Below are 72,089 nucleotides of genomic sequence, written 5' to 3'. Positions count from 1 at the left end.
CAATGTTGCCACTTGGCTTGATCATAATTTGAAATTTAGCAAGAATTTGCAGGGGTGGTTTTGAGAAAAGTTGTTCACTTTGATGTGGTCTTGGATGAGGTGCAAAGAGTTGGAATTGTTTAGTTTAACAATCTCTTAATACAGAGGCTCAAAGTAGGTGTCATGTTAAAAAGGGCAGATTTGACCATTATCTCATGTGAGCTCAATTTGATTTCAAATTTGATTTGATTTGAGTTTCTGTGATTCAAAAAGTGTTATTAAGTGTTTATTAACATTCTACAAGCAATGGCACAAGTTAAATTGGCCTAGGTCAAGGTTTTGCAAAATGGCCATAAGCACATGTATGTGATGAATTGCATTTTTCTTATTTTCTTTTTCTTTGCTTCACTTAGGCATGGTTTAGTGTTTACTTAGTGTTGGATTGAGTTTGGTAAAGGTTTCAAACCATTTGGGTAAGGTATGAGGGCATAGGTCAAGATTTGTCATTATGGCTATGTGCCATATATGCCTCTCTATATATATTTTTTTCTTTTTGTTTCACATTGGATTTAGTTGGTAAGTAATAGGTTGGGTTTGTTGAGGTTTTTCAACTCATCCAACAAGGTAGAACATGGCCTAGTTCATTATTTGCAATAATAGCCATAGGCTTCCATAGGCCTTTTCTTTTTAATTTACTTTCTTTTTATTTTGTTTTATCTTGGAGGGTAAAAAGAAGGGTGAGGTTTAGGGTTTAGGAACATTTCAAAGTAGTTCCCATAAGCATCCTGGCAATAACACAATCATCAAGCATAAGCACTATGCATAGCACCTTATTCAATAAAAGTTTTTGTTGGTTCTCATTTTTGGAAATAGGGAAATTCATTTTCTCTTTGTTTAAAAATTTGGGATGTTACAAACCCTTCCCCCTTAAACAAATCTCGTCCCGAGGTTTTAAGAAAAGTTAGGTTCCTAAGAGAGATTGGGCAGATGAGTTAACATGAGACATACTTTGCATGGTCTGGGGTGCTTCCTGGGCTTCTGTTGCATTCATGTGGTAGAGACGGCCGTTGCGGTTGTTCGGGTTCCTTCTAGCTGCGAAACGGCGCTGTTGCTGGGCAGGTGCAGCGGTATTGGGCGCAGTCTTGGCTAACCTTTTGGGGCACTCATTGGAGTAGTGTCCCACAATTCCACATTCATAGCAAGTGATGGTGGACTTGTCCTTGGGAGTGACGGGGACAGCGTTGCTTCCAGTCCTTGGGGCAGTATTGGGGTTGTTATTGTAACCATTGGGGTAGTTATTGCCTCCGGGCTTCGGGTGGCTTCCATTCTTGGTGGGGTAGTTTGGGCGGTATGCCTGAGCAGGTGGCTTGTTGTTTCTTGGGGAAAATCCTCCAGTTGAATTGTTGCGGTACTTCTGTGTATGGTGGGGTCCATTCTGGTTCATCATCCTGCGCTTGCAGTTCTCGTTGGCTTGATGCAGTTTTCCTTCCATTTGTATGGCTAAGTCCACAAGTGCTTCCAGGTCAGCGAACGGAATGTTCACTAACACAGTTTGCATCTCGTCATGCAGTCCGTTCAGAAATCTCTCCTTCCTCTTTTCATTGGTGTCGGTCTCATCCGGGGCGTACCTTGACAGAGTAAGAAACCTATCGCGGTATTCCACCACAGACATTCTTCCTTGTTTGAGTTCTCGGAACTCATCTCTCATCTTCTTGATCAGTCCTTGGGGCACATGATACTTGCTGAACTTGAGTTTGAAATCTTCCCAGGTCATCATTTGTCCGGCATTCATTGCGCGGGCACTTGTCCACCAGGCTCTGGCAGGTCCTGACAGGTAGTGGGTGGCGAACAGTACTTTTTCTGCGTCTTCTACTCCCGCAACTTCTAGGTTGTTTTCCATTGTTTGGATCCAGTCATCAGCATCTAGGGGCTCTTCTGTCTTGCTAAACATCGGAGGGTTTGTGTTCTGGAAATTCTTCAGTTTGGATCCAGGGTGATCATTGTTTCCATGGCCTTGATTGTTCTGTGCTATCTGCTGCAGTGCTGCAATATTGGCTTGTCGTTCAGCTCTCTCGGCTTCTCTATCGTCCATCATCATTTGCAACATCTGCATCATTGCGTCTTGGTTGGCGCTGCGGGTTGGTGGGGCCATCTGAACATTGAGGTAGATGATAAGATAAGAGGGAAATTTCTATGGTTTGTTTGGGTTAAGTTTAAAAAAGTTCAAAACTTGAAAACTTGAGTAGTGTTGAGGGGGTAAAAACCAACAACACTTTTTCATTCATACCAAACATCACACATTACAAAGCTAACACACCGTTGGTTTTAAGAACCATTCATCGCTCTACGATACAAGGGGACCGATACAAACTCACACCTACGGAAGTGATCAAGTGAAACTACTACTCATCCGGAATGGTGAGTTCTTCATCTTTATGGGTGGTGTGCTTTGTGACAAGCGCGGGCGTTGTCCAACTCCTTGTGGGTCTTGTGCAGCAGGAAGTCCAGGCATGCAACATAGTAGTTCATCTCCGGGTGCGGTGGTATGGTTATTGGTCTTCCCATGGGGTCATGTCTTGGGTAGTAGAAGAAGCGGGTGTTCTTGATCTTGTTCTCATTTTGTTCACACAGACGGGCAATTGCTTCCTGCATGGCTTTGGCTATTCCATCCTTCCAAGTGTTCCCCGTTACAGAAAACTAGATGATTTCCCATACTGGGGCTCCAAGCTTTCCTCTCAGATCTGCGGTAACTTCCCACCGAGGTGGTTTTCCCGACTGATTATTGAATGGTATTCCGAAGAACTCGGGATACGGGCGTCCTAAATATTCCACTAGTTGCTTTAAATCCTTCTCGAACATTAGGTCTCCTCCATGGCCAAGCTGATAGGACTCATAGTGGTACTCCATCTGTGAGCAATTTGGATGAGTAAGTTAGAGAAGTGATCAAGTGTGCAAAATTTTATGTAGATTTACAAGGAAAAGTAGAGTATGGATTTCTCTTTTTGAAAAGATCTCAAGGATAAGGTGAGAATAAGTTTTCATAAATATTCACTTCATTTGTTTTGAAACTAAGTTTTTCAGACGTCCATTCTAACTAGGGTCTCCTAAGGTCAAACAATGGCTCTGATACCAACTTGTCAACACCCGGATTTTTAAGTCCAGATGCCTATTATGCCATACATCGCAATCCCAGGAAGATTGTTGTTGCGAGACATAACAGTTGATATCATAAGTCATCATTCATTACAAACCATAGTCGTCTTACAAATATAGATCACATGATCCAATATTACACAAATAGTTGATCTAATGATCAACGGACACATTACATAGCGGAAGCGTAGTAGTAGTGGACTATCTAATCCACAGGCCAACGCTTGACGTCAGGAGTGGTCCTAGTTATCATAGACGTCCTGCGGTCCACCATCTTGGTTCTGGTACTCTTCTTCATACACTACAAGAAAAGTTCTGATAGACAACGTCTCAAAATCGTCCGCTAAGGGGTATTTTTCGTCGCCCATGGGCCTAACCCGACGATATGGGTTCTGTTGTGGAAACTGCATCAGGCAAAGTCCAACGACGTTTTTTTCGGTCCGTCGCGCTTGGGCGCCCTTCCGCCACGGAAAATCGGACCGTTGCCCAAGTGTTTCCGGGAGCCCGTTGACTACTGACATCATGCAAACTGACACGTGGCAGACGCCGTTAACTGGCAGTTAACGGCGTTAACCGGCTGAAACCCCGTGGTAGATGGTAGGCCCACACGAGGCCTGCCACGTCTTAAGCGGGCCGGCCCATTAAGTTTGCGGGCCGGGCCAGCTGACTTAGTTTGACCGGTCAACTATATAGCTGGGCTGGTCCATTAGTTACGTGGGCCGGGCCTAACCTCTAAGGTTGACTGGTCAAAACTTTAATGGGCCGGCCCACTAAGCATGTGGGCCGGGCCGAATGCACTCGATTGACCGGTCAACAGGCAAAAGGGCCGGCCCACCAGACATGTGGGACCCACTTTCCTGGTACCGGGCCGGCCCATTTACAAAGTGGGGACCACATTAAAGCAACTGGGCCGGCCCAAGAAGATAGTGGGCCGGCCCAATTAGCATGTGGGTCCCACTTTCCTGCTATCGGGCCGGCCCATTTAGTACGTGGGGTCCACATTAGATCAAATGGGCTGGCCCAACAAGCCAGTGGGCCGGGCCAAAAGCTCCGGTGGGTCCCACTTTCCTGTTAAAGGGCCAGCCCATTTAGTACGTGGGGTCCACCATATAGGAAGTGGGTCGGCCCAACAATATAGTGGGCCGGGCCAAAAACACAGGTGGGTCCCACTTTCCAGTTAAAGGGCTGGCCCATTTAGTATGAGGGGTCCACCATATAGCAAGTGGGCCGGCCCAACAAGATAGTGGGCCGGGCCAAAACACTGGTGGGTCCCACTTTCCTGTTAAAGGGCCGGCCCATTTAGTATGTGGGGTCCACCATATAGCAAGTGGGCCGGCCCAACATGCTAGTGGACCGGGCCAAAACACAGGTGGGTCCCTCTTCCTGTTAAAGGGCCGGCCCATTTAGTATGTGGGGTCCACAATATAGCAAGTGGGCCGGCCCAATTCGCTAGTGGGCCGGGCCAAAACACAGGTGGGTCCCACTTTCTTCTTAAAGGGCCGGCCCATTTTGTATGTGGGGTCCACCACAAAAGCAAGTGGGCCGGCCCAGTAGGTGGTGGGGTCCACCTTAAAGAAAGTGGGCCGGCCCAATAAAAGTGTGGGGTCCACATTAAATCAAGTGGGCTGGCCCAATAAGTAAGTGGGCCAGCCCGTTTAGTTGCTGTTTATATGCCGGCGTAATAGGCGCTTTAGGATTTTGCGGGCCGGCACATATGTGATTTCGCTTAATTGGGCCGTTTAAGGGATGGGAATTCATGATTTAGATACTGAGAATATTTACGCAGCATTGATTTCTGTCGGATAGCCTCACTTACCACAAGCACCAAAGAAAAATGCGCGAAAGAACTATAAAAACTAACTAAATATTACATCAGCTGCAAGGCTTTGAAAAAATATTACAGAACCCAGAGAAATTGAATGGTAATTAAACCTAGCAATACAATGAAGCGATCCGGCAATCTTTTAAGTTGTCCATGCAGCACCTATATATGAAACAAAGACATTACAAGTTAAGACAACAACAATGGAAACGCAAAGACACTGCAATATTGTTTGCCAAAGAATTTGGAACTCATCATTTCGTCGTTATAACAAGATCATTGTAATGCGCACAATAAGCAAACAAAGAGTGCATGCCGCATACCAACAGCCAATATAACAGAGCATGTTAGAATGAAACAATGAGACTTACTACTATCGAGTCCCATGCAAACCAACATGTTCGGGGAGTACAAAATTGGCATGAACAACATAGTAGCAGGCTATAAATTTTGTAACAAGGGTGAGCAAGATGAAGTTATGATGGCTACATCTACAGAGCAGGGAATGTAAACCAAAAATAGAAGTTACGATGGCAAAAGCTAAAGAGGAGGGAATGTGAACCAACATGTGCCAAGTGCAATTACTTCATTTTGGCCGTGAACTAAATAATACTCCTGAACTTATAGTGAAGGGGATGCAAATCAAGATGTTTCGGGATATAAACTTGTAATGAGCAACACATAGAGGATAGTTAATCTGGAGCTTAGGATGGACCAGGATACTGAGAATATAGTGGGATCACTGTGAACTTGTATAAGAGGGAATGCAAACCAATATGTTCAGCTTTCCATATGTGAGCGTCATGCCAAGTCGAGAGAAACAAGTCAATAATGCAGCTTTTGAAGAACAAGATGGCACGCAAAATTATTATCTAGTAGTATGACAAGTATATTTGTACTACGGGCTAGATAGCGAGTGATAGCATGCCAAACTAAGTCCTTACTTTGTTAGCTTACAATGAACTAGATACAAAACAATGGCATCACTGTAGTACGGGGAATGCAAGCCAACATGTTCATGGAGTAAAAAATTGGCACAAACAACATAGTAGCAGGCCATAATTTTTGTAACAACTTGGTGAGCAAGATAAAGTTATGATGGCTAGATCTACAGAGCAGGGGAATGTAAACCAAATATAGAAGTTACGATGCCAAAAGCTATAGAGCAGGGAATGCGAACCAACATGTGCAATTACTTAAAATTGGCCATGAACTAAATAATAGCGAGGATGTTACTATAATACCTATAATTTTTGTAACAACGGCGAGCAAGATAGAAGTTATGATGGCTACATCTACAGAGCAGGGAAAGCAAACCAAAATGTTCAATCGCTTAAAGTTAGCAATGAAGTAGAAAATAGCAACGTGTTACGTTCATAGCTAGGAATGAACAAAAAGAGATTCCGACAAACAAGCATACGAACCCGAACAAGGCGCAAAAACAAGGGACTTACATTAGGAGAAGCACTCTGTGGTAGTCACAGCAGATCTTCCTGGGGTTGATAGATCCGGTGATGAAGTACGCTACATGTGCTACTTGGGGTTGGAGAGACGGCCATTACACTTCATGGTTACTCATCTCATCTGCAAAAAAGTAACGGTGCGTCGTTAGCACAAACAGGTTCCCCCAAGATTAAACAAGAACTTGCAGGCAAGCAATAGAAAAGCGACAGTAGAAGAGTTTAGATCATGCACGGCGCCGGTGAAGCAGATCCGGTTCATGCACAGCGGTGTCGGTGAGCAAGATCCGATGCGGTGGAAGACGGATCCGGCGAAGCGGCTAAGCTGAAGCGACTGCGGTAGACTGCTGGATGAGCATATGGTTTCGAGGTACGGCGGGGATGATCCGGTCCGGTTGATGACGGCGTCGATGAAGCGGCTCCGGCAGGCAGCCGGATGACGAGGATCGCGAGGGCTCGGTTAGGCCAGGGAAGTCCGGTGGGGATGTTCCGGTGCGGTGGTCGTGGAGGTGGGAGAGAGGGACTTGGGAAGTTCCGGTGGGTGGTCTGAGGGAAATGAATTTTTTCTGGGAGGGTTTCTCGGATAGGGAGGTGGTGATCCAAAAAATGACGGGCATACCCCCCACCGCCCCCCCCCCCCCCACCACCAACCGACCTTTCTGTCATCTCCGCAGGGGTAGAATGGGAATTTGGAAGCGTGTCAAATTTTTGTATTTTGTGGGCGGGAAGTTTTGCCGCTATGAGATTTTGAATTTGGCTAAGGTCCAACTATAATGATTAAAAAATGTGAGACCGTACTAGTACCTCTGTTCAAGGCCGAGTGCAAAATCAAATCATCATCACATTAAATACCGGTTACTACCATGATCATCATCTATCTCTGAAATTGGCTCATCCGCTAGATCTTGCAAATTATAGTGATAAAAAATTGTGAGACCGTACTAGTATTTCAGTTCAAGGCCGAGTGCAACATCAAAACATCATCAAGTTGAAAATTTGTTACCCTGATCATGATCTATCTCTGAAATTGGTGCATCCATTGCAAAGTATAATGCTAAAATTTTGAGTGACCGTACTAGTACTTCTGTTCAAGCCCGAGTGCAACATCAAATCATCATCATGTTGAAAATTTGTTACCATGATCATGATCTATGTCTGAATTTGGCGCATCTGCTAAATGTTGCAAAGTATAATGATTAAAAAAATTGTGAGACCGTACTAGTACTTATGTTCAAGGTCGAGTGCAACATCAAATCATCATCACGTTGACGATTTTTTCTGTTACCATGATCATTATCTATCTATAAGAGCATCTCCACCGGCACAAAGATCCTCTATTTGGGGACGCTGCTCCCACACCGGCGGCCCCAAAACGGCAACCCCGATAGATTTTAAAATTTAAATTGATATCTAAAAACCCAAATTCATACGAAATTTATACCAAAGTAGCTCGAATTTAAACATAACTAAAAATAAACTTAATCCTGGTCTACTGGCCGTCGGTAGGGGCGCTCGACGGCCCTACCTCGTCGTTGTTCTTCGCCATTGCCGCCTGCTTCCGTGCCCGCTTCTCCTCCGTTGCTTCGCGCATCTGGCGGTGGAGCATGGCGGCCGGCGTCGCGAGGGCTTGCCGGCGGCGCTGTCCCGCGCTTCCGGCCTTTCCCGAAGCTTCGATCTCGGCGCGCCTCGCCTGGCGGCGCGACGAACGCGTCCTGGTGGCGATGAGCGTTGAGCTCTGCGAGCTTCTGTCGCTCCGCCTCCTTGAGGCGGCGTCCCGCCTCCTCCGTGACCGCTCGCTGGCGCGATATCTCGAGGACGTGCTCGAGGTTCGCGTCGTTGACGAACTCGCGCTCCTCCTCCCTCAACCGCTGGTATCGTTGTGCGTTCAGCGACGCGAGGATCGCCGCCTGCTCCGGGTCGGCGGGGGCCTGCGGCGGCAGCCGGACTGCGCTGACTCCTCGATCCGCCGCCTTTGCTCCTGGTCGGCGGGGGCTGCGGCGGCAGGCCGGACTGCGGCGACTCTCGATCCGTCGCCTCTGCTTCCGCTTCTGCTACGTAGACATCGTGCCAGGACTCGAACCGTGGGTCGTCGTCCTCGTCGGAGCTGTGCTCGTCGTCGGCCTGCAGCTCCGGCTCCGGCTCCGGCTCCGGCTCCGGCTGCGGCTGCCGTGGTGGTGGAGGCAGCGCGCGGCCGTTGAGGCCAAGCATCGAGTAGGTGGTCTTCAGACGGCGCGGCATCTTGATGTGGAGAGTGGAGAATGGAGCGGCGGTGGTGGACGGCGTACGTCCTATATATCTAGCGGTGGCAACTACCCACATTTACGGCGACTGGACGCCGCGTGGCCAGTCGCTGCCTCGGTTTCCACGCGGGAGGCCATTTAAACGCCGACGACCAACCTTCCCGCGTCGTGGCCAGTCGATGCGAACCGTCGCGTCCTCTCACTGACAAGGCGCCTCCACCGTCGTTCCGCGAGGCACCCGGAGCGCCTGATTCGCGCCCCTGGCGAAGGGGCCCCGGCTCGGGGATGCCGGCGATTCTACTCGGCTCCACAAATAGCCGGCGCCGTTTGGAGCGCACCGGTGCGAGCCCTAAAACGACGCCGGGCCCCAAATCGCTATGGGTGCTCTGAATTTGGGGCGACCGCTAAATCTTGCATAGTATAATGATAAAAAATTGTGAGACCATACTAGTAGTTCTGTTTAAGGCCGAGTGCAAGATAAAATAATCATTACTTTGAAAATTTGTTACAATGATTGCAAACTATAGCAATAACAGGAAAAAAATGCTCAAGGATTACAATAACAGCAAAAATTCTCAAATACAACAAGTCGAAATAACTCAAATGATACAAGCCATACAAATGGCGTCATCGGCAAAACTGCATTTCTGTTAGGTAGAATTCATCGGAGTGCAAGTAACAGCTGGCTTTCCATTAGATCTGCAGAGTAGATTATTAAGGATCTGCTCAATCCAAGCTTGCCTATTTTTCAATTCATGTATCTCATTGACTGTTATGATGATATTTGAATCTCTTTCATCTCTTTGCTGCTGAATTATATCAATTGATTCGTGTGCAAAGGCAGCGATTGTATGCGCTGGAATGGCTGGGACAGTAGCTATCATCTGACAATCAGATGAATTGGCATTGTCACGGCTGTGCTGTGGAAAGACCTGGACACTTGATGTACATGCCCTGCCATCTGCCTTCCTTGCTCTATTCAGGGGCTGAAAACAAGACAGTGCAAGTTCTGAGAACCATACAATTTGAGAAAACAACCATATTATTAGTTGTCACAGATTTTTGCAAAGCATCAAAACAGATGGCAGATTTTCACAAAGCACAAGGCATAATATAACAAAGCAAGCTATCAACCCCAATGCAACAGGCAGAGCAACCGGATGGCAAATATGAACAAAATAAATCAAGTAACTAGACAGTCTGCCTAATAAAATAAGCCAGACGCATAACAGCTGTCTATTAAAATTGACACTTGGAAGGGGTGCTTGAGATCCCTTAAGTTCCACAAAAGTGGTCATGTGGACAAAACTAGCCAGACATTGTGCGGTTGGAGAATCTCCAACCCCTAAATTTCATTATTTTAATCATCGGCCAGCCATGGGAATGCCTCGAGATAAAAGAGAAATATATCCATTTGGTGCCAAATATAAACGAGCGGGACCAATTAAGACAGATTAGACGGCAACCATTACGGGATTCGTATAAAGCGACATATTATTTCAATGTTTAACCCATGAGCGCAATATAAGGGAAGGAGAAACAAACAAATGAACCATTTTGTGCCTAAAAATAAAAGATGGGTCAGCCAAAAAGTAACAACAAATCTTATTTATGATACCTACTGAAGGTGGATTTCCTACTACAGAAGGTGGCATTGGATTAATCAACAGTGAAATCCGAAAAAAGTCTTACAAAAAAACAAATATGCTCATTATATCCCACAACAAGCATGCCAGATAGTCGCAAGGTTTATATGTTTTAATCATCAGTAAACTCAATGAATCAAGGACTAATAACCAATTGAATCATCATCTGACTCATATTCACCAAGCAAAACATTCTTATCATTATGGAAGAAATCCAGAAGACATAACGGTATGAGGAAGTGCATGAGCAATCAAACATTATGTGGCTGGAATAAAATGCCAGATCATTTAAGTTAAGCAGAACAATTAAATTGGTTTAATCACGATCAAACAAAAAAAGATTAGACAGGAAATAGAACAAGTTTGAGAAGCTAGCAGGAAAATGAACGGAGACGTGCAGTCATACAAATAGCATGATTTATTTCAAACCAGTTATCCTATCTATATGGAGAGTAAATGTGTTAAACACAAACTGGTTCCAGCACGATAAGCATATCAATACAAAAATGAAAGGTACTTACTGGATTATAGGGGTGATTCACTCCACGATTTGCTGTGTTCCATGTGATAGTGCAACATGAAATTACAGCAAAGAGTTAGGGTTGCAGCTCTTGAAGAACAAAAACAATGAAGAATTTAAATGTACCAGAGCAATGAGTTCACACATGTACTACAGGATGGCAAAAGGATAGCAGAAAGGAAATAGTAATTGGCATTTACCGTCATTGTTTACAACAAAACAGATGGAAATTATAATGTAAAACCTTGTGAACACAGAAGAGCACAGAATGGCGGAATATAAAACAACATTTTGCAACGAACAAAACAGACGGCGGCTATGGTCCCAGCACACAACCTGTCACCTGAGAATAAGAAAAGCAAACAAACATGTAGGTTTCCTAACAAAAATAGATGAATTACATAGCATGCAATTACTGTTCTAACATTAGGACGAACTAGATTGATATTATAGGGGTGTTTCTTGAGAGTTTATAGAGCAGGGAACGCTTTGCTAGTCTTAGTATGAACAAGACAAAATTAATACTATTTTTTGCAACACACAGTACAATCATAGACGCTCACACGTACATACATACACTCATCACTCAAGCACACACACTACCCCTTCGAGCACCTTCAGGAAACTGCATCCAAGAAACTATTCCGACGGGTATTGAGATTGACGAAGTCACCACTAGCACCACAATGTCATCGGGAACGCCGCATCCCACAGAAGAATATTCCTCCATTTTTGAGACACCAAAGCGTTAAATCTGGGGGTGCCACTGCCCTCCTAACCATCCAAACACAGGTTGGTTCTCAGTGATTTGGTACTTGACATGTACTACATGATACCTAAATTGAAGTCGGTGTCAGGCTAACAAGCAGGGTGTGGCGTCGTTGCTTGACGTGAGTCGGTGTGATGCCATCACAAGATGAAGTGCATGGTCCATGTGATCTGGATTAGGGGATACTAGCATAATACCCGTGTGTTGCAACGGGTTAATAACGAAAGATGGCTCCCTCCAAATATAGAATAAATGGAATATAATCGCAATGTCTATGTCCAGGATGTGTGGCCACATGGTCCTCATTTTTCTTTAGAATCTGTGGTACGTCAGTATCATACAATGTGCATTATTTTTGTCATCAACTTGAGACAACTCTGATGCTCGATCGACCGATCCGAGTTGATCAATCGACCGATCTAATTAACATGTTTGAACAAACGATCGAATAATTCATAGTATTTATTGAATGATACTCCCTCCGTGCCAAAAATAAGGCGTCTAAGGATTAGTTAAAAGTCAATGTTTTTAAAGTTTGACCAAGTTTACACACAAAAATATAAATATTTACAATACTAAATCATTATCAATAGAGTCACCCTAAAGTATAATTTCTTAATATGTCAATTTGATATTGTAGATGTAAATATTTTTTAAAATATTTGGTCAAAGTTTGTAAGGTTTGACTTTTGACCAATCCTTAGACGCCTTACATTTTGGGACGGAGGGAGTATATCGTAAAAGGTGCCCGTTTTACACCATCTTTTTCAACAAAACACGGTACAATATAAATGCTCACTAAATGCATACTCGCTCCTACGAACGCACAAATGCACATGCAATCTCTATGAACACCTTCGAGATACTTTGTCTGAGAAACTGATTTGTCGAGAACACACGTCGAAACGTGGCCCCAACTGAACAGATATTTCTCTTTATTAATGAAACACCCACGCATGAAACATGGTTTTTTTAGGGAGAATGTCGCTGCGCTCCAAAACATGTGGTTGATTCTTGTCACTAACCTCTTAAAAGCTGCAGGGTATGAAAGCTTTGTTTTTTTTAAGGATTTTTAGTAGCATAAGTGTTGAGATTTGTATGTCCTACGAATTTTAAAGGGAAAATGCATGCACGTGCAAAAATTAGGAAAAGAAACCTAGAGTCATATAGGTTGTCACTGTATGTTTGCGAATGAAAGAAAAGTTAGAAAATTTAAAGTAGCACGGCAAGAGGAGCCTAATCAATGGGTCTCTTTTGGCCTTTTTCTTTTTTGCCGATTGTGTCGATCTAACCGGGATTGCCGGACACGCGTTGATGAACTACGAGCGAGAGGAGAAAGGACGGATCACCTGCCGATCTTTTACAGAACTATGCCAGAAAGGATATAAAGATTGACCGGTACAAAAACCATCTCCATCAATCTACGCTCGTTAAGGAGAGGGTTCCTTAGAGAATAAAAAGGGGAGCGAACGAAAAAGATGTGTGGCTGAACCGATCTATGCTTGTCTTACCGATTAGAATTAGGAAAGGGATGCTGATTTTGCTACCTAGTGCTACGGATTGGATTTTGGTCGTGACCTAACTAATCCTGATAAGAACTCCTCATGGAGCCGGTCACGCTGACCTTACTTTTTATGTTCGGGGTGAGTTGTATACACGTTTGACGTACCATCACCAACCACCGCGGCCTATTTTAAATTTAATAGTAAAGATAGTTTATATGACAAGATTATGGGGGGATTGTTAGTAGTAATCTTATCAATGTGGTTGGCTAGTAAAGGAGCTAGCTTAGTCATGAAGTATCCAAGGAAATGTAGAGAGAACTGTAGAATGGGGAATGTTCTAGAGTAAGATATTTACGAGTAGTATGAAATATCTAGAGTTTGTAGAGTATTCTAGAAGTATGGTATAGGGTTTGGATTCTGGCACATGGCAACAATCTGAAGGGTCATGTACAAAAGTTTAAATAGAGTATCACCCGTCCCATGTAAGTAAGCTTTGTACCACTGAGATATCCAATAAAGCTTCCTAGTAGTAGTAGCCCTGTGTGTAAGTGTATGTGAGGCACAAGCTTCCTAGTATTATAAGCCCTGTGTGTGAAGCACATCAAGACAGAGAGCTCAAGGAGTGGCATGGGCAAATGCGCAGGATCCTGCCATCTGCCACGCGCATTGAGAGCGGGGCGGTGCTGGATCTATGGGACTTCTCTGTCGATGCTTTTTTAGACGGACGAATCAGTATATAGACACATTCTAGTTGACCAAGACATGCTTGAACCTTCTATGGTAACAGACCAAAACGTGTAGGGGGAGGGGGTCTGGTTACCTCGACGGCGGCTTCGTGTAGTCATACTCGGCATCCTTGCGGGTCACGTCGACGACGGCGGGGTTGCTGCGGTTGCGGTGGGCGTCGGCGTCGAGGAAGCAGATCTGGGGCGGTCGATGATGGGTTCGGGGAAGCAGATCTGAAACGAGCGAGTCGGTGAAGCAGATCCGGTGCAGGGCACGGCGTCGTTGGTGAAGCGGATCAGGTACGGCAGACGAGGGAGTCGGTGAACTCAGATAGTGCAGTGCACGGCGGCGTTGGTGAAGCGGATCTGGTGCTGCGGATGTAGCAGCCGGTGAAGCAGATCCGATGCAGTACACGGCGGCGTTGGTGAAGCGGATCTGGTGCTGCGGACGAGGGAGTCGGTGGCCTCAGGTAGGTGAGGTGGTATGCCGGCTAAGTACGGCTGGGATATTCCGGTGCGGTGGTCCGGCAGGTGAGAGATGATGGGCCTGGAGTATTGCGACAGATTTTTTGCGGAAATGGGGAAGACGAATGGAAGGCGGTAGACTATATATATCAGAGGGGATGTGTAAATTACGAACGAGACCCCAACCAACGCCGGCTTCACTTGTCTGCCTTTGCGTCATTGGTAATAGGGGTCGAAAGGGAATTCGAAATATGTGTATGGAGGCGGGAGTTTTGGCGCTCAACTCGTATTTTGAATCTCCCTGGTGTATAAGCAGTACAGTATACTAGATATTGAATCATAGACCAGGGAAGACAAGTACAGTAGTACAAAAATACTGTAATGTCTACATTGCATGATGCTGATCTACCTTGCGTTAGTGTTTGTACTTTGTAGTGGTAGCTAAGTGGTGCAAAGAAGACATATTTGTAATTTCTACAACTAAGATATGTCTATATACATCCGTATTAGACAAAACTAAGACACCTCCTTTTAGACGAAGGTAATATTAATTTTGAATCTCTTTGTACTAATGTTGATGATTTTTAATAGATCTTCAGAGTTTCGTAGAAAAAAACTAGGCTCCTCTCGAGAAACAAATAAGCATACAATTAATTAAGTACGTGGGCGGTTATTATTATTTTAACAGGGAAACTGCATTCGTGCCCTATGGCCCGTCATCTTCAAAACCGTCCAAATGCATGCATCTAGCGACGGGCGGTTTGCAGGCCCTGGCATGGCGGTTAACATTCGTCTTCCTCATTTCGTCTTCTCCCTGACACTCTCGCCTGTGCCCCTCTCTCGCTACCCTCCATGGAAGCGTTCTACCAAGGACACACTTTCCTCGCTCATGGAACAACCACCATTACGGCGAACTATACCAATATGGTGTCTAAGGTGGAGGAACACATCAACAAAATCGAGTTGATACTGGAGAAAGAAGACTCGTACAAAATTGTTGGCCTAGACGTAGAGTACACCTATGGGCCTGAACAGAAGGCTGCCCTCATACAGTTGTGCATGGGCACAGACTGCCTCCTGTACCAGATTTCCTCGGCCGACCAGCCCTGCCCCAAACTCGCTGACTTTCTTGGCCGGCCTGACATAACATTTGCAGGTGTTGACATCGGCAACGACATTACCAGGCTTGGGCGTTGCAACCTCTCAGTGGCGAACTTCGTGGACATCCAGAAAAGGTGGAAGCCTGCCGATTCCACTAGTAACAATAAGGATTCGTTGGCTGACTATGCTGCGGCCATTATAGACAGCCAGTACAAATCTATCATGAAAAAACTTACGAATGAGGAACACAAGCTGTGGAAGCAGGTGCCCTTGTCCATGAAGCATATCCTGTATGCAAGCATCGACGCATACGCGACATATGAGGTATACAGGCGAATAGTGAACTTTGAGAAGGGTCAACAAAAATTGGCGGAATTCCAGGACAGCGGGAGTAAGAAGAAGAAGAAGAAGAAGAAGAAGAGCAACATGGTACAGGCTGTGGAAGCTGAAGAGGAAGACCGCCTAGTGTTAAAAGTAGTACAGTACTAGTATGTATACGATCGTGTGTGTATGCACCCAGTGATAAGTAGTTCTGTACATCCAGCTATATTTTATCTTGCAAGTAGTTTTAAAAGTAGTACAGTACTAGTATGTATACGATCGTGTGTGTATGCTCCCAGTGTCATGAGTACATAACTGATGATAATAATACTAATATGTATGGTAGATCTTTTTTTTATCTTGCATACTCCCTACGATCCATAATAAGTGTGTCGTTTCACTCTAACAGCATCCACTGTGTTGTCCACAACAGCTATCCTCGTCCACAAGCAATAAGTGTAGTCCATGCCCATATATATAGTGGACACGTACAAGCTTTTGGTTGCCCATAAGTAAATAGTAATTATTTTACTCTGTGCTCTGTCTTGCATGTGTGTACTTCTAACAAATATGTGCGTCCCAGCGTGTGCCAAACTTAACCTTATACTGTATTACTCCCTCCGATCCACATTACTTGATGCTAAAATGGAAGTATCTATAGCTACAATATGTCTAGATACATCTACATTAGAGTCAAGTAATGTAGTTCTTGTTTCGATAATCTTGTGGTTCCCATAGGTGGTGCCTTAAATGACAAAAGTCATGGCCATATCTAAACCATGATTAAGCCGAACCTCTGCCCCAAGACATGACATCTCTTCTAGTAGAATGCTCTCCGTCCATAATAAAATAATCAATGGATGGGACTGGATACCTTTGTTGGGAAGGTATCGTCACCTGCCGAGTAGGGTGTATGTAGGCATCCTATCACGTCAGGACAGCTATCCAGTAGTAATATCCATCTCCCAGTGACCCAGTCTATGTGTGTGTCTTGTCTTGTCGATCCATGGACATGGCACCTATCGAGGTACTCCACTGCTGATGATTTTGTAGAGTACGTATATGAGCACGATGCTTTGTACAAAGTTGTCCCGGTCAACTCAAGGTTGCATTAGCAGGACGAAAAAATAGTTACTCCCTTTCTTGTTCTTTTTCTTTTGTTGTCACATATTTGAAACCAATAAGTTCAAGTTATGTTCCTGATGATGTTACCCAACAATAGAAGCGAAACTGAAATAATAGTACAACTCAGACAGTGTTAGTACTAGTACTTTACTAGAGGTTACATCCGCATTAGCACTATACTAGTACGTACTATGGAGTAGGAGTACTTATTTTGAGGATTAATTGTTCTCCTTCTCGATGCGAATGTAGAAACGCAGCAGCTTGGAAGGTCCACCAAGCACCAGGTACAGCGGCGGCACCGAGAGGAACGACGTGAGTTCATCAAACGCGACGTCGCCCGGCAAGGCGCAGCTCGACGCCTCCAAAGACACACTCACGGTGTCCGCCCTGCTCCTCGCGTGCGCCAACGAGCACGACGCCGGCCCATTCGCCCACATCTTTGCCGTGTACAGAGGCCACACGCACGCGGCCGCCCTAACGCACACGGTAGACACGATGGTGGTCGAAGTCGAACCGAGCACGCCGATGATCAGGACGAACACGGCGCCGTCCTCCCCTTCGGCGATGATCCGCAGGCACGGCGAACCCGGCACCGGCACCGGCACCTGGAACACTTTGGTCGTGTTGTACGGCGGGAGCTTGTGCACTTGGATCGAGTGGGCCGCTGCGAAGTGGGCGACGAGCGCTGTTGGCGGGGCGGCGAAGTCGCAGCCGGGCTCCGTGCAAGCGCAAGGGGCGTGCGGGCATGCAATCTTGTGGTCGTGGACCTGGTGGTAGGCCACCAAGCTCCCGCAGCTGCTGTGGGGGCACTCAACCGTCGCCGCTGATACGACGGCGTCCATTGCCGGGTCCTGCTCGAATCCGCCGCGGGGTTCCACGCACCTATGGCACCGGTTCCCGGGAAGCTCGCTGAGGCAGCGGCCGCAGGCCAAATGATTACCCTTGCACTGCACAAATCAAAGTTCGTGGATTCCCATTTTTGCAGTAGTGAACCCACAAAAGAAACATCAATGGAGTGTGGGAGGGAAAGGGATCGACCTTGAAGACGGGGGGCTGGAGGGGCTGGGAGCAGAAAATGCAGTGAAGCACGGTGGAGTCCATCTTCAGGGTAACGGTGACAGTTTCCAGCATTGCGAGCGCGCGAGGAGTATGGCGTATCGATGGCCTCTCTTATCTCCTAGCCTCGAGGCTGGAGTACTCTATTTAAGGGGATGGGAAGGGATTTTGCTTAAGACGAGGAAAACCCAATATAGTACCTCCATCTCAAAGCTTAAGGCTTATATTATTTTTAGAAAGTCAAATTATGTCAAAATTGACTAAGCATTTACCGAAAATCATGGTAGTTAAAAAATGTGTATCTCCACCATCATACTATTTGAGACTATATTTGTGATGGTAATAGGCACAACTACATACACAAAAATTGACATCATCTGATTATTAGTTATTTGGACTGCGGGATGAACTTTTTGGGCTGTGCATTAAGCACCGGTAACCACTTAGGGCTTCTTTGATTCATAGGATTGACATAGGAATTATGTTGGATTTGATTCCTATGGGAAAATTTCAATCCTACACCTTTCCTATTTCTACACTCTCCACATTCCTTTGAATCAAAGCAGCAGTGCTTCTTTGTTTTTTATAGTAAGTGAAAGGACATCTAAAAAACAGGAGAAATGATCTGGAAGTGCACATAGTTTTATATAAATCAGATGGAGGGGTTACAATTACATATAGTTGGAGTATTCACTTCCGATTCACAAAAAAAAGGAGTATTCACTTCCACGCTGCATTATTATTAAGTATAAGTACTACTACAAACAGTTCAGCACAAATATGAAACGAGGAATCCATAAAAAAATAGCAGCCGTACGAACAATCAAGTACTTTTCAGCGAAATTTATCATTCCTCATGACAAATTGACAGTTTTTTCAACTACGCAAAGTAGCAGTAGCTACATCTGCTTGCATATGCGAATGTAGAAACGCAGCTCCTTGGACGATCCAGCACCAACGAGGTATGGCCCCGGCACAACGAGGAACGACGTGAGCTCCTCAAACACGACAGCGCCCGGCGACGCGCTGCCAGAAGCATCGGGAGACATCTTCACGACATCCCGCCTGCAGTCCGATTTCGAGGACGGCGGCGGGCCGTGCGCCCAGATCTTCACCCTGTAGAGCGGCCACACGGATGTGGCCGAACTGACGCATACCAAAGACAAGACAATGGCCGGGCCGAGCGCGTCGATGTACAGGACGAACACGGAGCCGTCATCCCCTTCGACGACGAGCAGCCTGCACGGCGAGCACGGGTGCGTCATGGTCACCCGGAACTCTATGGACTTGCCATACTCTAACCTGTGCACCTGAATCGAGTGGGCCTCTGCGAGGTGAACGAGGAGCGCTGACGGTGGGGCGGCGAAGTCGCAGCCCTGCTCCGTGCAGTTGCACCGGCCGTGCGGGCACGCGATCTGGTGGCTTAGGGACTCGTGGTAGCTGACGATGACCCCGCAGCCGTCGTGGGAGCACATGACCTGCGCCGTTCCAGCGATGTTGTACGCGATGGCCTCCAAATTCGTAGCGTTTATTTCCATAGTGCCGTCCATCGCCGCCAGTTGGTTGAATCCGGAGCCGCGCTACTCTTCTTCTGGCGCCGTTTACTTGGAACCTCGCCGACGGTGGCAGGCGGCAGGCCTCATACCACGCTGCAACTCCGATCAATATTAATTGATGGTAAAATGGATGTATCTACAACTATAATGTGTGTAGATGCATCTATATTACCATCTAATAATATGAATCGGAGGGAGTACAAGGAATGACAGTTTAGCACAAGTGACACCAGCAAATAAAAATCAATGGACTCTCAGAGGAAAAGGGGGCGACCTTGTTGAACTTGGGGCAAATCAATGGAGTCTGACAGACAAATGATGAGCGATACCTAAAGCCGGTTAGAGAGAGAGAGAGAGAGAGAGTGTGTGTGTGTGTGTCCGTGGCGGGGGGGGGGGGGAGAGAGAGAGAGAGAGAGTTTGTTCACTTCTTCTTGGTTTAAAACGAGGATTCGTACAAGGAAATAGAGCCAGCATGCTCGGCTGGGTAGACAGCCAGGAGTGACCCCAACATGGTCGTGCCACAAGGATTCATGTCAAATGAAAAGGGCAGCATGTATCTTTGAATCTTGTCAAATCCTAGGTTTGACCAAGATAATTTAAACAAGTTTAAAACATGAAAACGAAAAGGGAAGCATGTATCCTTCTTAGTCACTCTAAAATGAAGTTTTTGGGAGGTTTTTGAAATTTCCATGTTTGAAACCCAAAACCACTTCTCTTCATGCTTGACTTCATAAGACGGAGTTTAGGGGTTAGGGGTAGATACATGATTTGTATGGTTTGATATGTCTAGACCTTGTTTATCAATTTTAATGCTTACTATATGACATAAGAAGACTATGTGATTTTGTTTTTCATTTTTCTGTATGCACTATAATAATCAATCGAGTTTTTACACCAATAGGTCTGTCACTTACGTGTGGTGCCCACGCTTGAGGTCCCACACTTCAGTGATTACAAGTCACGTGCAATACGTAAGCAAACTCCCAGCCATCTTCTTTGTCAATAGTAGACACATCAGGATGCGTATTGGAAGTATGTGGGTCCTTCTGGATCCTTCGGTTGTCCCTCTCACAAAAAAAACAAATCTCTCTCATTCTCGGCCTCGCTCGACTCGCTCGCTCGCACCTCCTGCTCACTGACAAACCCTGCACAAAAGTCATCATCATTACCCGAAAAAGGGGAGACACCATAATGCTCTCCCTTCTTCTCTCCTTCCGAGTGATCCCTCTTCCTCCAAGTTTCACTCGACGGGCAAACACCCATGTGCTGCATAGTAATAAAAAACAGGTAGTAGAAAAATTGATATACGAATCCATAATTAAATATGTTAAACTAGGGTTTTGCCCAGTTCTACAAATCAAGGGTTCAAAAAAATCCAACTACGAGGTTCGAACAACACGATTCTAATTCAAGAATTTTTTTCGACCTCATCCAAATAGCCTCAAACTATCTTTACTATTAAATTGCAATAGGTGACTGGCTGGTGTCACACATGGGCCAGTTTTTATATGGGCCAAAACCGAGAAAAACGACCCAACACCTAACCCACGCACCTAAGCCACCGAATTGGTTTCCTGCTTCCCTCGTAAAAAAAAGTTGGTTTCCTGCCAATACAGAAAGGCGCGTGGACGTACGTCACGTACACGACCAAAAGATGCTCAAAATAAAACGTACATGACCAGAAGTCCAGAACGAATCGGTTTCATCTCAAAAAAGAAGAAAAAAAGAACCAATCGGTTTCATCTCAAAGATTTAAAAAAGGAAGGAATCGGCTTCTTTCCAATCCACACACGCACATATACACTACCAGAACCGGCTCGTGTCGACGGCGGCGCCACCTGCGCTCGACCTCGCCGATCAGCGAAAGCCATGAGCCACGCGCTCATACTGGCAGCGAGGGAATAGTCAGCTGCGCCGAGCGACAACATTCGGCGATGAGGTGCAGACGAGGTGGTCGCGCTCCACTAGGCTCATGTTACAGTCGCAGTGGACTCGTAGTGTCGATGTCGAGCGCGTCTAGGTCACACATAGCGTCGGTACAGTCCACGTTAACCAACCGCAGACCTCACTCGCTGGTGGCCAGTGCCATATCCAATGCTCAACCGAGCGTTCACGCTTGGCCAAGCCTCGCTTCAGCAGCATGGCCTGGGCGCGTGGCTAGCATCGGGGATGCACGGGCAATGCAATGAATTGGGTAGGGTCCACTCCGTGAGGCATATGAGAAAGGGGATTTTTCCTTTGCTTTTCAAACGAGAGCGTGAATATGAGTGTGGTCGGGTGAGTGATTTAGGCTTACAGCGGCCCGTCCATTGGCGAAGGCATTTTACCTGGACCAGGAGCATGTATGTGCTTGCCAAAGAAGTGAGAAAAGAAGTTTGTATAAAACACAAGTCATACGGATGGAAAAGTACAGGAAAAATCAACCGTACTTGGGAAACAAAAATTGGGAACAGAGATGTACATAAAAAATAAATAATTTTAATAGAGAAAATGTAGTTAAAGGGAAATATAGAAACAACACTATATCTTGGATGGACGCAAATGGTATTACAAAAATGAAACAAAATAATTCTCTACAAAAGATTTTTTAAGACGCGTAATTTACATGAAATTAGAAAAAACAAAAATGTAGTAAAATAACTAACTGAATAATGAAATCTCAAAATAAATTTAGTGTTCATAACATCTAAAAGTGGGATAAATAAGTTTACATTATTAGATAAGAGTAATAATGAGGTTACTCCGTATTGACAAATGTGGGATAAATACATAAATCCTTATGATTACGAAGCACCTATTTATTTTCTTTGCAATTGTGCATTAAGTAAATTTGTACACACAAAGTAAGACTAGATGAGAGAAATGTTATAATATTTCCAGATGTAAAAGAAACTCTGCAAAAATTGGACATATCTTCATGAGCCGTAGCAACGCACGGGTATTTGACTAGTAGGGTTAGTATCTAGTGCAGTATGTGTGAAAATGTATGCACTATGTGTGCTATAAATTGTATGCCTTTCAAATTTGAACCAAATTTGAATAAGTTTGAAATATTTGAAAAGGGGCTTTTGGCTTAAACGTTTGAAACCAAAACCACTTCTCTTCATGCATGCTTGACTTCATAAGACAGAGTTTAGCTAGGGTTCGGGGGTAGATACATGATTTTCCTGGTTTGAATATATGTCTAGACCTTGTTTATCAACTTAATTGAATGCTTACTATATGACATAAGAAGACTATGTGCCTTGGTTTTTCATTTTCTGATTTTTTTAAAAAATTATGCCCATTTGAATCTTGGTAAAATCCTAGGTTTGACCATGGTTTAAACAGGTTTAAATCATGGATATGAAAAAATAAGCATCTATCCTTCTTAGTCACCCCGAAATGTAGCTCTTGCATGGGAGGGTTTTTGAAATTTCCATGTTTGAAACAAAAGAAAATCACTTCTCTTCATGCATGCTTGACTTCATAAGACAGAGTTTAGGGTTACGGGTGTAGATATATACATGATTTTCTAGTTTGAATATGTCTAGACCTTGTTTATCAACTTTAATGCTAACTATAGACATAAGAAGACCATGTGCTTTGGTTTTCATTTTTTTGTTTTTTATTTATTTTATGCCCATATATTTGAATCTTGGTCAAATCCTAGGTTTAACCAAGATTTAAACAAGTTTAAAACATGAAAATTAAAAGGTAAGCCTGTATCCTTCTTAGTCACTCTAAAATGAAGCTTTTGGGATGTTCTTGAAATTTCCATGTTTGAAACCCAAAACGACTTCTCTTCATGCTAGACTTCATAAGATCGACATGGGGTAGATACATGATTTGTCTGGTTTGGATATACCTAGACCTCGTTTATCAACTTGAATGCTTACGATATGACATATATAAGAAGACTGTGTGCTTTTGTTTTTCATTTTTCTGATTTTTTTGAATTTTGTGCCCACCCATTTGTATCTTGGTGAAATCCTAGGTTTGATAATGATTTAAACATGTTTAAAATATGAAAATGCAAATGTAAGCATGGATCCTTCTTAGTCACTCTAAAATGAAGCTTTTGGGAGGTTTTTGAAATTTCCATGTTTGAAACCCAAAACCACTTCTCTTCACATGCTTGACTTCATAATTAAGACATAGTTAATTAATTTAGGGGTTAGGGGGTATAGATACATGATTTGTGTGGTTTGAATATGTATGGACCTTGTTTATCAACTTCAATGCTTACTATATGACATAAGAAAACTATTTTCTTTGGTTTTTCTTTTTTCAGATTTTTTTTTCAATTTTGATGCCCATTTGAATCTTGTCAAATCCTAGGTTTGACGACCAAGATAATTTAAACAAGTTTAAAACATGAAAATGAAAAGGGAAGCATGGATCCTTCTTAGTCACTCTAAAATGAAGCTTTTGGGAGGTTTTTGAAATTTCCATGTTTGACCACTTCTCTTCACATGCTTGACTTCGTCATAAGACAGAGTTTAGGGGTTAGGGGGTATAGCTACATGATTTGTCTGGTTTGAATATGTCTAGACCTTGTTTATCAACTTTAAGGCTTACTATATGACATAAGAAAACTATTTGCTTTGGTTTTTCTTTTTGCTGATTTTTTTTCAATTTTGATGCCCATTCGAATCTTGTCTAATCCTAGGTTTGACCAGGATAATTTAAACAAGTTTAAAACATGAAAATGAAAAGGGAAGCATGTATCCTTCTTAGTCACTCTAAACTCGGGTTTTGCCCAGTTCTACAGATCAAGGGTTCAAAAAAATCCAACTACGGGGTTCGAACAACACGATTCTAATCCAAGAATTTTTTTCGACCTCATCCAAATGGCCTCAAGCTATAGGGTTAGCATGTAGTGCAGTTTGTGTGAAAATGTATGCACTATGTGTGCTATAACTTGTATGTCTTTCAAATTTGAACCAAATTTGAATAAGTTTGAAATATTTGAAAAGGGGCTTTTGGGAGGATTTTGAAATTTCCATGTTTGAAACCCAAAGCCACTTATCTTCATGCTTGACTTCATAAGACGGAGTTTAGGGGTTAGGGGGTAGATACATGATTTGTATGGTTTGATATGTCTAGACCTTGTTTATCAACTTTAATGCTTACTATATGACATAAGAAGACTATGTGATTTGGTTTTTCATTTTTCTGTGTTTTTATTTTTCTGCCCATTTGAATCTTTGTCAAATCCTAGGTTTCACCAAGATTTAGACAAGTTTAACACGTAAATGAGTTAACTTGGATTTCCTACCCTTGAATCCATAGGAAACTTTGTTCTAATGCACTATAATAATCAATCGAGTTTTTACACCAACAGGTCTGTCACTTACGTGTGGTGCCCACGCTTGAGGTCCCACACTTCAGTGAGCACAAGTCACGTGCAATAGGTACGCAAACTCCCAGCCATCTTCTTTGTCAAGAGAAGACGCATCAGGATGCGTATTGGAAGTCTGTGGGTCCTTCTGGATCCTTCGGTTGTCCCTCTCACAAAAAAAACAAATCTCCCTCATTCTCGGCCTTGCTCGACTCGCTCGCTCGCTCGCTCGCACCTCCTGCTCACTGACAAACCCTGCACAAAAGTCAACATCATCACCCGAAAAAGGGGAGACACCATAATGCTCTCCCTTCTTCTCTCCTTCCGAGTGATCCCTCTTCCTCCGAGTTTCACTCGACGGGCAAACACCCATGTGATGCATAGTAATAATAAAAAGGTAGTAGAAAAATCGATATACAAATCTATAATTAAATAGGTTAAACTCGGGTTTTGCCCAGTTCTACAGATCAAGGGTTCAAAAAAAATCCAACTACGGGGTTCGAACAACACGATTCTAATCCAAGAATTTTTTCGACCTCATCCAAATGGCCTCAAATTATAGGGTTAGCATCTAGTGCAGTTTGTGTGAAAATGTATGCAATATGTGTCCTATAACTTGTATGTCTTTCAAATTTGAACCAAATTTGAATAAGTTTGAAATATTTGAAAAGGGGCTTTTGGGAGGTTTTTGAAATTTCCATGTTTGAAACCCAAAACCACTTCTCTTCATGCTTGACTTCATAAGACGGAGTTTAGGGGTTAGGGGGTATAGATACATGATTTGTCTGGTTTGGATATACCTAGACCTCGTTTATCAACTTTAATGCTTACTATATAACATAAGAAAACTATTTGCTTTGGTTTTTCTTTTTGCTGATTTTTTTTTCAATTTTGATGCCCATTTGAATCTTGGTCAAATCCTAGGTTTGACCATGGTTTAAACAAGTTTAAATCATGCATATGAAAAAATAAGCATCTATCCTTCTTAGTCACCCCAAAATGTAGCTCTTGGGAGGGTTTTTGAAATTTCCATGTTTGAAACAAAAAAATCACTTCTCTTCATGCATGCTTGACTTCATAAGACAGAGTTTAGGGTTAGGGGTGTAGATATATACATGATTTTCTAGTTTGAATATGTCTAGACCTGTTTATCAACTTTAATGCTAACTATAGACATAAGAAGACTATGTGCTTTGGTTTTTCATTTTTCTGTTTTTTTTCTTCGAATTTTATGCCCATATATTTGAATCTTGGTCAAATCCTAGGTTCAACCAAGATTTAAACAAGTTTAAAACATGGAAATTAAAAGTTAAGCATGTATCCTTCTTAGTCACTCTAAAATGAAGCTTTTGGGATGTTCTTGAAATTTCCATGTTTGAAACCCAAAACGACTTCTCTTCATGCTAGACTTCATAAGATCGACGTGGGGTAGATACATGATTTGTCTGGTTTGGATATACCTAGACCTCGTTTATCAACTCGAATGCTTACGATATGACATATATAAGAAGACTATGTGCTTTTGTTTTTCATTTTTGTGGTTTTTTTTAATTTTGTGCCCACCCATTTGTATCTTGGTGAAATCCTAGGTTTGATAATGATTTAAACAAGTTTAAAATATGAAAATGCAAATGTAAGCATGGATCCTTCTTAGTCACTCTAAAATGAAGCTTTTGGGAGGTTTTTGAAATTTCCATGTTTGAAACCCAAAACCACTTCTCTTCACATGCTTGACTTCATAAGACATAGTTAATTAATTTAGGGGTTAGGGGGTATAGATACATGATTTGTGTGGTTTGAATATGTATGGACCTTGTTTATCAACTTTAATGCTTACTATATGACATAAGAAAACTATTTGCTTTGGTTTTTCTTTTTTCAGATTTTTTTTTAAATTTTTATGCCCATTTGAATCTTGTCAAATCCTAGGTTTGACCAAGATAATTTAAACAAGTTTAAAACATGAAAATGAAAAAGGAAGCATGGATCCTTCTTAGTCACTCTAAAATGAAGCTTTTGGGAGGTTTTTCAAATTTCCATGTTTGAAACCCAAAACCACTTCTCTTCACATGCTTGACTTCATAAGACAAAGTTTAGGGGTTAGGGGGTATAGCTACATGATTTGTTTGGTTTGAATATGTCTAGACCTTGTTTATCAACTTTAATGCTTACTATATGACATAAGAATACTATTTGCTTTGGTTTTTCTTTTTGCTGATTTTTTTTTCAATTTTGATGCCCATTTGAATCTTGTCTAATCCTAGGTTTGACCAGGATAATTTAAACAAGTTTAAAACATGAAAATGAAAAGGGAAGCATGTATCCTTCTTAGTCACTCTAAACTCGGGTTTTGCCCAGTTCTACAGATCAAGGGTTCAAAAAAATCCAACTACGGGGTTCGAACAACACGATTCTAATCCAAGAATTTTTTCGACCTCATCCAAATGGCCTCAAGCTATAGGGTTAGCATGTAGTGCAGTTTGTGTGAAAATGTATGCACTATGTGTGCTATAACTTGTATGTCTTTCAAATTTGAACCAAGTTTGAATAATTTTGAAATATTTGAAAAGGGGCTTTTGTGAGGATTTTGAAATTTCCATGTTTGAAACCCAAAGCCACTTATCTTCATGCTTGACTTCATAAGACGAAGTTTAGGGGTTAGGGGGTAGATACATGATTTGTATGGTTTGATATGTCTAGACCTTGTTTATCAACTTTAATGCTTACTATATGACATAAGAAGACTATGTGATTTGGTTTTTCATTTTTCTGTGTTTTTATTTTTCTGCCCATTTGAATCTTTGTCAAATCCTAGGTTTCACCAAGATTTAGACAAGTTTAACACGTAAATGAGTTAACTTGGATTTCCTACCCTTGAATCCATAGGAAACTTTGTTCTAATGCACTATAATAATCAATCGAGTTTTTACACCAACAGGTCTGTCACTTACGTGTGGTGCCCACGCTTGAGGTCCCACACTTCAGTGAGCACAAGTCACGTGCAATAGGTACGCAAACTCCCAGCCATCTTCTTTGTCAAGAGAAGACGCATCAGGATGCGTATTGGAAGTCTGTGGGTCCTTTTGGATCCTTCGGTTGTCCCTCTCACAAAAAAAAACAAATCTCCCTCATTCTCGGCCTCGCTCGACTCGCTCGCTCGCTCGCTCGCACCTCCTGCTCACTGACAAACCCTGCACAAAAGTCAACATCATCACCCGAAAAGGGAGACACCATAATGCTCTCCCTTCTTCTCTCCTTCCGAGTGATCCCTCTTCCTCCGAGTTTCACTCGACGGGCAAACACCCATGTGCTGCATAGTAATAATAAAAAGGTAGTAGAAAAATCGATATACGAATCTATAATTAAATAGGTTAAACTCGGGTTTTGCCCAGTTCTACAGATCAAGGGTTCAAAAAAAATCCAACTACGGGGTTCGAACAACACGATTCTAATCCAAGAATTTTTTCGACCTCATCCAAATGGCCTCAAATTATAGGGTTAGCATCTAGTGCAGTTTGTGTGAAAATGTATGCAATATGTGTGCTATAACTTGTATGTCTTTCAAATTTGAACCAAATTTGAATAAGTTTGAAATATTTGAAAAGGGGCTTTTGGGAGGTTTTTGAAATTTCCATGTTTGAAACCCAAAACCACTTCTCTTCATGCTTGACTTCATAAGACGGAGTTTAGGGGTTAGGGGGTATAGATACATGATTTGTCTGGTTTGGATATACCTAGACCTCGTTTATCAACTTTAATGCTTACTATATAACATAAGAAAACTATTTGCTTTGGTTTTTCTTTTTGCTGATTTTTTTCAATTTTGATGCCCATTTGAATCTTGGTCAAATCCTAGGTTTGACCATGGTTTAAACAAGTTTAAATCATGAATATGAAAAAATAAGCATCTATCCTTCTTAGTCACCCCAAAATGTAGCTCTTGGGAGGGTTTTTGAAATTTCCATGTTTGAAACAAAAAAATCACTTCTCTTCATGCATGCTTGACTTCATAAGACAGAGTTTAGGGTTAGGGGTGTAGATATATACATGATTTTCTAGTTTGAATATGTCTAGACCTGTTTATCAACTTTAATGCTAACTATAGACATAAGAAGACTATGTGCTTTGGTTTTTCATTTTTCTGTTTTTTTTCTTCGAATTTTATGCCCATATATTTGAATCTTGGTCAAATCCTAGGTTCAACCAAGATTTAAACAAGTTTAAAACATGGAAATTAAAAGTTAAGCATGTATCCTTCTTAGTCACTCTAAAATGAAGCTTTTGGGATGTTCTTGAAATTTCCATGTTTGAAACCCAAAACGACTTCTCTTCATGCTAGACTTCATAAGATCGACGTGGGGTAGATACATGATTTGTCTGGTTTGGATATACCTAGACCTCGTTTATCAACTCGAATGCTTACGATATGACATATATCAGAAGACTATGTGCTTTTGTTTTTCATTTTTCTGGTTTTTTTGAATTTTGTGCCCACCCATTTGTATCTTGGTCAAATCCTAGGTTTGATAATGATTTAAACAAGTTTAAAATATGAAAATGCAAATGTAAGCATGGATCCTTCTTAGTCACTCTAAAATGAAGCTTTTGGGAGGTTTTTGAAATTTCCATGTTTGAAACCCAAAACCACTTCTCTTCACATGCTTGACTTCATAAGACATAGTTAATTAATTTAGGGGTTAGGGGGTATAGATACATGATTTGTGTGGTTTGAATATGTATGGACCTTGTTTATCAACTTCAATGCTTACTATATGACATAAGAAAACTATTTGCTTTGGTTTTTATTTTTTCTGTTTTTTTTTCAATTTTGATGATGCCCATTTGAATCTTGTCAAATCCTAGGTTTGACGACCAAGATAAATTAAACAAGTTTAAAACATGAAAATGAAAAGGGAAGCATGGATCCTTCTTAGTCAATCTAAAATGAAGCTTTTGGGATGTTCTTGAAATTTCCATGTTTGAAACCCAAAACGACTTCGATCTCTTCATGCATGCTAGACTTCATAAGATCGACGGGGGGTAGATACATGATTTGTCTGGTTTGGATATACCTAGACCTCGTTTATCAACTCGAATGCTTACGATATGACATATATAAGAAGACTATGTGCTTTTGTTTTTCATTTTTCTGGTTTTTTTGAATTTTGTGCCCACCCATTTGTATCTTGGTCAAATCCTAGGTTTGATAATGATTTAAACAAGTTTATAATATGAAAATGCAAATGTAAGCATGGATCCTTCTTAGTCACTCTAAAATGAAGCGCGCTTTTGGGAGGTTTTTGAAATTTCCATGTTTGAAACCCAAAACCACTTCTCTTCACATGCTTGACTTCATAAGACATAGTTAATTAATTTAGGGGTTAGGGGGTATAGATACATGATTTGTGTGGTTTGAATATGTATGGACCTTGTTTATCAACTTCAATGCTTACTATATATATGACATACGAAAACTATTTGCTTTGGTTTTTATTTTTTCTGTTTTTTTTTCAATTTTGATGATGCCCATTTGAATCTTGTCAAATCCTAGGTTTGACGACCAAGATAATTTAAACAAGTTTAAAACATGAAAATGAAAAGGGAAGCATGGATCCTTCTTAGTCAATCTAAAATGAAGCTTTTGGGATGTTCTTGAAATTTCCATGTTTGAAACCCAAAACGACTTCGATCTCTTCATGCATGCTAGACTTCATAAGATCGACGGGGGGTAGATACATGATTTGTCTGGTTTGGATATACCTAGACCTCGTTTATCAACTCGAATGCTTACGATATGACATATATAAGAAGACTATGTGCTTTTGTTTTTCATTTTTCTGATTTTTTTGAATTTTGTGCCCACCCATTTGTATCTTGGTCAAATCCTAGGTTTGATAATGATTTAAACAAGTTTATAATATGAAAATGCAAATGTAAGCATGGATCCTTCTTAGTCACTCTAAAATGAAGCGCGCTTTTGGGAGGTTTTTGAAATTTCCATGTTTGAAACCCAAAACCACTTCTCTTCACATGCTTGACTTCATAATTAAGACATAGTTAATTAATTTAGGGGTTAGGGGGTATAGATACATGATTTGTGTGGTTTGAATATGTATGGACCTTGTTTATCAACTTCAATGCTTACTATATGACATAAGAAAACTATTTGCTTTGCTTTGGTTTTTCTTTTTTCTGATTTTTTTTTCAATTTTGATGCCCATTTGAATCTTGTCAAATCCTAGGTTTGACGACCAAGATAATTTAAACAAGTTTAAAACATGAAAATGAAAAGGGAAGCATGGATCCTTCTTAGTCACTCTAAAATGAAGCTTTTGGGAGGTTTTTGAAATTTCCATGTTTGACCACTTCTCTTCACATGCTTGACTTCGTCATAAGACAGAGTTTAGGGGTTAGGGGGTATAGCTACATGATTTGTCTGGTTTGAATATGTCTAGACCTTGTTTATCAACTTTAATGCTTACTATATATGACATAAGAAAACTATTTGCTTTGGTTTTTCTTTTTGCTGATTTTTTTTTCAATTTTGATGCCCATTTGAATCTTGTCTAATCCTAGGTTTGACCAGGATAATTTAAACAAGTTTAAAACATGAAAATGAAAAGGGAAGCATGTATCCTTCTTAGTCACTCTAAACTCGGGTTTTGCCCAGTTCTACAGATCAAGGGTTCAAAAAATCCAACTACGGGGTTCGAACAACACGATTCTAATCCAAGAATTTTTTCGACCTCATCCAAATGGCCTCAAGCTATAGGGTTAGCATGTAGTGCAGTTTGTGTGACAATGTATGCACTATGTGTGCTATAACTTGTATGTCTTTCAAATTTGAACCAAGTTTGAATAAGTTTGAAATATTTGAAAAGGGGCTTTTGGGAGGATTTTGAAATTTCCATGTTTGAAACCCAAAGCCACTTATCTTCATGCTTGACTTCATAAGACGGAGTTTAGGGGTTAGGGGGTAGATACATGATTTGTATGGTTTGATATGTCTAGACCTTGTTTATCAACTTTAATGCTTACTATATGACATAAGAAGACTATGTGATTTGGTTTTTCATTTTTCTGTGTTTTTATTTTTCTGCCCATTTGAATCTTTGTCAAATCCTAGGTTTCACCAAGATTTAGACAAGTTTAACACGTAAATGAGTTAACTTGGATTTCCTACCCTTGAATCCATAGGAAACTTTGTTCTAATGCACTATAATAATCAATCGAGTTTTTACACCAACAGGTCTGTCACTTACGTGTGGTGCCCACGCTTGAGGTCCCACACTTCAGTGAGCACAAGTCACGTGCAATAGGTACGCAAACTCCCAGCCATCTTCTTTGTCAAGAGAAGACGCATCAGGATGCGTATTGGAAGTCTGTGGGTCCTTCTGGATCCTTCGGTTGTCCCTCTCACAAAAAAAAAACAAATCTCCCTCATTCTCGGCCTCGCTCGACTCGCTCGCTCGCTCGCACCTCCTGCTCACTGACAAACCCTGCACAAAAGTCAACATCATCACCCGAAAAAGGGGAGACACCATAATGCTCTCCCTTCTTCTCTCCTTCCGAGTGATCCCTCTTCCTCCGAGTTTCACTCGACGGGCAAACACCCATGTCCGCATAGTAATAATAAAAAGGTAGTAGAAAAATCGATATACGAATCTATAATTAAATAGGTTAAACTCGGGTTTTGCCCAGTTCTACAGATCAAGGGTTCAAAAAAATCCAACTACGGGGTTCGAACAACACGATTCTAATCCAAGAATTTTTTCGACCTCATCCAAATGGCCTCAAATTATAGGGTTAGCATCTAATGCAGTTTGTGTGAAAATGTATGCAATATGTGTGCTATAACTTGTATGTCTTTCAAATTTGAACCAAATTTGAATAAGTTTGAAATATTTGAAAAGGGGCTTTTGGGAGGTTTTTTAAATTTCCATGTTTGAAACCCAAAACCACTTCTCTTCATGCTTGACTTCATAAGACGGAGTTTAGGGGTTAGGGGGTATAGATATATGATTTGTCTGGTTTGGATATACCTAGACCTCGTTTATCAACTTTAATGCTTACTATATAACATAAGAAAACTATTTGCTTTGGTTTTTCTTTTTGCTGATTTTTTTTTCAATTTTGATGCCCATTTGAATCTTGGTCAAATCCTAGGTTTGACCATGGTTTAAACAAGTTTAAATCATGAATATGAAAAAATAAGCATCTATCCTTCTTAGTCACCCCAAAATGTAGCTCTTGGGAGGGTTTTTGAAATTTCCATGTTTGAAACAAAAAAATCACTTCTCTTCATGCATGCTTGACTTCATAAGACAGAGTTTAGGGTTAGGGGTGTAGATATATACATGATTTTCTAGTTTGAATATGTCTAGACCTGTTTATCAACTTTAATGCTAACTATAGACATAAGAAGACTATGTGCTTTGGTTTTTCATTTTTCTGTTTTTTTTCTTCGAATTTTATGCCCATATATTTGAATCTTGGTCAAATCCTAGGTTCAACCAAGATTTAAACAAGTTTAAAACATGGAAATTAAAAGTTAAGCATGTATCCTTCTTAGTCACTCTAAAATGAAGCTTTTGGGATGTTCTTGAAATTTCCATGTTTGAAACCCAAAACGACTTCTCTTCATGCTAGACTTCATAAGATCGACGTGGGGTAGATACATGATTTGTCTGGTTTGGATATACCTAGACCTCGTTTATCAACTCGAATGCTTACGATATGACATATATAAGAAGACTATGTGCTTTTGTTTTTCATTTTTCTGGTTTTTTTGAATTTTGTGCCCACCCATTTGTATCTTGGTCAAATCCTAGGTTTGATAATGATTTAAACAAGTTTAAAATATGAAAATGCAAATGTAAGCATGGATCCTTCTTAGTCACTCTAAAATGAAGCTTTTGGGAGGTTTTTGAAATTTCCATGTTTGAAACCCAAAACCACTTCTCTTCACATGCTTGACTTCATAAGACATAGTTAATTAATTTAGGGGTTAGGGGGTATAGATACATGATTTGTGTGGTTTGAATATGTATGGACCTTGTTTATCAACTTCAATGCTTACTATATATATGACATACGAAAACTATTTGCTTTGGTTTTTATTTTTTCTGTTTTTTTTTTTCAATTTTGATGATGCCCATTTGAATCTTGTCAAATCCTAGGTTTGACGACCAAGATAATTTAAACAAGTTTAAAACATGAAAATGAAAAGGGAAGCATGGATCCTTCTTAGTCAATCTAAAATGAAGCTTTTGGGATGTTCTTGAAATTTCCATGTTTGAAACCCAAAACGACTTCGATCTCTTCATGCATGCTAGACTTCATAAGATCGACGGGGGGTAGATACATGATTTGTCTGGTTTGGATATACCTAGACCTCGTTTATCAACTCGAATGCTTACGATATGACATATATAAGAAGACTATGTGCTTTTGTTTTTCATTTTTCTGATTTTTTTGAATTTTGTGCCCACCCATTTGTATCTTGGTCAAATCCTAGGTTTGATAATGATTTAAACAAGTTTATAATATGAAAATGCAAATGTAAGCATGGATCCTTCTTAGTCACTCTAAATGAAGCGCGCTTTTGGGAGGTTTTTGAAATTTCCATGTTTGAAACCCAAAACCACTTCTCTTCACATGCTTGACTTCATAATTAAGACATAGTTAATTAATTTAGGGGTTAGGGGGTATAGATACATGATTTGTGTGGTTTGAATATGTATGGACCTTGTTTATCAACTTCAATGCTTACTATATGACATAAGAAAACTATTTGCTTTGCTTTGGTTTTTCTTTTTTCTGATTTTTTTTTCAATTTTGATGCCCATTTGAATCTTGTCAAATCCTAGGTTTGACGACCAAGATAATTTAAACAAGTTTAAAACATGAAAATGAAAAGGGAAGCATGGATCCTTCTTAGTCACTCTAAAATGAAGCTTTTGGGAGGTTTTTGGAATTTCCATGTTTGACCACTTCTCTTCACATGCTTGACTTCGTCATAAGACAGAGTTTAGGGGTTAGGGGGTATAGCTACATGATTTGTCTGGTTTGAATATGTCTAGACCTTGTTTATCAACTTTAATGCTTACTATATATGAATTAAGAAAACTATTTGCTTTGGTTTTTCTTTTTGCTGATTTTTTTTCAATTTTGATGCCCATTTGAATCTTGTCTAATCCTAGGTTTGACCAGGATAATTTAAACAAGTTTAAAACATGAAAATGAAAAGGGAAGCATGTATCCTTCTTAGTCACTCTAAACTCGGGTTTTGCCCAGTTCTACAGATCAAGGGTTCAAAAAAATCCAACTACGGGGTTCGAACAACACGATTCTAATCCAAGAATTTTTTTCGACCTCATCCAAATGGCCTCAAGCTATAGGGTTAGCATGTAGTGCAGTTTGTGTGACAATGTATGCACTATGTGTGCTATAACTTGTATGTCTTTCAAATTTGAACCAAGTTTGAATAAGTTTGAAATATTTGAAAAGGGGCTTTTGGGAGGATTTTGAAATTTCCATGTTTGAAACCCAAAGCCACTTATCTTCATGCTTGACTTCATAAGACGGAGTTTAGGGGTTAGGGGGTAGATACATGATTTGTATGGTTTGATATGTCTAGACCTTGTTTATCAACTTTAATGCTTACTATATGACATAAGAAGACTATGTGATTTGGTTTTTCATTTTTCTGTGTTTTTATTTTTCTGCCCATTTGAATCTTTGTCAAATCCTAGGTTTCACCAAGATTTAGACAAGTTTAACACGTAAATGAGTTAACTTGGATTTCCTACCCTTGAATCCATAGGAAACTTTGTTCTAATGCACTATAATAATCAATCGAGTTTTTACACCAACAGGTCTGTCACTTACGTGTGGTGCCCACGCTTGAGGTCCCACACTTCAGTGAGCACAAGTCACGTGCAATAGGTACGCAAACTCCCAGCCATCTTCTTTGTCAAGAGAAGACGCATCAGGATGCGTATTGGAAGTCTGTGGGTCCTTCTGGATCCTTCGGTTGTCCCTCTCACAAAAAAAAACAAATCTCCCTCATTCTCGGCCTCGCTCGACTCGCTCGCTCGCTCGCACCTCCTGCTCACTGACAAACCCTGCACAAAAGTCAACATCATCACCCGAAAAAGGGGAGACACCATAATGCTCTCCCTTCTTCTCTCCTTCCGAGTGATCCCTCTTCCTCCGAGTTTCACTCGACGGGCAAACACCCATGTGCTGCATAGTAATAATAAAAAGGTAGTAGAAAAATCGATATACGAATCTATAATTAAATAGGTTAAACTCGGGTTTTGCCCAGTTCTACAGATCAAGGGTTCAAAAAAAATCCAACTACGGGGTTCGAACAACACGATTCTAATCCAAGAATTTTTCGACCTCATCCAAATGGCCTCAAATTATAGGGTTAGCATCTAGTGCAGTTTGTGTGAAAATGTATGCAATATGTGTGCTATAACTTGTATGTCTTTCAAATTTGAACCAAATTTGAATAAGTTTGAAATATTTGAAAAGGGGCTTTTGGAAGGTTTTTGAAATTTCCATGTTTGAAACCCAAAACCACTTCTCTTCATGCTTGACTTCATAAGACGGAGTTTAGGGGTTAGGGGGTATAGATACATGATTTGTCTGGTTTGGATATACCTAGACCTCGTTTATCAACTTTAATGCTTACTATATAACATAAGAAAACTATTTGCTTTGGTTTTTCTTTTTGCTGATTTTTTTTTTCAATTTTGATGCCCATTTGAATCTTGGTCAAATCCTAGGTTTGACCATGGTTTAAACAAGTTTAAATCATGCATATGAAAAAATAAGCATCTATCCTTCTTAGTCACCCCAAAATGTAGCTCTTGGGAGGGTTTTTGAAATTTCCATGTTTGAAACAAAAAAATCACTTCTCTTCATGCATGCTTGACTTCATAACACAGAGTTTAGGGTTAGGGGTGTAGATATATACATGATTTTCTAGTTTGAATATGTCTAGACCTGTTTATCAACTTTAATGCTAACTATAGACATAAGAAGACTATGTGCTTTGGTTTTTCATTTTTCTGTTTTTTTTCTTCGAATTTTATGCCCATATATTTGAATCTTGGTCAAATCCTAGGTTCAACCAAGATTTAAACAAGTTTAAAACATGGAAATTAAAAGTTAAGCATGTATCCTTCTTAGTCACTCTAAAATGAAGCTTTTGGGATGTTCTTGAAATTTCCATGTTTGAAACCCAAAACGACTTCTCTTCATGCTAGACTTCATAAGATCGACGTGGGGTAGATACATGATTTGTCTGGTTTGGATATACCTAGACCTCGTTTATCAACTCGAATGCTTACGATATGACATATATAAGAAGACTATGTGCTTTTGTTTTTCATTTTTCTGGTTTTTTTTAATTTTGTGCCCACCCATTTGTATCTTGGTCAAATCCTAGGTTTGATAATGATTTAAACAAGTTTAAAATATGAAAATGCAAATGTAAGCATGGATCCTTCTTAGTCACTCTAAAATGAAGCTTTTGGGAGGTTTTTGAAATTTCCATGTTTGAAACCCAAAACCACTTCTCTTCACATGCTTGACTTCATAATTAAGACATAGTTAATTAATTTAGGGGTTAGGGGGTATAGATACATGATTTGTGTTGTTTGAATATGTATGGACCTTGTTTATCAACTTCAATGCTTACTATATGACATAAGAAAACTATTTGCTTTGGTTTTTATTTTTTCTATTTTTTTTTTCAATTTTGATGATGCCCATTTGAATCTTGTCAAATCCTAGGTTTGACGACCAAGATAATTTAAACAAGTTTAAAACATGAAAATGAAAAGGGAAGCATGGATCCTTCTTAGTCAATCTAAAATGAAGCTTTTGGGATGTTCTTGAAATTTCCATGTTTGAAACCCAAAACGACTTCGATCTCTTCATGCATGCTAGACTTCATAAGTTCGACGGGGGGTAGATACATGATTTGTCTGGTTTGGATATACCTAGACCTCGTTTATCAACTCGAATGCTTACGATATGACATATATAAGAAGACTATGTGCTTTTGTTTTTGATTTTTCTGATTTTTTTGAATTTTGTGCCCACCCATTTGTATCTTGGTCAAATCCTAGGTTTGATAATGATTTAAACAAGTTTATAATATGAAAATGCAAATGTAAGCATGGATCCTTCTTAGTCACTCTAAAATGAAGCGCGCTTTTGGGAGGTTTTTGAAATTTCCATGTTTGAAACCCAAAACCACTTCTCTTCACATGCTTGACTTCATAAGACATAGTTAATTAATTTAGGGGTTAGGGGGTATAGATACATGATTTGTGTGGTTTGAATATGTATGGACCTTGTTTATCAACTTCAATGCTTACTATATGACATACGAAAACTATTTGCTTTGGTTTTTATTTTTTCTGTTTTTTTTCAATTTTGATGATGCCCATTTGAATCTTGTCAAATCCTAGGTTTGACGACCATGATAATTTAAACAAGTTTAAAACATGAAAATGAAAAGGGAAGCATGGATCCTTCTTAGTCAATCTAAAATGAAGCTTTTGGGATGTTCTTGAAATTTCCATGTTTGAAACACAAAACGACTTCGATCTCTTCATGCATGCTAGACTTCATAAGATCGACGGGGGGTAGATACATGATTTGTCTGGTTTGGATATACCTAGACCTCGTTTATCAACTCGAATGCTTACGATATGACATATATAAGAAGACTATGTGCTTTTGTTTTTCAATTTTCTGATTTTTTTGAATTTTGTGCCCACCCATTTGTATCTTGGTCAAATGCTAGGTTTGATAATGATTTAAACAAGTTTATAATATGAAAATGCAAATGTAAGCATGGATCCTTCTTAGTCACTCTAAAATGAAGCTTTTGGGAGGTTTTTGAAATTTCCATGTTTGAAACCCAAAACCACTTCTCTTCACATGCTTGACTTCATAATTAAGACATAGTTAATTAATTTAGGGGTTAGGGGGTATAGATACATGATTTGTGTGGTTTGAATATGTATGGACCTTGTTTATCAACTTCAATGCTTACTATATGACATAAGAAAACTATTTGCTTTGCTTTGGTTTTTCTTTTTTCTGATTTTTTTTTTCAATTTTGATGCCCATTTGAATCTTGTCAAATCCTAGGTTTGACGACCAAGATAATTTAAACAAGTTTAAAACATGAAAATGAAAAGGGAAGCATGGATCCTTCTTAGTCACTCTAAAATGAAGCTTTTGGGAGGTTTTTGAAATTTCCATGTTTGACCACTTCTCTTCACATGCTTGACTTCGTCATAAGACAGAGTTTAGGGGTTAGGGGGTATAGCTACATGATTTGTCTGGTTTGAATATGTCTAGACCTTGTTTATCAACTTTAATGCTTACTATATATGACATAAGAAAACTATTTGCTTTGGTTTTTCTTTTTGCTGATTTTTTTTTTCAATTTTGATGCCCATTTGAATCTTGTCTAATCCTAGGTTTGACCAGGATAATTTAAACAAGTTTAAAACATGAAAATGAAAAGGGAAGCATGTATCCTTCTTAGTCACTCTAAACTCGGGTTTTGCCCAGCTCTACAGATCAAGGGTTCAAAAAAATCCAACTACGGGGTTCGAACAACACGATTCTAATCCAAGAATTTTTTTCGACCTCATCCAAATGGCCTCAAGCTATAGGGTTAGCATGTAGTGCAGTTTGTGTGACAATGTATGCACTATGTGTGCTATAACTTGTATGTCTTTCAAATTTGAACCAAATTTGAATAAGTTTGAAATATTTGAAAAGGGGCTTTTGGGAGGTTTTTGAAATTTCCATGTTTGAAACCCAAAACCACTTCTCTTCATGCTTGACTTCATAAGACGGAGTTTAGGGGTTAGGGGGTATAGATACATGATTTGTCTGGTTTGGATATACCTAGACCTCGTTTATCAACTTTAATGCTTACTATATAACATAAGAAAACTATTTGCTTTGGTTTTTCTTTTTGCTGATTTTTTTTTTCAATTTTGATGCCCATTTGAATCTTGGTCAAATCCTAGGTTTGACCATGGTTTAAACAAGTTTAAATCATGAATATGAAAAAATAAGCATCTATCCTTCTTAGTCACCCCAAAATGTAGCTCTTGGGAGGGTTTTTGAAATTTCCATGTTTGAAACAAAAAAACAAATAAAAAAATAAAAAACCAAAGCACATAGTCTTCTTATGGCACAGAGTAAGCATTCAAGTTGATAAACACGATCTAGACATATTCAAACAAGGAAAATCATGTATCTACCCCTAACCCTAAACTCTCTCTTATGAAGTCAAGCATGAAGAGAAGTGGTTTTTGGGTTCAAACATAGAAATTTTAAAAATACCAAGAGCCATTTTGAAGTGATTAAGAATGATACGGGCTTACCTTTTCATATTCATGTTTTAAACTTGTTTAACTCTTGGTCAAACCTAGGATTTGACCAAGATTCAAATGGGCATATAAAAAAAATCAAAGCACATAGTCTTCGATCTTATGTCCTATAGTAAGCATTCAAGTTGATAAACAAGATCTAGACATATTCGAACCAGAAAAATCATGCATCTACCCCTAATTAACCCTAAACTCTATCTTATGAAGTCAAGCATGCATGAAGAGAAGTGGTTTTTGGTTTCAAACATAGAAATTTTAAAAACCTCACAAGAGCTTCATTTTGGAGTGATTAAGAAGGATACAAGCTTACTTTCTCATATTCATGTTTTTAAACTTGGTTAACTCTTGGTCAAATTAACCTAGGATTTGACCAAAATTCATATGGGCATAAAAATTCAAAAAAATGAAAAATCAAAAACTAAAGCACATTGTCTTCTTATGTTATACAGTAAGCATTCAAAAGTTGATAATAAACGTACAAAGCTCGATCTAGACATATTCAAACCAGAAAAATCATGTATCTACCCCTAACCCTAAACTCTGTCTTAATTATGAAGTCAAGCATGAAGAGAAGTGGTATTGGGTTTCAAACATGGAAATTCCAAAATCTCCCGGCCATGAGCTCCATTTTGGAGTGACTAAGAAGGATCGATTTTACTTAGGTATGTAGTATTGTACATCACAAATGTGAAATGAAACAGATGATGTGAATCTCTATAAACTCTAAACCCTAATTATATTAAACCCCTAGACCCTAAAACTAAACCTTGTATATATATAAACCATAAACATATATATCACTACCAAAAAATGAGTCATGCGATTCAAATGTTTGGCATTGTTTTCTCGTAGCATGCAAAATGCTCTCACACACACTTCTGGGGAAGCGAGGCCTCAAACACATGGTGCAAAAAAATATGCAGGGTTCTTGTCTAAACATAGAAGTGTATATATGCCATGTTTATTTGGTACTGTTCATAGAGGTATTATGTAAACCACAAATGATATGACTATGCATGCTTTGTTTCGATCTTTTCTATCAATCCCCACAATAACTTATTAATTCGGCTTGTTTTAAAATTTAGCTAGGTCGAGCAATCTCACGATGCTCTCACCCTGCTTGTTTTAATTTGTTCTAGTAGGAGGGTGCGGTGCATGTGTTTGGCCATTATTATATAAAATGTACTTGGCTCGATCCACACATTCAGGCCACACACCCATGTATTTTTTAAATTATTTGTTTGATCTGTACTTCATCTACACACTGTGTCAAATTTGCATTTTATCGGATTTAGCCCAAGAAATTGTATATATATGGATGCACATTGAGATAATTCATGAGACCTTGGAAATGGTCATCCTGTCATGCATGTTTCCCCGCGAATGAAAACTTGATTGGTGGCAGACAAGCAAAAACACATTTATGGGCGACAACCCAAAATGCACATATTTTGCAAAGTATTCATGCGTGCATGATGAAAAGTTGCAAATATATACATAAAATTGGGCCATGATTCAAAAGTTTGGCATGGTTCTTGTGTAGTGGTACCAAGCTCACATGCATGTGGGAGGAAATTTAGCTGGACGGACTCCAACATGGTGCCAATCTACTTGAGGGTTCTTCTCTAAAACACTGGTATGGCATGTTTGGTATTTTCCCTAGATATATGTACTACAAAATGATGAATACTCCATGTTTTTAGATTGCCTTTTTTGAATCACGTGTGCCTTGATTTCAAATCTAGGTCAAATCACTGGGGGATGGGGATGAATGTGTTTCTTTTTGATGCATCGCTAGCTCGTATTTCCGAGTTTTTTTTGGGTCCCACAAATTCAGGGTAGCATCACCCCCCCCCACCCAGTAAAAGTTTTAGGCGAGTAGTAGAATGGCATGACCAACTAGTTTCAAGTAAAAGTTTGAATATAACCAAAATATACCAATTGATTGATGAGTTAACTTGGCTTCATGGAAAAAATAATGTCTTGTAAATGAGATAACTTGGCTTTCCTACCCTTGGATCTATAGGAAACTATGGAGTACTAATATATTATAATAATAATCACCCGAGTACACCAACTGGTCTGTCACTTACGTGTGGTTCCCATGCGTGAGGTCCCACACTTCAGTGAGCACAGGTCATGTGTCCACCAGTCTAGAGGCTCCCGTTAAAAGAAGAGCCCTCTATATTATTACTCGTATAAAGAAACATCAATCTCCATAAACATCAATCTCCCTTCTCACTTCTCAGCTTCTCACTGCTCCCCCCTCGCTCGCGCCGCCGCCGCCACAACCCCCCGCGCCCCTTTCCGATCCCTCATCAGACCTTAGACTATGGAGTTGCCTGTGCCGAAGAAGCAGCCTCTGAAGCCGACGATCCAGTGTATCAACGACTGGTGCGGGAGGGAGATCCCTTACAACGAGGAAGACAAGCACATGATGGCGTGCCCGCACGGCTATTGCTTCTGCACGCACCCCGGCTGCGAATTCGCCGATTTGAAGGTACCGTTCATCCTACACCTCAGAGAAGCCCACTTGACCGCTGTGGATAGGTTCCCGTACGACGAGGACTTCGGATTTGTTCATCTGAAGGTGCCGGCACCGGGCTCGCCAAAACGACAGCTCATCGGCTACGGGACGGATGGCGCAGTGTTCGCCTTGCACATCCACCCTTGCGGCATGGACACCGCGGTATCCTTCGTGTGCGTCAGGCCGGCGGCGTGCAACTTGCCCCGGTATAGGGTGACAATGTGGGCGAACGGCCCGCCGATGCCGGGGCCGCGTAAGCTTACCGGGGAACACTTGTTTGACGTGGTGAAGGCGGTATTAGAGCCGACGAGCAGCCCGACTCCGGGCACAGTTTCTTTGGGAGATGTCACTTCCTTCCTCTCGGTGCCGCCGCGGTACCTGTGCGGCAATGAATCATCGAAGCAGCTGACTATCTATTTGCGCATCGATAAGGAGTGAGTGAACATAACACTACCCTCAATCTTATTGGGACGATGCTAATGCGGATTTAAGTAATGCTGAATTAATTTTTTTTTCTTGTGTCAGGTCGTTTAGCAAGGAGAAGAGGATCTCCGTGCACAGCTAGCGACCTATATCTCGGCGTCCACCAAGTGTCCCTGAGTAGGAGATCTTGTTCTGCCTCTTCTTTTGATGTTTATATTGCTTCATCACCGTAAAAGGAAGGGTGTGTCTGGGGCTTCCTGCTTCAAAGTACTCAGTACAAGGACTAAAAGAGACGTTTTGCTGATGGTTCTTGTCAGGACGGCCGTAGTGTTGGAGGTGGTCATCTACTTCGGTGGGGAAGGACTACTTAGACCTTTATCTAAAAATGTTGAGGGATTGGATGTATTTTATGTTTACCATGAATTAGTCTATGTAATATGTAACCCAATTCGCCGATTAATGCAACTACGGATCCTTCACTTTGTCATACGACTACTAAAACAAAATAAATAAATAGGCATTTTAAGTTTAATGCACATTTAATCAAGCCACATAATGTTGGCGTACTTGTAAGCAATCAGGTTTACTATTGTTGGCATGTGTGGTACAATTTCATGGGGCAATACCCAATCTAGCTTGTTCAATTACATTACATGAAGTAATTAAAATATGGATGCCTATAATTATTCACTTCCGTACATTGCGATGGCTTATAGCGATTTCTATGACCAATCTACATCACAAATCTAGTTCAAATTTGATCTATTTTTATGAACAAAATTGGGAACTCTACTTGGCATTTTTGTTTACTATGACCAGATTCACATATGTAGTGATTCATTTTCTTTTCAAATCGCCATACCATTTCCTCGTGAACTCTTCATCTTTTTTTTAGTTTTAATGAATTTCCTTTGGTTGCATTCAATTTGCTTCAAATTCACCGGCTTCACCATTCGTACAAATTGTTCATCTTTTCTTTGTATTTTTTCATGCATGAAGCATAACACCTTACCATGGTAAAATCTGCATATTTTCTACCAAAACTCGTGCCGAACTTTAAAGAACATGCAATTTTAAATTGACTAAAATTGGTTAAAACTCAACATAAGTCCACATATATTACAAACTCGAGAAATAATCAACATATATATCACCTAAATGGTCATCTTATGAAGTATGCCATGTTTCGAAATTGTTACCTTGAAAATTTGGCCCTTCTCTCAGGCAGCCACTTCACAATAAAGCTCACATAAAGCTCTTATTTTACACTAATAAAGTAGAATGTATTTTTGTGTGAAATGAAGTTGAATAAAATATATGTGAACGGTAAGATGCTCATTGCTGCCAATATTTGGGATAATTATTAGTAAGTTCATACTAATATACAATGCAATCAACATGACCACACATGTGTAAGCAAGAAAATAAATCTTTCTTAAATTACCTTAAGGTTGTAAGTTTGTTATTTGTATAGCAATTTTATCTCATACGATGACTCAAGCTAGCACATTTTTTTTTGAATTTGCTTCAATATTATAGGACCCACCACATTCGTAAAATGGTAGTGCCAATTTTACGTATCGTAGTGCACAAAAGACACACACACACACACACACACACACACACACACACACACACACACACACACACACACACACACACACAAACACACACACACACACACACACACAAACACACACATATGCTCACTTATTTCAATATTTAAACTATATTTTCTTCATTCAAAATTTCCGACCTGGCAATTTGAACATGTAGTTGAATTTTGTGTAAAACCGCTCATACATCAAACATGAATCCAAATAAGGTACAATTCGAGAAAATCTACACATCACATTTTGCCCAATATACATTGTATAATGCTTGTGAAAATGTAGACTATGAAATAGTCAACGCCACCTTTTTACGTCATGAATGACTTGGGCATCGACCAAAGTCTTGTAGGATGGTGAGGCATGAGTTACGAACATCCTTCTTCTCCTCTCACCCCCATTTGAGAGAGAGAGAGAGAGAGAGAGTGTGGGGGGGGAGGGGGTGGGGTAGAAAGCCATGTTAATAAATTAACTCATACATGAAAGCAAGAAATCAAACTTGATTTATATAAATCACTCTTAGGATTGTAGTTTGTTATTTTTATACCATCTATATCTCATATGACGACACTAGCTAGTCCACATTTTTAATTTCATTGAAGTTCTTTTTGTTGCACTCAAATTACTTCAACTTTTAGGACCCACCATCCGTACAAGGGTAATGGAAATTTCTATGATCTTAGTGCAAGGCTTCACACAGAGACACTCAAAGTATTTCAATATTTTAAAATTCATTTTCTTCCCTCAAAATTGCCGACCGTCCATTCGTAACATGTAGTTCAATTTTGAGTAACATCACACATATGTCAAACATCAATCTATTTTTTTTGATATTTCGAGAAAATCTTCATATCCCATTTTTGGCCATCATATAAGGTGTACTGCGTGTGAAAACATAGACAGTGAAACTTTCAGCGTCACCTTTTTTAGGGCCCTTTTGTTGTGGTTTTTTTGGCTTTTTGGCTTTGGCAAAAGCCAAAAAAAGCACCTAAATAGGTGCTTTTTTGGATTTTGGATTTTGGAAGCCAAAAACAAAGATCCTATTTTTTTGGCTTCCAAAATCCAAAAGCCAAAAAAGCACCTATTTAGGTGTTTTTTTTTTGGACTTTGCCAAAGCCAAAAAGCCAAAAAAAGCGGGAGCGGTGTTTTGGAACATGTGTGCATATGCACCCTATATTTTGAAAAGCATCTTACATACATTTTAAATTTTAAAAAAATTGAAACTAAAAGTTCGTACTTACATCTTCACGTGCTACGTGCTCACAAAGTCGTTTCATAAAAAATCGACATCTCATGTGACATGTGTAAAAAAGACAAAATTCAGTGCTAAAAATAATGCTTTTCACAAGATAAACTTTCTCTTTTTTATATAGACCACACAAAATATTGGTTTTTCGTGAAACTTGACGAACGCACGTATATTATGGAGATGTACATATAGAATTTTTTATCCAAATTTTTCGACATTTCGAAATATGATTTTTTGGTAGAGGGAGCATACGCACCCGGGAGCCGAATTGAATTTCCGAAAAAAAGCCACAACAAAAGGGCCCTTAGCCAAACTGGTGGGACGGTGAGGCCCGAATTAATAAAGCCACCACCATCCTTCTTCTCCACTCGCCCCTCCCCTCCCCTCCCCATCAATATCCTCTTCAAAGCAGATTAAAGAGGATGTAGTGCCCCCACGACGGGTGCGGGAGCGTGGTCGCCTACAACGAGCTCCACGACCACGAGCTCGCGTGCCCGCACGGCCCGTGCGACTGCACAGAGGCCGGCTGCGACTTCTCCGCCTCGCCAGCAGCGCTCATCGCCCACCTCAGAGAAATCCATTCGATTTGTGTGGACATGATCCCGTACGGCACCGCGATGGCGTTCATCATCCCGGTCTGGCACCGCCGTGAGCCAAGACGTCCGGTCATCTTCTACGGGAACGATGGTACCGTGTTCGTCTGGCACACATATACGCAAGTCCAGCCGAAAAATGGATGCGTGCTGGCCAGCCTATCCGTTGAGTGCGTTAGGTCGGCGGCGTGCGTGTGGCCGGAGTACAAGGTGAGTATGTCGTCGCACGGCAAGCCATTACTTAATCGCTCTGAGATTGGTTTAATGCTCCCCAACTATACGGCCACTATTCTGGCGAACAGCACGACCACGCCGGGCGCCGCCAAATGGTCGGAACTAGAGCGGTCGTTGCAATGGTATCAACCGTGCACGGAGCTGACTATCTGGGTTCGCATCGACAGGTGATACATGCGCCTATCTTAATCTTCGTGTTTATCTAATTGAAATTGCGGTTTATGCAGTACTGAATTAATTAATTTTTGTTGTCAGAAAGTTCTCGTCGGACGGAAGTTCCTATTCGGAAGGGCCGGGTATTCATTTTCAACTTGGGTATTTATTTTGCCAAAATTCTCATGTATTTGCTAAATTTTTCACTGATTTATGAGGAAATTATAAGGTTTTGTCAAAATCTTGGGTATTCAGTTGCATACCCAAGAATACCCCTGGCGCCGCCCCTGGTTGCCAACTATGGGCTTTTTTCATTCAGAGGATTCACCAGGGCGGCCCTAACGACGATATATGATCTTATTTGGCGGAGAGGGACTTGCTTGCGTTTCCTATCTTCAGTTAGGGCCCTTTATGTAAACACTAAGCGCTTGATTGTATTATGTGTTTATGTTCACATACTCTATGGTGTAAAATACTTTGGAATCCCATGTCCGATTAAATGCACCTCTGGACCCTGCCAGGCATTTCCCTTGTTATCTTTTCTTTTTACACATACGGTAACCATTGTTCAACGCGCAGTCCATCGGCTTGGGTGCTAGACTGCTAGGTGCTTCCTCTGGAAGGTACCCTATCTTGCCCATTTGAGAACACACGTCCCTATAATTGCTCAGAAGCCCCGCGAGGGCACGATGGTCTTTTCTGGGTGTATGTAAGATTTAGCCTTGACCAGCCCTCCGCCCTTCTTCTCTTTCTGTTCTGCTGGTAGCTAGTAACTAGCCTTCACCAGCCCTCCACCCTAACTACTGAGTAGTAAAGTACTACGTACCTCGCAAGCCATGGCTCCATTGAGCCGGGCGGCCCGGCGGCAGGATATCCTAGGGAAGACGATGAGGACTAGGACCGCCGAGAAAAACTCATCTAGCCAGCTAGCGCGTCGTTGTATGGCCACTTATGATCGCCTGAGCATTCTCGCAGAGCAGTCTATCCTCTATTCGATGGAGAGCGAGCCAGTGGGCGAGGGTTCGTCCGGGTAGGTTTCTAGTGGCGTGTCCTCCAGTTCATTCTTATTTTCTAATAACTGTTTTTTCCATTTATTTACATCTCACAGGGCCGGCGGTTCAAACGTCTACCCGGTAACCCCCACGACGATGGCGCCCCAAGTCCGGTCGTCGGAAGCTGAGTTCGGCCCCGTTTCACGGCCAAGCCAGGTAGGCTGTATGCCTCTATCCACTTTTTTTTTATACTCCCTCCAATCCATTTTAATAGACTCAGATTTAGTACTCCCTCCGATCCATTTTATTTGACTCAAATTTAGTACAACTTTGTACTAAATCCGAGTCAACTAAAATGGATCATTGGGAGAATACAACTTTACTAAATCCGTGTTTACTACTACTACTACTACTAAAAGGGATAGGATGGAGTAGTTTATGTAATCACGGCTTTCCTTTTAATTATGTGTTGATGAACACTGTGATATTTGTGGAGCGTCCAAGTGATGTCCATTCCTGTATCAAGATCTGTGCTAGAAATTAGTAGTACTCCTATTTTTTTGCGTGTAATTACTCATATATGAATTGGTTGGATTCTTTTTTGTTCCATACAATGATCGTGCCAGCAAATGGAGGTGAACATGGCCCACATAGGCAGCCAGCTGGGGAATGAACTCTCCCTCACCCCAGAGTTTGAGCCTGTTCACGTAGATTTGGCGTCCGAGAACAAGATCTGCCATAATCTTCAGCAAGGCATCAATACCTTTACTGCCGAGCTCGACAGGCTTAATGAGCAGAACCGCGTTTGTGTGGAACTGCATAACCAGAGCGTCACATTGATGAATGATGATGATGCAAACACCACCATCAAGGGCGAGGGTTCGTCCGGGTAAGTTTCTAGCGGGGTGTCCTTGATTGATTCTTATTTTCTAACCGTTTTTACATTTATTTACATCTCACAGGGCCGGCGGTTCAAATGTCTCCCCGGTAACCACAACGACGGTGGCGCCCCAAGTCCGGCCGTCCGAAGCTAAGTTCGGCCCCGTTTCCCGGCCAAGCCAGGTAGGCTGTATGCCTCTGTCCACTTGTTTTTTTATAGTTTATGTAATCACTGCTTTCCGATTATTATGTGTTGATGAACCCTGTGGTATTTGTGGAGCGTCCGAGTGTTGTCCATTCCTTTATCAATATCCATGCTAGAAATTAGTACTCTAGTCCTATTGTTTGCGGGTAATTAATACTCATATATGAATGGGTTGATTTCTTTTTTTTTCATACAATGATTGTTGTAGCAAAAGGAGGAGAACAAGGCCCACATAGGCAGCCACTGGAGAATGAACACTCCCTCACCCCGGAGTGTGATCGTCTTCACGAGTTTTGGCGTGCGAGAACGAGATCTCCTGTCACCTGGCGCACTGCGGCGACATGCTTAAGCAGCAGAACGCCTACTGGGTGGAACTGAACAACAAGAGCGTCACATGGATGGATACTGGAAGCAACCTCATCAAGTATCTCATGGAACAGAAGTTGAAATTAAAGCTCAAGAGGCAGATCTCGAGGGTGCTAATGCGCGGACAAACCGCCGTCCTTAAGGCGATTATCAAGGAGAAGGAGGATCTCCGTGCACGCCTAGCGACCTATATCTCAAGGGCGTCCACCAAGAGCGTCCCCGAGTAGGAGATCTTGTTACTGCTAGTTAATCGCTTCATCACCTTAATATCGCCATGTGCTCGTAAAACTGCTAGTTAACTTTCTGTTGGTATGTTGCACATTTGATCTGAACTTTGTGTTTTGCAATGCACAATTGATCAACTACTAGTAAGTGTATATTAAAATGGCGGGATACTCTTTTTAGCGGCGAAAATTTTCCATTTGTTGCTATTGTAGCTAATCTAAGCCCTTCAGAATCTTCCCTATCGTCAAGAAAACTTTTGAAAAACATAAGCATTTTGGAGGGAAACCTTGATGATATAGACTATGAGGATGATCCTGGGTTGTGGTTCTTAGCGTGATCTGTAGATGGCAATATGCTTCTTGTTCATACCTGAGGCTGCAAGATGTTCTCTAAGGACACTGTCAGTTATGTTCAGATAAGCTAGGGAAGAGATTACTGGTCTTGGAGCATATTGTCTTTTCGTGGGATTGAATTATCCGCTCACATTGCAGTAAATCATGCATATTTCGATTTATATTTTGGTGGAGTTTCATTCGATTTGAATCATAGGTTTGTGAGAAAATATATATTTAGTTTAAACTAGTGCTCGAATACGTAAGAAGCTATTTAATCACAAGCTAGTCATCCGAATGGGATGAAATATTCATAGATTTTAAAACAAGGCATCTACATATTACTGGATTTTTTTAAAATTTTCTGAATAGTTTTTTCTTTTTTAGCTTCGAAATAACAGATAGTTTGGAACGTTGGATCTCGAATGATGGTAGATGGTGGCACCTAGTCACTGAAGCTCCGTCCGGTTTCCAAACCAAGCTAGGAAAGGCATTAAAAATGAAGTTCTGCTCTAAAACATCTCTCATTTCATTTTGGTGCTCGCGCGGTTGCATGCTGCCCACGTGTTAAGGTACGTGTCTCTGGCATAGAGTACTACGATTATCGGCGAAAAATATATCGTAATGGAAACTGTAAAAAAAAACCTCTATGCTCAAGCTGATGTGACGAGACATCACTGCACCAAACGTCGTCGCAAATTTATAGATGGGTGGCGTGCTAGTCTACCATCTACCAACTGTCAAATCGGCACCCAGTCGCAGCAGCAGCAGCCTAGAGTAGTGCCTAGGTTTTGCCCCTTGCATGTCTATCATCTTTTTCTTCACCCTCCCAGAATCACGCGCACGCGCAGGATCTCGATCCCCACCACGCCGCATCACTAGTACTCCACTATACCTTTCTCTCTTCACCCCAGCCGGCCGCGGCGCGCATCGTTCCTTCCATAGCGCTCGCCCTCTCCTCCGAAAACCCCAAGCGCAGTTGCATCCGCCATCCACCTAAATCCATCTTCATGTGATGGAATATTCAAGGCTTTGCCGGGGCGGCGGGGACGGCCACTTGGAGGCTCTCACCGGCGACAACATCGACCTCATCGCTGCGCATCTGGACGTTACCTACACCGTCCGACTTGCCGCATGTTCCAGGGAGCTCTACGACCAGATCAGCAATGATGAAGGTAAGATGCACCATTGGGATGAACCTCGCTGCCGATGCCTCCGCTCGCTTATTGGTTCGATGAACCCTGGTTCGTGGCAATAGCATCTCGTGCGCATGTTACCGTGTACTACCTGGTGCGCCTGGACAATCCTAGCCGTTCTGTCTCCCTGCCGTTCATGCACGACGTAAAAATGGCTTGGCGCGAACGGCGATCGGATCGCCGCCGCCGTTCATCGTGGGTGCCAGTGGTGCCTTGTGAACGTCTACACCGAGCGACATATCCCCCTTCTAGCCCCACCTGATCCGAAGATTGTTCATGGTGTTACATATCAACCTGCTACTAAAGATTGGTTATACTATCTTTGCCGGAGTCGAGCAATTAATTTGTTGAAGATTGTAATACGCCAAGTGCCCACAAAAGGTGGGAGGTACGCAGATTACAAGCTCATCGCCTTGTTCGACAAAAGGATTTTCTACCTTGAAGGGGTGGCGATCGGAGAATGCTTTGAAGAACCCTACACCCGAACAAATTGTGCCGGCGTTACGTGATGCCATTGAACTCGGTGGCCAAGTTTTTGCGGTGGACGAAATTAGGGGCTGGACGTATTTGGGACACCCCAAATGGTATTTTTCAGTCCTTATGTTGCATTGCATGATACACTCGCCTTAATCAATGAAGTTATTCATGAACTACCTTGTTTATATTTTACCTTTCATAAATGACTTAATGATCACACCGCCTTTTGCTGAATATGAATGAACCGTTGCTTGCAATGAATTAGTACTAATTAGTCACCAACAAACATAGTATGCTCAGTATGTGATTGCATTCCTGAATTAGTAATTCTACGCCACTGCAGAATATGTATGTAATTAACCAGTATCTCAAAAGATAAGGTCGCACTATGAAGGCACCCTTTTTGATAACCTTTTACACCCATTGTTTCATATATAACTAATTGATTTTTGCTCCAAAAGGAGGACGAGAGACCTCGCCATCCGCATCGAGAGATGCATAAGGACTTTCATAAGTATATGACTTAACGATCACATCCTTTATCTGAATATGAATGAACAGTTGCTTGCAACGAATTAGTACTAATCAGTCATCAGCAAACATAGTATACTCCGTATGTGAATACAATCCTGAATTAGTAACTCTATCCACTGCAGAATATGGATGTAATTAACAAGTATCTCAAATGTTAACGTAGCACAATGAAGGCACCCTTCTTGATTAACTTTTACACCCATTGTTTCATATAACTAGTTGATTTTTGCTCGAAATAGAGGGCGAGGTACCCCGGCCTCTGCATCGAAGAGATGAATATGGCCGTTATTTAGTACTCCATCTCATGAAACATGTTGTAACTATTTCTTACTTTTGATTTACTCCCTCTGTCCCACCAAAAGTGTCTTGAATATCTGCCTTCTCCTTTTTTCCCTTAGAAAAGTAACTCAATCAAAATCCAATTATTTACTAAACAAGAATGAAATACTTGTTATGCCTAATTTACTTAGTTTAACCTGTACCTTTTATAATTCTGTTCTTTATCCGGCTAGATTTTTCTTTGCCAAATTGCCCGAAGCTTATGCATATTTCAACCCCATCGTGGATGTTATGCCTATCATACCTCTACTTTTTTTCTATTAGCCTTTGTTTGGCAAGCTGCTTTAAGTTTCCCATGAAATGTTTAGTACTCTATCTACCAAATTGAATGTTGTATTCATTCCAAAAAATCTACAAAATGTGTACAAGGCGAGAACTTTTATATTTTTATATTACTAGTATGTATGCACGTCAAACCATTAAAGATTCTGTTTGATAATCAAAAGAATATTTATAGCATGCCTTTCGCAATTTTTGAAAGAATATATAAAAAATCTAAAAAAATAGATGTAGAGAATGTATTATTCTACCAGAGTGTAAAATCTGAAATTGAGATACCCTATATTCGGGCCGCACAAAAATGACAGAATCTGATAGATTTTGAAGTTACAAAATGTTGGAAAATATATATCAGATTTTTTTGTTGTTGCAAAACCTTAAATATAAGATATTTTGATTTGGACATTTGAATGTTGGTAGAACACAACATTGTTGACACCCGTATTTAATCTCCGTTTTCTTTGGAACTTCAAAATGCAGCTCTCAAAATTTTCAAAAACCATGCTACATGTAGCTCGAGCTATATTCATGGTTTTCGAAAGAAAATATTGCCAACAATGCATATATAAAATACGAAAACAAGAGTGGTCCTACAAAAAATGATGTTTCTTCCCATCAGTCGGCAAACGAAGGGAACAAATAAAAAATTAAAAATATGTGTACATCTAACACTCACTCGTTTCTTATCTACCTTTTCCTTTGATGTTTCCTTGAGAGTTGAGACCGTAAGAACCTTCCATTGATCCATGTAGCAGTGCTGAATAGCGATTTCTTTGAACGGGGTTATTCCTATGATTCAGGGTTTCATATATTTGGTCATTTTTTGGGGTAGACCCAAGGCTCACGTGATGGTTCTAAAATATTGTAGAGTTAGGTATGTGCACTCTTCACAGAGAATCCTGCTGTTGTGCACCGTTAGATTTAGCACTCCAAGGGTCATGATTGAAGCTCTATACTCGCTTTAAAACTGGACCAAGCTGGTAGATTGTCTGTACTCCTATATTGTATACAAATATCTAATCATATACACCGTTTGATCACTTAAGACAAAGGAAATTAACTACAGCACAGGACTTAAACTTAAGATGATATATTTGTCAAAATTTGAATGTATCTATATGCTTTCACTGTCTAGATACATCTGAATTTGGACAAATCTCAGACACTTTCGGTGGGACAGAGGTAGTATATAACTGTGTATCCCAAAACTAGTGTCTAGTTTTGGCGAAGTTAAGACTAGTTTCGTGGGATGCATGCAGTATAACTGATATATTGGACACTCGATTTGAACACATGAATGACCAATGTCCTTAGCTTACATAGTCGTATTTATACTGTGAGCATGAACGATGAACAGTACGCTTTGTTTGAATATGGTTGCCGTAACACCCTATTCGTCTCCATTTCTAATATTGCAGAAAACCCGATGTCCATGTTCGTAATCCCGCCACCGGTCTTTGGATGATCAGCAGTACGCGTGGTTCCTCGCTCCAACTGCTGATGGCAAGCGATTGATGATCATCCTTACAGTAAACAACATTGGGATTGCCAATGCTGAAGTACCTCCTGACATTCCCTATGCTGCTAATGGGCTTCAGCTACGGCAGTATCCTCCTGTTGCCACCTACGTCTTTGAGCAGGATCCCATATCTCTCGTTGCGGCAAAGACGTGCAGGGGACTTTTATTGGAGGCAGGTTAACAGCCTCGGCGACCACTCTCTGTTCCTCGGACTCAATTACCCGATCATTGCCAACCTGAAGAAGCGTGAATCCAAAGCTCCTGATGGCACATTGGTTCCATTCATGAGGAAAAACTGCGTCTACACAAAGATACCGGAAGTATCTTCATAATCAATACCCTAAAATTTTGCGCCGCAACCTCTAGCCGAGATGAAGGTGAGACTGTGGGAGTTATCAGCCTTCCCAGAGTTAGTTGGGGTAGTGTCCGACAAGCGGCTATGTGGTTTAAGCCTGCTTTAAACATTGCCCGTTCGGTGTTACCTTTAAAAAAACACTGACACACTTTTTTATTATGCTTGAAGTGTTGAGAAGTAGTACACTGTTTTTGGTATCTACTAGTTTGAATCAGTTTATTTGAACACTGCGCTGCTTTTGTATTTCGTGTTGCCTTCATATTATAACCCATGCATGGTTGTTTTAGGATTGACTTTATTTCAGCACTATAATTACAATGTGTGTACGTCCTTTATAATATAGCCACCTCTTGTTGATCATAGTCGTGAGAGGACCATTCCTATTTTTCGCCGCTAAAGGGTAAAGTACATCCCCGGGGGCATCGATTCTTGCTGCAGCCACTAAACATGCATCAACTATGAGCAAAGAAGTTGATGTGCGACCTAGGTGATTGTGCGGACCCCACATGTTAACCAAAGAAACAAACATGTCAATACGGAACTAATGTACATACGACAACTCCTATATGATATGTGTACGATTGAGCATCCGGAGGTGTCTTGCCACCGCTTCCTCACACGTTGGGTTTGATCTTGTGTTGCGTACACGGATCGGACTGAAATTGTCGTGTGCATAGCAAGGTTCATGTCAATAAGGCTGAGTGCCTGAGTTTGGCATCTAAGTCTAGGCAACAAATACTTTTGGGTTCCAACGGCCATCTACATGGTATTTGCTATAGGCCTACTTGCTCAGGCTGTCGAAGCCCAATAACTAGAAATGGGCTTTTCTGCTCATGCAATTTCGGTCCTTTTCTAATGAACCATAGATCCTATGATGGCAAAAAACAAAAACACGGAGATTCTGCATAAAAGTTGTTTTTATTTATTTAGAATTATCCGGTTGCAATTTTTGAAACTGCTCATGGCCAATATGAAAATCCTTGATCGCTCCATACCCACACGGATCACGGTATTTTTAAAAATTGATAAAGTGGATTTGAAATTTAAAACATATCCTAATAATTCCATGATTTATTCTATTAACTTGCAAGATCTTGGAGCGAAAGAGCTTGTATTAGACTGCAAAAATAATACAGAAAAACCTGTCATTAACAAGAAATGAAGGTTTATCGTCCAAAGAGGATGCCATGTGGGACCCATGAGCCAGCAGCGTCCTCAACATTTCAAAGGCGGTAGGAGATCCAAAAAAAGGCAAGTATCTCGAAAATAGGGGTCAAAAATAAATCATAGAAAGGAATCATTTATAGTTCAGAGTGGCTGACATGTGGGACAGATCTACCAGCAGCATCCTCATCATTTCAAAGTCGGCAGAGGATCAAAAGAAAAAAAGGCAAATAGCCAGAAATTAGGGGTCGAATACAACAAAGGAAACTTTTATTATTCATAGAAGAAGACATGTGGGACCGACCTGCCAGCATCGTCCTCATCGTTTTTAAAGGCCCCGAGGATCAAAAGAAAAAGGCAAATAGCCGAGAAATTAGGGGTAAACAATAAATCCAACAAAGGAAAGGTTTATTGTTCATAGAGCCTGACCTGTGGGACCCATGAGCCAGCAGCCTACTCAATTTCAAAGGCGGCATAGGATCGAAAGAAAAAGGCAAGTGACCAAAAATCAGGGGGAAAAAAATCCAAGAAAAGAAACTTTATTGTACATAGAAGATGACATGCGGGTCCCATGAGCCAGCACCTTACTCCACGTTTCAGAGGCGGCATGAGATCGAAAGAAAAAGGAAAGTGACCAAATATCAGGAGCAAAAAATAATCCAAGAAAACAAACTTTTAATGTACATAGAGGATGACATATGGGTCCCATGTTGTAGCAGCGGTCTGAACGTTTCAAAGACGGCATGAGATCGAAAGAAAAAGGCAAGTGCCAAATATCAGGAGCCAAAAATAATCCAAGAAAAGAAACTTTCATTGTACATAGAGGATGACATATGGGTCCCATGTTGTAGCAGCGGTCTGAACGTTTCAAAGACGGCATGAGAACGAAAGAAAAATGCAAGTGACCAAATATCAGGAGCCAAAAATAATCCAAGAAAAGAAAATTTATTGTACATAGTTAATGACATGCGGGTCCCATGAGCCAGCAGCTTACTCAACGTTTGAGAGGCGGCATGAGATTGAAAGAAAAAGGCAAGTCACCAAATATCAGGAGCCAAAAATAATCCAAAAAAAGAAACTTTTATTGTACATAGAGTATGACATGCGGGTCCCATTAGGAAGCAGCATCCTCAACGTTTCCAAGGCGGCATGGGATCAAAAGAAAAAAGAAATAGCCAAAAAGCAGAGGGTGAAAAAATCGAAGAAAAGAAACTTTTATTGTTCATAGTGGATGACATGTGGGACCCATGAGGCAGCAGCATCCTCAACGTTTCCAAGGCAGCAGGGGATCGAAAGAAAAAAGGAAATAGCCAAAAATCAGAGGGTGAAAATAATCCAAGAAAAGAAAATTTTATTTTACAGTGAGGATGACATGTGGGTCCTATTTTGCAGCAGCGGTCTCAACGTTTCAAATACGGCTTGAGAGTTGAGATCAAAAGAAAAAGAAAGTAGCCACGAAAAGAAAGTTGATTGTACATAGAGGATGACATGCGGGTCCCATTTTGCAGCAGCTTACTCGACTTTTCCAAGAAGGCAGGGGATCAAAAGAAAAAGGAAATAGCAAAAAATCAGAGGGTGAAAAAAACCCAAGAAAATGAACTTTTATAGTACATAGAGGATGACATGCGGGTCCCATGAGCCTGCAGGTTCCTCAACGTTTCAAACATGGCATGAGATCGAAAGAAAAATACAAGTGACCAAATATCAGGGGCCAAAAATAATAATCCAAGAAAAGTAATTTTTATTGTACATAGAGGATGACATGCGGGTCCCATTTTGCAGCAACGGTCTGAACGTTTCAAAGACGGCATGAGATCAAAAGAAAAATGCAAGTGACCAAATATCAGGAGCCAAAAATAATCCAAGAAAAAAATTTATTGTACATAGAGGATGGCATGCGGGTCCTATTTTGCAGCAGCGTTCTCAACGTTTCCAAAAAAAAGGAAGTAGCCAGAAATCATGGGCTCAAAAAAATCCAAGAAAAGAAAGATTTCAATTGGGCTGTATCTGGCCGTCTGGGCTTTCGAACTATCCTGCTGGACGCTTTTGGACTCGTACAATTTGAGCCCACTCCAAAACAGGAAAGTCCTATGCTTCGCGAAAACAAAAAACAAGGAGATTCAACATATAAGTTTGTTTATTTAAAATTAAAGATTTATTTTTTTTCCGTTTGCAATAGCTCAGAGCGAAATACATTGTTTATTGTCTGCAAAATAATCAAGATATCACATGTTTCTTGTACGGGGAGGCTGACATCGGGTACCCATGAGCCAGCAGCGTCGTCAACGTTTTTAAAGACGGCAGAGGATCGGAAAAAAAAATCAGTTGGTAAAAAAATCCAAAAAAAGAAACATTTATCGTTCTGAGCGGATGACATGCGGGACCCATGAGGCAGCAGCATTCTCAACGTTTCCAAGGCGACACAGGATTTTAAAAAAGGCGAAATAGCCAGAAATTAGAGGTCAAAATAACTCCAAGAAAGGAAATGTTTATTGTTCATAGAGGCTGACATGTGGGACCCATGAGCCAGCAGAATCCTCAACGTTTCACAGGCGGCATGGGATCAAAAGAAAAAGGAAGTAGCCAAAAATTAGGGGTAAAAAATAATTCCAAGAAAGGAAACTTTTATTGTTCGTAGATGATGACATGCGGGACCCATGAGCCAGCAGCTTACTCAACGTTTCAAAGGCGGCATGAGATCGAAAGCAAAAGGCAAGTGACAAAATATCAGGAGCCAAAGATAATCCAAGAAAAGAAACTTTATTGTGCATAGAGGATGACATGCGGGTCCCATTTAGCAGCAGCGGTGTCAACGTTTCAAATGCGGCTTGAGATCAAAAGAAAAAAAAGTTGATTGTACATAGAGGATGACATGCGGGTCCCATGAGTCAGCAGCTTACTCAACGTTTCCAAGGCGGCAGGGGATCAAAAGAAAAAAGAAATAGCCAAAAATCAGAGGGTGAAAAAAATCCAAGAAAAGAAATTTTATAGTACATAGAGGATGACATGCGGGACCCATTTTGCAAAGAGCCTGTCCCAACGTTTCAAATGCGGCTTGAGATCAAAAGAAAAAGAAAGTAGCCAGAAATTAGGGGGGTAAAAAAACTCCAAGAAAGGAAAGCTTTATCGTTCATACAGGCTGACATGTGGGACCTATGAGGCAGCAGAGTCCTCAACTTTCAAAGGCGGCAGGGGATCAAAAGAAATAGGAAATAGCCAAAAATCAGAGGGTGAAAAAAACCCAAGAAAATGAACTTTTTTAGTGCCTAGAGGATGACATGCGGGTCCCATGAGCCAGCAGGTTCCTCAACGTTTCAAACGTGGCATGAGATCGAAAGAAATAGGCAAGTGACCAAATATCAGGATCCAAAAATAATTCAAGAAAAGAAATTTGATTGTACATAGAGAATGACATGCGGGTCCCATTTAAGGAGCAGCGGTATCACAGTTTGAGAGGCGGCAGGGGATCGAAAGAAAAAGGCAAGTGACCAAATATGAGGTGCCAAAAAAAATCCAAGAAAAGAAAGTTTTATTGTACATAGAGGATGACATGCGGGTCCCATGAGCCTGCAGGTTCCTCAACGTTTCAAACGTGGCATGAGATCGCAAGAAAAAGGTAAGTGACCAAATATCAGAAGCCATGTGAGAATCTTTTAATGTTCATAGAGCATGACATGTGGGACCGACCTGCCAACAGCGTCCTCATCGTTTCAATGGGGGCAGGAGATCAAAAGAAAAAGGGAAATAGCCAGAAATTAGGGGTCAAAAACAACTCCAAAAAAGAAAAACTTTTATTGTTCGTAGAGGATGACATGCGGGTCCCATGAGTCAGCAGCTTACCCAACGTTTCCAAGGCAGCAGGGGATCAAAAGAAAAAGGAAATAGCCAAAAATCAGAGGGTGAAAAAAAATAAGAAAAATAAACTTTAATAGCACATAGAGGATGACATGCGGGTCCCATGAGCCAGCAGGTTCCTCAACGTTTCAAACGTGGCATGAGATCGAAACACAAAGGCAAGTGACCAAATATCAGGATCCAAAAATAATTCAAGAAAAGAAACTTGATTGTACATAGAGGATGACATGCGGGTCCCATGAGTCAGCAGCTTACTCAACGTTTCCAAGGCGGCAGGGGATCAAAAGAAAAAGGAAATAGCCAAAAATCAGAGGGTGAAAAAAATCCAAGAAAATAAACTTTTATAGCACATAGAGGATGACATGCGGGTCCCATGAGCCAGCAGGTTCCTCAACGTTTCAAACGTGGCATGAGATCGAAAGAAAAAGGCAAGTGACCAAATATCAGGAGCCAAAAATAATTCAAGAAAAGAAACTTGATTGTACATAGAGGATGACATGCGGGACCCATTTAGCAGCCGCGGTCTCACCGTTTGAGAGGCTGCACGGGATCGAAAGAAAAAGGCAAGTGACCAAATATCAGGAGCCAAAAATAATCCAAGAAAAGAAACTTTATTGTGCATAGAGGATGACATGCGGGTCCCATTTTGCAGCAGCGGTCTCAACGTTTCCAAGGCGGCACAGGACCAAAAGAAAAATGAAGTAGCCAGAAATCAGGGGGTGAAAAAAAATCCAAGAAGAAAGATTTCAATTGGGCTGCATCTGGACATCTGGGCCTTCGAACTATCCTGCTTGGCCTTTTGACTCGTACAATTTCAGCCCACTCCAAAACAGGAAAGTTCCGAATTTTCTAAAAAAATAGGAAAGTCCTATGCTTCGCAAAGACAAAAAAACAAGGAGATTCAACATACAAGTTTTTTTATGTAAAAATAAAGATTTAATTATCCGTTTGATATAGCTCAGAGCGCAATACACTGTTTATTGTCTGCAAAATAATCAAGATATCATATGTTTGTTGTACGGGGAGGCTGACATCGGGGACCCATGAGCCAGCAGCGTCGTCAACGTTTTAAAGGCGGCGGGGGATGGAAAGAAAAAATAAACCAAAAATATGTTGGTACAAAATCCAAGAAAAGAAACATTTTCGTTCTAAGAGGATGACATGCGGGACCCATGAGGCAGCAGCATCCTCAGTGTTTATTGTTCATAGAGGCTGACATGTGGGACCCGTGAGCCAGCAGCGTCCTCAACGTTTTAAAGGCGGCAGGAGATCGAAAGAAAAAAATTAGCCAAAAATCATTTGGTAAACAAAATCCAAGAAAAGAAACATTTACCGTTCTGAGAGGATGACATGCGGGACCCATGAGGCAGCAGCATCCTCAACGATTCCAAGGCGGTAGGGGATCAAAGGAAAAAAAAGGAAATATCCCGAAATTAAATAGGGGTTCAAAATAAATCCATCAAAGGAAACTTTTATTGTTCACAGAGGATGACATGTGGGACCGACCTGCCAGCTGCGTCGTCATCGTTTCAAAGGGGGCAGGAGATCAAAAGAAAAAGGCAAATAGCCAGAAATTAGGGGTCAAAAATAACTCCAAGAAAGGAAACTTTTATTGTTCGTAGAGGATGACATGCGGGACCCATGAGCCAGCAGCTTACTCAACGTTTCAAAGGCGGCATGAGATCGAAAGAAAAAGGCAAGTGGCAAAATATCAGGAGCCAAAGGTAATCCAAGAAAAGAAACTTTATTGTACATAGAGGATGACATGCGGGTCCCAATTAGCAGCAGCAGTCTCAACGTTTCAAATGCGGCTTGAGATCAAAAGAAAAAGAAAGTTGATTGTACATAGAGGATGACATGCGGGTCCCATGAGTCAGCAGCTTACTCAACGTTTCCAAGGCGGCAGGGGATCAAAAGAAAAAGGAAATAGCCAAAAATCATAGGGTGAAATAAAACCCAAGAAAATAAACTTTTATAGCACATAGAGGATGACATGCGAGTCCCATGAGCCAGCAGGTTCCTCAACGTTTCAAACGTGGCATGAGATCGAAAGAAAAAGGCAAGTGACCAAATATCAGGAGCCAAAAATAATTCAAGAAAAGAAACTTGAGTGTACATAGAGGATGACATGCGGGTCCCATTTAGCAGCAGCGGTATCACCGTTTGAGAGGCGGCAGGGGATCAAAAGAAAAAAGAAATTGCCAAAAATCAGAGGGTGAAAAAAAACCAAGAAAATGAACTTTTATAGTACATAGAGGATGACATGCGGGTCCCATTTAGCAGCAGCGGTATCACCGTTTGAGAGGCGGCAGGGGATCGAAAGAAAAAGGCAAGTGACCAAATATGAGGTGCCAAAAATAATTCAAGAAAAGAAAGTTTTATAGTGCATAGAGGATGACATGCGGGTCCGAGTTAGCAGCAGCGGTATCACCGTTTGAGAGGCGGCAGGGGATCGAAAGAAAAAGGCAAGTGACCAAATTTGAGGTGCCAAAAAAAACTCCAAGAAAAGAAAGTTGATTGCACATAGAGGATGACATGCGGGTCCCATTTAGCAGCAGCGGTCTCAACGTTTCCAAGGCGGCAAGGGATCAAAAGAAAAAGGAAGTAGCCAGAAATCAGGGGGTCAAAAAAAATCCAAGAATAGAAAGAATTTTGGTTCATAGAGGATGACATGCGGGACCCATGATCCTGCATCGTAAACGGCTCGATCGGAGAACGTTGAACGAGATGGCGCGATCAAGAAAAAAAACAATGCCAGAGAGGCTGCCATCTGGGCCCTACATCCCTCGGCGGTGCGGATTTGCGTTGACTCGGCCGGCGAACCCGAGAATTCGCGATGCACCACGTCCCGGGCCACCATACGCGACGTTTTGGCCGCTTTCGTCGGGCTAGGTGGCCTCAAAAATGAGAAAAAAAAAAGTTTTGACATGCACCACGGAGGGACCAAAATCGTCGGCCATGGTACACCAGCAACCACGGTGCGACTTCAACTTCGTCGGCCATGGCAACTTTTCTTGTAGTGATAGTCTGGCCATTTGAATAGCCAGGGACAAAGCCATGAGTACTTTAAAGTACTCGCAAACTAATACTAGTGTAAGTACTATCAATTTTAGTAAGGGGGTGCTAAGCTCTAGGTTTATTTGCATAAAGCCAATTTTATTTCATAAGCATTTAGTAGTAAAAGACTATTCATTTGCTTAACTAAAATCAAGTGGGAACATTAGTGTCATTCCCACAACTCTGTGTGATCAATTCAAATTCACCTTTCAAGTTCAAGTCACAAGTCACCCTTCACATGTCACATTTTTGAAAATGGTCTGATGACGGAACAGTATGGCCTTTCCAACCGTCCATAACCGTGGACACGGCTATTCGAATAGGTTTACACTCTGCAGAGGTTGTACACTTGTGCCACAACTTTTGATTACATCCGTCAGAGATAACCCTGAATAATCGTAACTCAGTATGCGGATCATCAACCATAACCTTTCACTTACATATCCTAGTATAGGCACCTATCCCCATGAGCTTGGCCTCCCAGTGAAGACAAACCATCAGCCTGGGAACTACACAGGGCTTGGGCCGGACATTCACCTCATTTCACGTCATTTCACATTCAACGGAGACAGACTCGGCATAACCCCTATGACGCTTGTTTAGAGGTAACCCATACTAAGACACATAAACTTCCAGTTAAGCCCTACCCATAATCAGGTATTGTGGGGGTACTTGTAAATTGGAATGGTATCGCATCCGAACCCAACCATCAGTTTTTATCAAATTCATCATGTCATTCAAGTCACATTCACCTTCAAAATCTTTCGAAGTCATTTCATTTCACATGTTCCCATCTAGAGTAGTCACTTTTATTTGTTAGCACTAGCAACTAGTCATGAGGGGTGCTAACTAGCTTTGATTGCTTTAGGCTAGATTTTATGCTCTTTGTGCTACTCTATAACTGGACCAAGTAAATCATGAATCAAAAAGTAAACTTTGATAAACCAAAATCAATAAAGCTTGTAAAGTAAAAAACTTGGGATGGGATCATTAAGCATAAAGTATGATGTAGTGGTGCCTTGCTCTTGTAGAGCTTTGCACTTTGCAAGAATATTAGCTTGCCTTGGTTGGTGTACTGATCAAAGTGGTCTTCTTCTCCTTGGAAGTAGACCTCCTCCTCCTCCTGGTACTCCTCGGTACTAGCGTCTAAAAACGGATACGATGTACACAATCACCAAGCAAACCTTAAGAGCTAGACTAAGCACACAATTGGTTCACACAAGCTATTCTAGCATCACAACATTATTAACATGTTGGTTGACTTTGTTTTCTTTTAAAGAAAAATAATTTCCTCTCATTACAAATATTAATTAGGGTTTTCCATTTAAGTCTTTGGAGAAATAATTTCCTCTCATTGAATCTTGTTAAGATTTAAGTTCCTCAAATAATAATGTATGAACCCATGTTGACCAAGGTCAACACTTCATAATCATCATTTGGGAAAATGATTTAAATGAGGTAATATACCTCATGCAATTTAATACTATCTCATTAACAATTTAATATCACCAAATAATATCACATGAGATAATATAGACCAAGGTCCCTACCTCATATTGAATTACTTGGGACAATGATTTAAATGAGAGAACTACCTCTCATATGACTTAGTAAATAGTTTTGACAATTTAAATGGACTAGAAATAGCCATATAGTTGTTGGGGGGGATGACCCCCGGTATGCCAAAGGCATGCCAAACCGGATGGTTTGTTGCATCAAGATACCGGTTTAATGTTTATTCCGGAGCGCGAAGTTAAGCGTTTGGCTAAGTAAGTCTATATCGGTATCCCCAAGAGGGGTATACCGGAATAAGCTAAGAAGACACCGGATTACCGGTAAGAGGTGCACTGTAGCACGTCGGCAAGACTGGTCAAAGATTCTCTCCAGAGCTAGAGGACAAGGATGAGCTAAGCAAAGTAGCTTTAAATGAAGCCATGACGCCAAAGAGGAAGGTGACGCCAAAAGCAACCGGGGGACGTCAGCCTCCCTGATTAAAGAAGATACCGGCGTCACCTATGATTAAAGTAACTTTGTAAAGTAGTTTGTCTGTTCAAAGATGCCATTAGGGTTTCCAGGGGTTTCTTCCCCTGTAAGCCACCCTCTCCCCTATATAAGGAGAGGGGGCACACCCATATGCGGGTACGTGCTATCTATGTGAGTTCTTGCATTCAGAAACCTGTAACCTGTTGAGATCAATGAAGAGAGAGATCTAGAGCAGTGTTCTTCCTTGTGTCTTTCTTCGTCTATCTCTGGCTTTGGCCAAGTTCTTGAGGAAAGCATCCGGAAGTTCATCCAATCTAATCAAAAACCCTCCCCCGAATCCTCTAGCGCCCATTCGGCCCCAACTTAAGCCATCCTATGGCATCTGTCTGTTCACCACGACGACAGTTGGCGCCCACCGTGGGGCAAGAAGCGGCGCTTGCTGGAGTTCACATTCGGGCGGGCCTCCTTGACGTCGCCGGCGAGCGGACGGTGTCTGCGCTCGTGCAGCGCATCTACTCCATGGACTTCATCAACGACAACGCGGGCTGCTTCGCCAACGGCGGCATCTTCCCCAAGAACGGCCGTGTCATCGAGTTCGGCAGCCATCGCGTCTACTTCGGCACTGTCCCTGTGCGCCAGCGCCTTTCGGCGGTGCTGGTGGCGCCGGATCCGCCAAGGTGGCTATGTGCTGGCCGCGCCACCGGTAGCGTGGAGGTCATGATGGCTGGCGCGGTTGGCGTTGGCAAGGAGGCTGTGGATGAAGGTGCTGGGCGTGCGGCATCGACCCGTGCGGGCAAGCCACCGCTGGAGCGCGACGCAGGTGCTGCGGGAACATCTTCCGCACCACCGGAGATGCCACTTCAAGCGGCGATGAACGTGCTGGCGACGCCCATCGCGCAGAACATCGACCCAGCAGCGGCTCAGGCGGAGCTGGAGGCGACGCGCAAGACGCTGCTTTCCGGAGGCGCGGACATCATCCGGGCGCAGCGCGAGCTGAACCTAACCCTACGTGAGTATAACGCTGCCCATGGCTTTGCTTCAGTTAGCGCTCAGGCTGCTAGGATGCCGGAAAACCGGCTTAAGGCTCACAATCTAGATCAGGATTTGCGTAAGGAAATTCTTGCTGGCAAGAGTGCATCTGTGTCATTGAGCATCGTAGAGAAACCTAAGTACAACAGTCCGGATAAAACTATCAAAGCTGCTAAGGCTGCAGTAGAGCTGTGCGAGTCGCTTACCGGAGAGGCTTTGGCAAAGCAGCAAGAGCGTGTTAGAGAGTTGCTTGAAACCATCGAGCAGCAAAATGCTGAGCAGCATGCTAAGCTGAACAAAGCTGCGGCATCTAAATCTGTGCGCTCAACAAAGAATGCCGGTAGCAAGTCCCATGGGCAGGCATCGTCCCCCCATCCAGATAGAAGGAAAGAAAAAGAAATGAATGCACAGCAGATGACTGTGTACGATCCGGTACTTGCCGGAAAACAACAAGCCGGGCAACAAGATGCCGGTAGAAAAAGCCAAGGGGCAGATCGAGGCTACGCCAGAAGAGGCTATGCCGGAAACAATCATGCCGGTAGACACGAAACCGAGCAAAATTATCGAGCTGCAAGGGCAGCGTATGAAGAGGAGGAAATGCTTCCCCCATGGTACCGGCAGGCAAGGGCCGCGGTACCGGAACATTATGATGAAGCTGATTCGACAACTGAAAGACTCACGGCATACCGGAACCCATTGGGAGAACGCGTGGGAGAAAGACACCTGCCAGAACGGGATGCGAGGCACCGTCTGGATAGAGTGTATTTATCTGAAATGATCGAGGCAGAAGGTCCTCCGGGTCCGAAATGCTTTGGTCCAAGGATCATGAAAGAGGAACCACCGGTTCGCAACTTCCAGTTGCCCCGTGACACAAAAACATACGATGGCACCACAAAACCGAAAGACCGGCTGGCGGATTACGTAACCGCGGTGTACATCGCTGGTGGCGGATGAACCGTAACTGGTGGAGGAAACCGGCGTTGGGCCGTAAGAATTGTACCATCATTCCTGGTAGGACCGGCACGAATCTGGCTGAACAACTTGCCAGCAGGAAGCATAAACGGTTGGTTGGATTTTGAGGAAGCTTTTGTGAGTAACTTCAGCAGCACATACCGGAGGCCCAACAGGCCGCAGCAGCTCGCTTTGTGCGTGCAGCGCCCAAATGAAACAGACCGGGATTACCTGACCCGGTGGAACTCCACAAGAAACTCATGCGAAGGGGTGATAGAGGCGCAAGCCATTGCTTGGTTTTGCAATGGATGCCGCAAAGGTTCGCCGTTGTGGCAAAAGCTACAGCGGAACATGCCGGTAACTCTGGCGGAAATGATACGTGTGGTAGATAGCTACGCATTGGGAGACCCAATGCAACCGACAGTGCAAGCCGATCCGGCGCAAACGAGCCAACCATGCCAAGATCAATACCAGGACAACCGGCACAACAAGAGAAGGGAAGATTTTCCGGATCAAAGGTATGGTCCACAACAAGTAGTTGCGGTGCAGGATAATTCCGGCCCCAGCGGGAGTCAAAGGCAGAAAACCGGATCGCAGCCGTGGGCGGGTCCTAAAAAACAATGGGTTGAAAAGAAGAAGTGGGGAGAGAAAAAAGACTGGCAAGAACATATGAGATACACCATGGAAGCAGCAATGGAGCAACCATGCCGGTTTCACACTCCGAATCCGACGAGGCCGGCAAACCATTTGACAAAAGATTGTTCTTGGATCAAGCACTTAATGCTGAGAGGTGCGGCAAAAGATGCGCAAGCACAAGGATGTTCCACAATACTGCCACCCTCGCATGACATGTTGCATCAGCACACATTACCACCACCACCACCGCTTACCGGAGCAAACGCTCTACCGGTATAGCCTCAGCCAAACCGGCAGCAGCAAGTCCATCAGGTGGGAGAAGGCAATGGCCAACCGCCACCTCCGGCACCTTTGGGCCGGAATGTTTACCACGATCCAGACGTGTGCTGTGTTGTGTTCGTCACTGAGCCAACCGACAGGCAAAGCCTGCGTCGCTGCTCCATGGACGTGAACGCTGTGATGCCGGCAGTACCAAAGTACATGCTCTGGTCAGATCAAGAAATCTCCTGGTCGTTCAAGGATCACCCCAAAATAATGCCTAATCCGGGTGGTTCTGCTCTTGTGGTAGACCCAATCATGCATGGGCCAACGACTCGAGTCAAGTTCAGCAAGGTGCTGATAGACAATGGAAGCAGCATAAACATCATGTACCGGCACACCATGCATACGCTGGGCATAACAGAAAACATGCTTGATGTGCGTAGATGACACGTCCGTTGGGAACCCCAAGAGGAAGGTGTGATGCGCACAGCAGCAAGTTTTCCCTCAGTAAGAAACCAAGGTTATCGAACCAGTAGGAGCCAAGAAGCACGTCGAAGGTTGATGGCGGCGGGATGTAGTGCGGCGCAACACCAGGGATTCCGGCGCCAACGTGGAACCTGCACAACACAACCAAAGTACTTTGCCCCAACGAAACAGTGAGGTTGTCAATCTCACCGGCTTGCTGTAACAAATGATTAGATGTATAGTGTGGATGATGATTGTTTGCAGAGAACAGTAGAACAAGTATTGCAGTAGATTGTATTCGATGTAAAAGAATGGACCGGGGTCCACAGTTCACTAGAGGTGTCTCTCCCATAAGATAAATAGCATGTTGGGTGAACAAATTACAGTTGGGCAATTGACAAATAGAGAGGGCATGACCATGCACATACATGATATGATGAGTATAGTGAGATTTAATTGGGCATTACGACAAAGTACATAGACCGCTATCCAGCATGCATCTATGCCTAAAAAGTCCACCTTCAAGTTATCATCCGAACCCCTTCCAGTATTAAGTTGCAAACAACAGACAATTGCATTAAGTATGGTGCGTAATGTAATCAATAACTACATCCTCGGACATAGCATCAATGTTTTATCCCTAGTGGCAACAGCACATCCACAACCTTAGAACTTTCTCATCACCGTCCTGCATTTAATGGAGGCATGAACCCACTATCGAGCATAAATACTCCCTCTTGGAGTTAAGAGTAAAAACTTGGCCAGAGCCTCTACTAATAACAGAGAGCATGCAAGATCATAAACAACACATAGGTAATAGATTGATAATCAACATAACATAGTATTCTCTATCCATCGGATCCCGACAAACACAACATATAGCATTACAGATAGATGATCTTGATCATGTTAGGCAGCTCACAAGATCCGAAAATGAAGCACATGAGGAGAAGACGACCATCTAGCTACTGTTATGGACCCATAGTCCAGGGGTGAACTACTCACTCATCACTCCGGAGGCGACCATGGCGGTGAAGAGTCCTCCGGGAGATGATTCCCCTCTCCGGCAGGGTACCGGAGGCGATCTCCTGAATCCCCCGAGATGGGATTGGCGGCGGCGGCGTCTCTGGAAGGTTTTCCGTATCGTGGCTCTCGGTACTGGGGGTTTCGCGACGAAGACTATATGTAGGCGGAAGGGCAGGTCAAGAGGCGTCACGAGGGGCCCACACACCAGGGCCGCGCGGCCAAGGCCCAGGCCGCGCCGCCCTATTGTGTCGCCACCTCGAGGCCCCACTTCGACTCTCCCTCGGACTTCTGGAAGCTTCGTGCAAAAATAGGCCCCTGGGCGTTGATTTCGTCCAATTCCGAGAATATTTCCTTACTAGGATTTCTGAAACCAAAAACAATGAAACAAAGAATCGGCTCTTCGGCATCTCGTTAATAGGTTAGTGCCGGAAAATGCATAAATATGACATAAAGTATGCATAAAACATGTAGATATCATCAATAATGTGGCATGGAACATAAGAAATTATCGATACGTCGGAGACGTATCAGCATCCCCAAGCTTAGTTCCTGCTCGTCCTGAGCAGGTGAACGATAACAAAGATAATTTCTGGAGTGACATGCCATCATAACCTTGATCATACTATTGTAAGCATATGTAATGAATGCAGCGATCAAAACAATGGTAATGACATGAGTAAACAAATGAATCATAAAGCAAAGACTTTTCATGAATAGTACTTTCAAGACAAGCATCAATAAGTCTTGCATAAGAGTTAACTCATAAAGCAATAAATCAAAGTAAAGGTATTGAAGCAACACAAAGGAAGATTAAGTTTCAGCGGTTGCTTTCAACTTATAACATGCATATCTCATGGATATTGTCAATGTAAAGTAATATAACAAGTGCAATATGCAAGTATGTAGGAATCAATGCACAGTTCACACAAGTGTTTGCTTCTTGAGGTGGAGAGAGATAGGTGAACTGACTCAACATAAAAGTAAAAGAAAGGGCCCTTCGCAGAGGGAAGCATTGATTGCTATATTTGTGCTAGAGCTTTGGTTTTGAAAACAAGAAACAATTTTGTCAACGGTAGTAATAAAGCATATGTATCATGTAAGTTATATCTTACAAGTTGCAAGCCTCATGCATAGTATACTAATAGTGCCCACACCTTGTCCTAATTTACCGGGATTGTCATCGCAATACACATGTTTTAACCAAGTGTCACAAAGGGGTACCTCTATGCCGCCTGTACAAAGGTCTAAGGAGAAAGTTCGCATCGGATTTCTCGCTTTTGATTATTCTCAACTTAGACATCCATACCGGGACAACATAGACAACAGATAATGGACTCCTCTTTAATGCATAAGCATGTAGCAACAATTAATGTTCTCATATGAGATTGAGGATATATGTCCAAAACTGAAACTTCCACCATGGATCATGGCTTTAGTTAGCGGCCCAATGTTCTTCTCTAACAATATGCATGCTCTAACCATTAAATGAGTGGTAAATCTCCCTTACTTCAGACAAGACGGACATGCATAGCAACTCACATGATATTCAACAAAGAGAGTTGATGGCGTCCCCATGAACATGGTTATCGCACAACAAGCAACTTAATAAGAGATAAAGTGCATAAGTACATATTCAATACCACAATAGTTTTTAAGCTATTTGTCCCATGAGCTATATATTGCAAAGGTAAAGAATGGAAATTTTAAAGGTAGCACTCAAGCAATTTACTTTGGAATGGCGGAGAAATACCATGTAGTAGGTAGGTATGGTGGACACAAATGGCATAGTGGTTGGCTCAAGGATTTTGGATGCATGAGAAGTATTCCCTCTCGATACAAGGTTTAGGCTAGCAAGGTTATTTGAAACAAACACAAGGATGAACCGGTGCAGCAAAACTCACATAAAATACATATTTTAAACATTATAAGACTCTACACCGTCTTCCTTGTTGTTCAAACTCAATACTAGAAATTATCTAGACTTTAGAGAGACCAATTATGCAAACCAAATTTTAGCAAGCTCTATGTATTTCTTCATTAATAGGTGCAAAGTATATGATGCAAGAGCTTAAACATGAGCACAACAATTGCCATAGCATTAGCTAGATGGTTGTCTTCTCCTCATTGTGCTATCATGTTAGATCTTGTGAGCTGCCTATCATGATCAAGATCATCTATCTGTAATGCTACATGTTGTGTTTGTTGGGATCCGATGAATATTGAATACTATGTCAAGTTGATTATCAATCTATCATATATGTTGTTTATGTTCTTGCATGCTCTCCGTTGCTAGTAGAGGCTCTAGCCAAGTTGATACTTGTGACTCCAAGAGGGAGTATTTATGCTCGATAGTGGGTTCATGCCTCCATTGAATCTGGGGGAGTGACATCAACCTCTAAGGTTGTGGATGTGTTGTTGCCACTAGGGATAAAACATCGATGATTTTTCTAAGGATATTTGTGTTGATTACATTACGCACCATACTTAATGCAATTGTCTGTTGTTTGCAACTTAATACTGGAAGGGGTTCGGATGATAACCTGAAGGTGGACTTTTTAAGCATAGATGCATGCTGGATAGTGGTCTATGTACTTTGTCGTAATGCCCTGATTAAATCTCATAGTACTCATCATGATATATGTATGTGCATTGTTATGCCTTCTTTATTTGTCAATTGCCCAACTGTAATTTGTTCACCCAACATGCTATTTCTTATCGGAGAGACACCACTAGTGAACTGTGGACCCCGGTCCATTATTTACATCTGAAATACAATCTACTGCAATTGTTCTTTACTGTTCTTCGCAAACAAACATCATCATCCACACTATACATCTAATCATTTGTTTGCAGCAAGCCGGTGAGATTGACAACCTCACTGTTACGTTGGGGCAAAGTACTTTGATTTTGTTGTGCAGGTTCCACGTTGGCGCCGGAATCCCTGGTGTTGCGCCGCACTACACTCCGCC

The sequence above is a fragment of the Lolium perenne genome, chromosome 6 (assembly GCF_019359855.2).
Source record: "Lolium perenne isolate Kyuss_39 chromosome 6, Kyuss_2.0, whole genome shotgun sequence".
In the NCBI taxonomy this organism is placed as follows: domain Eukaryota; kingdom Viridiplantae; phylum Streptophyta; class Magnoliopsida; order Poales; family Poaceae; genus Lolium; species Lolium perenne.
Note: the sequence above shows the minus strand (reverse complement) of the source record.